This window comes from Thalia democratica, chromosome 1 (genome assembly GCF_965202585.1).
Source record: "Thalia democratica chromosome 1, ktThaDemo2.hap1.1, whole genome shotgun sequence".
Classification (NCBI taxonomy): Eukaryota; Metazoa; Chordata; class Thaliacea; order Salpida; family Salpidae; genus Thalia; species Thalia democratica.
Window position 1 is genome coordinate 69797961 of NC_139165.1, and position 72089 is coordinate 69870049.

General features: G+C 26.2%; 5 protein-coding genes and 2 non-coding genes across 7 annotated transcripts; 5 read left to right on the forward strand and 2 right to left on the reverse strand.

Moving 5' to 3' along the window:
• Positions 1 to 9808: 9808 nt before the first annotated feature.
• Positions 9809 to 26127, forward strand: LOC145838492 (protein RRP5 homolog). Its single transcript, XM_082946099.1, has 30 exons — positions 9809 to 9934; positions 10355 to 10498; positions 11104 to 11268; positions 11447 to 11561; positions 11872 to 12000; positions 12657 to 12772; positions 13289 to 13418; positions 13664 to 13836; positions 14031 to 14105; positions 14173 to 14289; positions 14534 to 14708; positions 14967 to 15085; positions 15694 to 15845; positions 16303 to 16393; positions 16639 to 16749; positions 17661 to 17859; positions 18181 to 18344; positions 18716 to 18813; positions 19015 to 19109; positions 20708 to 20814; positions 21175 to 21368; positions 21504 to 21600; positions 22218 to 22369; positions 22632 to 22839; positions 23147 to 23330; positions 23705 to 23906; positions 24778 to 24922; positions 25203 to 25348; positions 25661 to 25819; positions 26085 to 26127. Exons 1-30 carry the CDS (start codon positions 9809 to 9811, stop codon positions 26125 to 26127), a joined length of 4131 nt encoding a protein of 1376 aa, XP_082802225.1.
• LOC145830426 (protein RRP5 homolog) lies at positions 26107 to 29443 on the forward strand. The gene is made up of 7 exons (XM_082938266.1): positions 26107 to 26225; positions 26460 to 26630; positions 27145 to 27242; positions 27552 to 27720; positions 28357 to 28516; positions 28786 to 28957; positions 29149 to 29443. Exons 1-7 carry the CDS (start codon positions 26130 to 26132, stop codon positions 29309 to 29311), a joined length of 1029 nt encoding a protein of 342 aa, XP_082794392.1. The 5' UTR covers positions 26107 to 26129; the 3' UTR covers positions 29312 to 29443.
• A 17817-nt stretch (positions 29444 to 47260) lies between these two features.
• Positions 47261 to 47454, forward strand: LOC145849313 (small nucleolar RNA U3). The gene has a single exon (XR_014372357.1). It is a non-coding gene; the product is annotated as a small nucleolar RNA U3 (small nucleolar RNA).
• Positions 47455 to 47812: 358 nt separating this feature from the next.
• LOC145849306 (U8 small nucleolar RNA) lies at positions 47813 to 47958 on the reverse strand. The gene has a single exon (XR_014372350.1). It is a non-coding gene; the product is annotated as a U8 small nucleolar RNA (small nucleolar RNA).
• Positions 47959 to 48920: 962 nt separating this feature from the next.
• LOC145847119 (actin, macronuclear-like) lies at positions 48921 to 51422 on the forward strand. Its single transcript, XM_082953524.1, has 3 exons — positions 48921 to 48981; positions 49690 to 50290; positions 50870 to 51422. Exons 2-3 carry the CDS (start codon positions 49691 to 49693, stop codon positions 51284 to 51286), a joined length of 1017 nt encoding a protein of 338 aa, XP_082809650.1. The 5' UTR covers positions 48921 to 48981; position 49690; the 3' UTR covers positions 51287 to 51422.
• A 5930-nt stretch (positions 51423 to 57352) lies between these two features.
• LOC145833455 (uncharacterized) lies at positions 57353 to 59924 on the forward strand. The gene is made up of 4 exons (XM_082940634.1): positions 57353 to 57479; positions 57674 to 57829; positions 58052 to 58181; positions 58295 to 59924. The coding sequence occupies exons 1-4, from the start codon at positions 57366 to 57368 to the stop codon at positions 59068 to 59070; spliced, it is 1176 nt and encodes a 391-aa protein (XP_082796760.1). The 5' UTR covers positions 57353 to 57365; the 3' UTR covers positions 59071 to 59924.
• A 1831-nt stretch (positions 59925 to 61755) lies between these two features.
• LOC145844981 (uncharacterized) lies at positions 61756 to 62742 on the reverse strand. The gene has a single exon (XM_082952403.1). It carries the CDS (start codon positions 62713 to 62715, stop codon positions 61768 to 61770), a length of 948 nt encoding a protein of 315 aa, XP_082808529.1. The 5' UTR covers positions 62716 to 62742; the 3' UTR covers positions 61756 to 61767.
• Positions 62743 to 72089: the final 9347 nt, after the last annotated feature.

Consider the following 72089-nt stretch of genomic DNA (forward strand, 5'->3'; position numbering starts at 1 on the left):
CCTTATAAGTTAGCTTTAAATTATAAGAATATACAATAATTTACAATGTGACTGTTCATTACTGTCTTTTAAGTATAAAAGTTAAAATATATCATTAAAAAGTAAAAATAAGTTGTTCGAAATTAAAAGCATTCTCTTTAGTTGTTGCAGTACACTAATGCGTTTTTATAACTTTTGCATGAGATTTTGTTTAAAACTTGAGCACCATTTTGATTTTCAATAAATCTATTTAGTTTTTGTAAAATTTAACTACTCTTAAAAGTTAAATGTTGTATAACAAATAGCTGAAAAATATTTCAACTGTGTTGAATTATAGAAATGTTTAATATAAGGTATTTAAAAAAAAACTAGGCACAGTTTTTGGGTATTTTTAGAGCATTTAAGTCATGCTTTACAATGTATTTTACACAAACTCAATATAAAAAAAACATTGCATAATTAAACTGCTTAAAATTGCTCATTTCAAGCTAAGTAAGTTTTTTTTCAATATTTCTAATCCTCGTATGTTTAACAAACAAAAGAAAAAAACTTGCATTTGTACGTATTTTTGTGATAAACGTACAAAATTTATAATAGCGTTGAAGTATATTGAAAGTTTTTATTTATAGTTGAGTTTTACATCAATAATTCTATTTTTAATGCAGTATAGATTTTAGTTTTGTTATATTTTTTAATATAAATGCTAGATTAAATTTTAAATAAATATGTGTAGTAACAGGTTAAACTAGACTAAACATGTAAAAAAAAATAATAGCAAAAAAAAATCTAAATTTTTTTTTGTTTTACAGTGGTAAAAAGTTAAAGTGTAAAAAAGTAGTCGAAATACTTTAAACTAATTCATATTTAACATACCTATGTTTTGAAATCATAAATATTTTCAATTGTACTTTAGAATTAATAACAGTATTAAGTGTGTTTTATTTTAAAATTGATCTTGTGCGTAATGATTTTTCAGATATATTGTCTACTTACTTTAACTGTATATCTTATTAGTTTAAATAGAGTTAGGGTTTTCATAGGAAGCATAAAAACAATGGTTTACTATCATTTCTAACCCGTGATCATTTCTAACCCGATCATTTCTAATCCGATCACTTATAACCCGATCACGTCTAACCCGATTATTTCTAATCCGACCATATCTAGCCCGATCACTTCTAACCCGATTATTTCTTATCCAATCATATCTAGCACGATCACTTCTAACCCAATCGTTTCTAACTCGATAATTTTTAATAGATCTGTATATATTTGTTTTTTTTATTGTTTTAAAATAAAGATTTGTATTAAAAATTAAGTAATCTTAACAAAATTGAAATTAAGTTTAGTTTTCTAAAACAAAACTTAATGTTTAGATAGTTTTACTTCAAATATAGTTTTTGATTTTTATTATTATTGGAAGTTTGCTGTCCAAGCCAATCACATTTGCACAATCTTTCATTTTAGAATCAATTTCAAACAAAAAACTTCTCTGCAAATTTCAGCAAAACATACTCATACGAATTAGTAAACTTTTTCAATGATTTTAATGCAAACATCAGCAAAATAGTCTGAATCACGCACTTCTACTTCAAAATAGGGTTCTGAGTTACTTTTATTGAATTATTTAGAACAGAACCAGAATACCAGAATTAAAACTAATAATAAAATTTCAATAATGAATTTTCTTCTTCTTCAAATATATACCCGATATACACATCTTTACTTTTAGAGTTAGGTTCTTTCTATTTATGCAACCGTTTGGTATTTAATTGATTATTTTTTCATTTGTTTTTATTGCTTTGCCAAAGCATAATTGATACATTTAAAATGAACATTATCAGAATTAAGGTACAGACAGTGTATTAAAAAACATCAAAAATCTAAATGCATAAACACTAACCAAAAAACTTAAGTCCAAAGCACATTAACAATACGAGTCAAATAAATATATGTCAAAAACATTAAGAATGTTTCATTATTTACAGAGAAAAGGCGCTGCTAAATGAATAGAATGAACAAAATTCTAAATAATAAATCAATGCTTTATAAGTAAAAAACTGGTTAAACTACTGATAATTTCTACTAATGCAAATTTTATTGTAATCAAGTTAACTTGAATCAGAGTTGTTTAAATTTTTTGCAAAGATTAGTTTAGTTTGGAAGCTCTATCCACATTTAAACTTAACAATTAAAAAAAAAACTTGCCAAACATCATTGTAATTATGACTGCATGTATTTTTGATTTTATTTTTTAGGAATTAATTGTTTTGATAAGGTTCAAAAACTTATTATAAATTTTTGGTAGATAATTAGTTTTTGAAAATATTAAGAAAAATCTAAGTCTTTTGTATTCTAAAGAATAAATTTTAAGATTTGTTAGTCTTCAATGTAAGAAATAAAAGAAATATTGCAGCGGTTAGAGACTATTCTGTATCTTTTTTTGAAGAGGTTCTAGCTAGATGGTTAATATACATTTTTTAAGTAGGGAGACCAGATTGACTTGTTGCATTCAAACTTAGGACGAATCTAACGCTACTAATCAATTAATTTTATTTATGTTTATTTAACTTTTATAATTTTTTTCTAAAACTGTAAAGAGTTTAGATTTTTTCTCTAATTTTATTGAAATTAACTTTGCAAAAAACCTGGTTGGTTTTTTCAAAATTTGTTTTACAATAACGTCAACCATATTTAAATGATAGGTGGTTTTTTAATTCTTACTTAAATGTTTTAGGTTTGTTGTAAGGTTATTGCTCGACTTTAAAAGAAATAATTACAACAGTGCAAAAAAAGAAAAACATTATGAAAAAAACTTTACAATGAAAATTAAGTCTTTAAAACTTATTATTTTGCTTTTTTCAGTTTTTTTTCAAAATTTAAAGTATAAAGAGCAAAATAAACTTTAGTTTTCATAAAAGTTTTAATTTTTTCAAAATTTAAGATTGCGAAAACAATTTTCCACGGTTAATAGTAGAAACTCCTTTAGTAATTTTAGAGATAGGTAAAAAATAAGTTATTAGATTAAATTATATTACTTAAAAACTAATAATAAAATACTTAAATTTGTTTGTTTTGTAAAACTTAGTATATAGATTTAAGTTTCTTATGAAGAAAACACTTATACTATTTATAGAAATTTAGAGGTGTAAAAAAAACAAGAGTAAAGTCAATAGACTTCAAGCTAGCTTTACTGTAATGAATAAAAAAAAGTAAATATGTTGCATTAAATATTCGTCTGAAAAAATAGTTGATTAAAGGAAACAAAGAGCTTCGATGGAGTTTTAATGAGCTTCTGCTCCTAAATATTCTTAATTTAGCTATATCTATTTTTTTAATGTTTTCATTTTCAGTTCTTATTTCGTTTTTAATTACGTTATTTCGATTCTTTTTACTAAAGTATATTTAAAATAAAGTATTTTTTAGCTAAAGTACTAAATTAAGTCGTAATTAAAACATTTTGGATATGATATAAACTTAAGTAAAAGTTTTAAAGAAAATTAACTAACCGAGATTTGATTACTCTCGGAATTGTTATACAAATAAACAAATCTGTTTAAGTTTTAGTGACTTTTTTTTATCGAGGTCCTAGGACTAAGTAGGAATTTACTAATTATTAATTATACTCAAGACGGTTAATCGAAGTAACATACTTTTGCGGTTTTTTGTTACATGACGTAATTGTTTTATTAGCTAGGTTATATTGAACATTATGCTTTTCCACTTTATATTAAAAAAATACTTAATTTTTCCTAATTTTTGTTTAAATTCAATAACCTTAATAGGCCTATGTAAGTTGTAGAACAATTTGTATAAGATTTTAAAATGTAACTGAAAACTAACCGATTATAAAACAGTAAAATATTAGTCAACAATAATACAACGTTTACGCCAGGCTTACAATGTAGTTATAGACCGTTATATAAAGGTTTATGTATCTCAATATTACATTTGTAAAGGTCTACTTCTAAAACTTAATTTTGGTTGAAACTATTCTAGCTACGTAAGTTACAAGAAGATCCAACTTAAATATATTTAATTAATTATATTTATTCAAAAATCCTACAAAGAAGAATTCAAAATACTGTAAAATGTATATAATTTAAAAAAAATGTGTATAAAGTAGATGAAAAAACAAAAAATATGAAGCAATAAAAATTGGTTAAAATTCTGTTAAGTTAATACTAACAAATGATAAAATTAATTTCTACGTAATACAATGAAATCATTATGTTTTAAAATAAAAACTAAAAACACTTTATTACATTAAAAACTTTTGTTTTCGAATTAAATCTAGATTAAAAAAAAAATTTCAAAGAAATTTTTACTAATTGGGTTAGAAACGATCGGGTGAGAAGTGATTGGGTTGGAAATTATCGGGTTAGTAGTGATCGGGTTAGAAACGATCGGGCTAAATATGATTGGGTTAGAAGTGATCGGGTCAAAGTGACCTGGTTAGAAATGATAGCGGGTGAGAAATGATCGACTCCCGAAATACACGATATAAATCTGGAACAATGCTTTTATCTATTATTTAAACTGCTAGATCATTTATTTGTCAAATTATAAAATGATATTTAGTTAAATAAACTCGCTATGCTTCACGTTCGAGTGAAAAAATCTCGTTTTCATTTTTTTTTCAAACCACCCGAAAATTTAAATTATGGCCCTAAGCCCCTAACCTAGTTAAATATACTTAAACCAAAAGTTTTTATTTCAGCATATGCCACAATCATTAGTAAAAACTTTGGGGTTTAATTTTATGCTTAAAGTTTTTAATTCTAGTTATACTGTATTGTATGTATAACTTAATTGCCATATTGACTATGAATGTATTGTCACTTGATCACTCAAGCATGATGTTTAAAACTACAATAAACAAATGTTACTGTTTTTGTTATATACATGTTTACATTACATTAAAGTTTCCAGAAAAAAAAAACCAAATACCAAATATTTAATAAACGCTTGTTTGCTTAAATTATAAATTCAATGTTCTAGTAAATTTGAGCGATATTCTCATTGCTACAATGGTAACTTTGCATACATGAGGGCAGGCTTTTCATTAGTTATCCATTTTACGCTAGTTTTTTACAAATTTCTTCATCTTAGGTATCTTAAACATAGTTTTGTATTCATTAGGTTTTGTCTAAAACAATTATTACATTTTCAAAAGCTTCAGGACTTTTTAATATCATAAAGTTTCATAAACTTTTCTAAAGTAATTATTGTGAGTTAATCAATAATGGTTTTTAGTATAAATCGTTCTTAACTTGTTTTGAAAAAATGAAACTAAACCTGCTCATTTTCAAGAAAATTAATTTTATAATTTAATGTCAGCTTTTCACTAGTTGTAGTTTTAAGAAATTGTGTAAATCTTAAAATAATTTTCAATTTTAACATTTTTTATTTTAATAATTAATTATTACCTGAATATTCGTGTTAAAAATCGTATATGCAAATATTTTTTTTCATAGACTTTACACAAGCATGTTTAAAAATGTTGCTAAAATAAGGACGAAACTAGGTCGCAGAATCTCGCTTGGATTGGGAATGTTGTTGACTGGTGATAGTGCATTGCACTAAGTAGAGTTTACTGTACAGTTAAGTGCAGGGTTTCTTAAATTGGGCCATGACACATATGCAGTGGGCCACAAGGCCATGGCTTTTTTATTTTCTTAAAAGGGGCCTTTTGAAAAACAATTTAGGAAGCCCTGGTTTAGTGCATATAGAAATATACAAAGTCCAGAAAAGTACAATTTTTAAAACATGCTTTATCTGAAATGACCCAATGCAAAATTTTGAAGAAAGTAAAACAATTTTCAAATAATCATTCAATTGTATAAGTATAACAAAATTATCTTTAAGCTTTAGCATTGAGTCAAGTGTTTGGTTATATTAAATAGAATTACTCCCAATTTATTATTGGTTCAGCTTCAAATTAAAACTTGATTTTTGTAATTACAACACTACTGAGCAAAGTTTAGTCTTCAATCTTTACTGAATGAAAGAAAAATAAATGCTCACAACACAAAAATAGTCAATAGATTGGTGTAAAAAAAGATATTTTGGTCATTGAGCTATATACCACTTGTTTTAAACTGTTTTCATTATTTAGCATTAAAAGCTTTAAGACTGATTTCATATAAGTATTCAAATTTTTTTAGCTGATAACTGATCATGTCAATTCAACTTTTGTATTGAATTTGTTAAATATTACTAGAGTTACATTGTGAATGATTAAAGTTGAAATGACACTACAACAATGTTAAATTATTTTGATAATTTTAGTTTGCAAAACATTTATTTACCATTAACAGGGTTGCCACACACTCAGGGAATTCAAGGAAACTTGGGGAATTTTCAAGTTATAGAAAATCTCAGAGATAATCAGGGAATTTTGATTTTTTTTTAACTCAGGGAAACTTTGGGCAGATTTGGTTTTTTCAAAAAATTTCAGAGAAATTTTGAGATTTTTTTAAAAATCTCAGGGAAAATTTTTTCTAGATCTAGAATGAGATTTTGTTAATCCAATTTCAATATTTTATCTAAAAATTTAATTATAATCATTTTAAGTGCTTATTTAGAAATTTTTTAGCCTTGCAGCAAGTCTTCCATATTCTTAGAATTAACATGGTATTTTTTTAATAAATAATTTTTTTTTCATGATTTGAAAAAAAACTCAGGGAAACTCATGGAAGTTTAAGGTTACTCAGGGAAGTTTCTTGTCACTCAGGGAAGATTTTTTGACTCAAAGAGCGGCAACCCTGCATTAAGATAAAGAGTAAATACAGGCTTGCCAAAAAACCTTAAAAAACCTTGAATTTGAGAAATTTTGAAAAAAACTTAAAATGCCTAAAGTTTTTTATAATTTTAACATGGTAAGTAGTTGAATTTTGATTTTATTCAAAAAATCTTTCATAAAGATAATTTTTTTGTCAACATCTAATTTTATTATTATTAAAAAAAAAAACATTTAAACTAGCTTCAGAGTATCTTTTCAATGTTTTTATACTATTTAACACAGTTCTTACCTTACACTTAGCTTAAAACTAAAGATAGACCCAAACATGTGTACTTGTGATACCAAAATTTGCCAAAAACATTTAGCAACCCTGTAAATATCAACAGGGTTGCCGCTTTACTTGAAACCTGGAATTTGACAATTTAGGCAAAACAAACCTGAAAAAACTTAGAATTTGAGAAATTAAAAAAAATCTGGAATTTTGAACAAAAATCACTTAAAAACCTGGAATTTTAAACAATTTTTACATCTTAAGTAGAAAAACTTTGAGTTGACACTACAAATCTACCATGTAGATAAAAAAAATTTTGTCCTCATCAAAATTTTTTTATTAAAAAACACATTTGAAGTAGCTTTACAGTATCTTTTCAATGTTTTTATACTATTTAACACAGTTTGTTACCTTAAACTTTTATTAAAACTGAAAATAGACCCAAAAATGTGTGTTTTTGAAAACCTGGAAGAAATTTTGAAAACCTAGAGAAAATTTGCTAAAAGTCAGTGGCAACCCTGTATCAATGTCTCTTTTACTCACTGAAAAAAAATCAATTAATGATAATATTAAGCAAATCAAATTTTGAGAAAAACTGCACTATAGTAGAAATTTAAGATTTGAAGTATAATACTACTTTTTAAAATTAAACAAAGTTAGTTTCAAGTTAAGTATTTGGAAAAAAATTTAGACATCCATTCATTAAAATTTAAAAAGTATAAAAAAACTTCAGTGTAATTTATGATAACAAACTTTTTATTGACAGTAAAAAAAGCCATTGGCTAAATGAAATTAACAATATAGTTTTTGAGATATAGTACATTTTGTAAAAAGTTTCTAATCTAAATGTATGAATTAAGTTTTTTTAGTTTTAGTTTTTTGAAAGTAAAAAATTCTTTAAATCTATCTACTATCTGTTGTTTTAGCTCATGACTTAAGGTTTCTAGATAAAAATTCCTTAAACTGTTTAAAAAAATTCTAGTTTTCTAGAATTTAAATAAAGCAATAGAAAAATTACATGTGTTTTGTCTAATTAAGAAATTTATTATATACAAAAGGTTTTTGTGATAAGCAATAGGAAAATAATGATGATTGGTTTCAAAAAATTTTTTGTATCAATTTTTATTTACCTACATATGTAGTCTGTTGAACTCACCTTATATCTCAAAAATTACATAGGATTTTTGTCCAAGTTTACATAATGTTTACGCTTGTATGGCATTAAGTACAAGTTATGGTTGCCACTCACTCAGGATAATTAAGACAGTCTGGATAATTTGAAGTTTTTGAAAATATTAGTATGACTCAAGAAAACTTGGGATATTTTGAATTTTTTAAACACAAGCTGACTCAGGATAGATTTGTTTATTATGAAAAATTCAGCATAATTTTAGGATTATTTTAATAAAATCTCACAACATATTTTTATTGATTTAGAATTAGATTTAGTTGCAAATTTTTTTATTCTACAACCAGTTATGTTGAATAACTTGATTTTTTTAAGTAAAAAAAAACTTTATAAAGTACTTAAAGAGACTTAGGACAGTAGTTGTCACTCAGGACAGTTTTTTGACTCAAAGAGTTGCAACCCTGATGTGTGTTTAGTGTCTTTTTTTATTTGTTATTGTTAAATTTATTATTATCTAGTTTTAAAGGAAAGTATAATAAGAAATTAGCTTAAATAAAGTTCTCTCAATCTTAAATGAAGACCATTTGGGTGTCTGAATTGTTTTTATTAATTGATCATTATTTGTATATATTTATTTCAACCACCAGTAATATTCTACAGCTTGCTTGAAAAATTTTAAAGTAGTTTATATAGTAAAAGAATTAATAAGGGATCAAAGTTGGTGAGATCAGTAGGTTCTTAATTAAAAGGGCTGACTAAAAAGGTCTAAAAGTAAGATTTAAATCTTTTTTTACTTCTACAGTTTTTTACTATTTTTTTTTTAAGTTTCAGTTTGTTTTCTGTTAAAGAGTTTTTTAAACTACACAGAAGTTTTTATAATTTTGATAAGAAATTGACTTTCTTCTAATAAGAATGTTTTTTAAGTGATTTGTTTAAAGGTTTGAAATTTTTATAATTAAAGTTACTTATAATATGTAATAAATTATAACTTTCAAGTAGACCATTTAAAAACTAAAAAAAGAAGATAAAGGTAAAGTGAGCTTAAAATGTCCAAGAAATTTGGCAATGAAAAATTGCTGTCTGCAGTTATGTGTAAAAACTTGAACAAAATAAACTGCTCTCAATAATTAAGTTTAGTTTCAAACTGTCTAGATTAGGCTTACTTATAGCTTATACAGGGTTGCCAACAAACCTGGAAAAACATAAATGTTGAGAAAAAAAATCTGGAATTTCAAATAATTTTAACTTAAAAGTAATGGAGTTACAATTTGACATAAACACTCTTTTATACAAATTAAAAGTTTTATTATCATTAAATGAGTTAAAAAAACTTTATGAAAGTAGCTTTACAGTTTTTAATGTATAGATTATCCATATATTCTTCTAATAACATAATTATTTGTTCATGTTTTATACAAAGACCCAAAGTATTTTTTAATTCTTAGTTATTATACAATGTTGAAAATTCTAATAATTATTGATAGTAACTCAGTTTATAATAAGAAAAACTTCAGCAAACTATTTAGGATATGTTTTTGTTATTTATTCTTACTTCTTATTTACTTTAAATATTTTATGAATCAAAACAAAATATTGTTAGCAAATAGTCTGTTTTTGAGTTTTACAAATTTCTAATAATTTTTTAGAAATTAGATAATTATTTTAGTCAATTATTAAAATCGCAATGGATAGTGAAACTTGTTTTCCCCGTGGCAAGCCCAAACCAATGGAAGAAAAAGAAAAGAAGCACAGAGAAAAAATGAGAAAAGAAATTCAGGCTGAAAATGCTGATAACTACTTGTTTGCAAGGGTTTGCATGTTTTTAATGTTATTTTTTTATACAAAATATACTTCTTAAGTAAATATAAAAACCAAAATGCATAAGTTTCAAGTTTTTCAATAAAATTTTCACACTAATAATAATTCAAAAGATTAGACTAATTTTATAAACTAGTTTCTTAGTTAACTTAAAGATTGGTAGTTATTTTAAATATGTTTTACACGATTTTTATGTAATTGATATAAGTTTGGAAGAAAGTATGTTTACAAAAAACAATTTTTATTTTGAAGGAGTTTTATACAAGAAAAATACTTTTTATGACATGTATAAATTACTAAGATAAGTGTTTTTTTAAAGACTTATAAAAACAGTAAGTTTACAAACTGTTTACATTAGTTTTTAATTACTAATTGTAGTAGATGATATAAAAAGGAAATAAAATATTTTTAGAAAGCTGTCCACACAGACAAGGCGCCAGTTAAGAAATCAAAGAAAAAGGATGATGACCGCCCAGAAGTGCTGGCAAAATGTAATATTAATGAAGAAGATTTAGTTTCAAAAAAGCTCAAGAATGTCCACTATCTTTCATACAAGGTTTTATATTTGTGGTTTTGCTAGAGAAATAGAAAAGCACTTAATTCTTAAAAAAAATTATTTGTAGATAAGTTTTTAAAAGTATTATATCAAAAAGCTGAAAATAAACTAATTTATAAGTTTTGTATTTAAAAGCAACTTATGTTAAAATTTAGGAAAGCAGATAAGCATAAATAGTATTCAATAAACTAAGTTTGATAATATAACAGTTTATTTTTTATAAATTACATATAACCAATTAAAAAATTGGTTTTCTACACTTTATATCCCACTTTTCTTTTATTAGTTTTTGTTTTGTTAATATAAATATTTTTAGATAATGTTAGCCTCTTAAATTCCCTGAAGATTCTTTTTATTAAGTTTGGAAAGTTCAATAGATACAACCTTAGACTAAATAAAAATTAAATATCTTTAAAGATTTACAAATATTTGTTAAAAACTAAATCATTTCTTAATTCCAATTAAAAGCAATTTGTGCCTGCTGTGTCATATAATGTATATAAAAAACAATAAAGTGTGCATAAGTATTAACTTTTTTAGATATTTAATTATAATAAAGTTCATAGTTAAAATTTAAAGATATATTTATTTCTACATATCAACAGAAAGTGCAGCCAGAAAGCTTGATATTAGGAGTTGTGACTGATGTTGATGGTTTTGAAGTGAAAATTTCACTGCCATTTTCAATGAATGGAAAGCTTGAAGCATTTGATGTTCATCCCTCATACAAGAAAGCTCTGACTGATAAGTACAATGGTAATTCTGATGAGGTTCGTTTTGTAAAGTCCACTCTGATTGAAATTAAAAGCTAAGCATATCTGATATGACCATGATTTAATTATATAAGTTAAAAAAAGCATAAAGTTAGTATTATAAAATTGACTGTAAACTATAGTTTTGTATTTGAAAATTAGACATACAAATAAATATTTGCATTTATGTTAATAGGAAGTGAAACCTATGGAGGAGCTGTTTGAGCCAGGACAGCTTCTGGTATGTAAAGTTAAAGAAGTTGTAAAATCTACTATTAAACTGACTGTTGATCCAAAACAAGTTAACTCAAGTGAGTTATTATACTCATACAGCTTAAATTGAATTTTTAATTATATATTCTGTGCATTTTATATTTTATGAACATATCAGTTTTTGAAACCAATGTGATCATTTTAATAAATTAAAGTTATCACTTTCTAAATACCCAAGTAATGTGGAAAAAGCTAACTGTTAATAGACTGAATATTAAATCAACTTAAAATTTAACTTATATTAGAATTTCATATGAACTACCATAAAACAAACCAAATGAATTAATAAAGTTAAAATTTATGTGGTATTTAGTTTCAGATCTTAAAACTTAAGTTTTTATGTTCTAGATCTTAATTGCTCGCTGATGAAATCAAACATGCAAATAAATGGGATTGTTATGTCAGAAGAGGAGAATGGATATTTGATTGATGTTGGTATCAGGAATGTTAACGCTTTCCTTCCACATAAAAGTAGAGGTTAGTATCTTAAAATGATATTATGATACATATATAAATCAGGGTTGCCAAAAAACTTGGAAACCTGAAATAACCTGGAAAAACTTGGAATTTGATAATTTAGGCTGAAAAACCTAGAATTTGAGAAATTAAAAAAAAAAAACTTGGAAAAACCTAGAATTTAAAACAATTTTTAAATGTTAAGTAAAAAAAAATGATTTGACACAAAAAGTTTTCCATGTGAATAAAATTTTTTCGTTATCATCAACATTTTTTTCTAACAAATAACACATTTGAAATAGCTTTAAACTATCTTTTCAATGTTTTTATACTATTTAACACAGTTTTTTGTCTTAAACTTAACTTAAACTGTAAATATACCCAAAAATGTGTACTTTTAAAAACGTGGAAGAAATTTTGTAAACCTGGAAAAAATCTGCCTAAACATTTGGCAACCCTGATAATTTGATAAATTTAAAGTTATAAACCTTTTGTCGCTTTGTTTTAAATAATGTTGTCCAAAATAAAAGCTTACAAATTTATCTTGGTTTATCGATATTTTTTCAAGCTTTAAAATTAATTTTACATACGTTATAGTTTGAGATAAGGAGTTTAAAGTTTTGATCTTAATAACAAAAAAGTTTTATGTATGTTTATAGTTTGTTAAAATTCTTTAGACACAGAAGAAGAATTGTCAAAGTTTGATCTTGTTCGTTGTGTCATAACTAATGTGAAATCAAATGGAAAAGTTATACAGTTGTCAAACGACCCTAAAAGAATGAACAAGTTTCAGGTAAGTAATATTGTAGATGTCACTAGATACATAGCAGTAAATAAGAACTTGAACATTAATTCAATTATTTTAAATAGTTTTTACTGGTTTTTAGATTCGTTTTTAGGTTATTTTTAAAATAAAAATATACAAATGTTTTATTTGAGTTAGTTTTATAAATAAAGTAAGTTTTTTTTTCTTAAATTGAGTAAATGTCTATTAATTTTGCATGTTCTATAAATTCTCAAACTTCTATACAGGACCCAAGCAGTATCAATAAAAATCAGCTTTTGCCAGGAACATTAGTTAAATGTACCGTTGATAAGGTATACTTAATGGTTTTAATTTTTTTTTTGTTTTACTTATTTTGAAACTTTATATTAAAGTAGTTTTGATGAAATTCAAATGTATACAATGTTTTTTTAACATACACATTTTTGTTCTTTATGATAAGAATTGTTTATTGTTACTCAGATGGTTAAATACATAACTAAGAGATGATTTTTCTACATAAAAAATTGAAAAAACAAAACACAGAAATTAGAAAATCAGGGAGAGATTTTGAAGTTTGGAGAATTTTACGGAAGTATCAGCTTGCCTGCGCTTTCTAGCGGTAAAAAGTTTGACGAAGTTGAAGATGAGGAGGAAAATGAAAACTCTGAGGAAGGTTTGGAATCTTGAAACAAATACATAGTATACTTTCGTTTGAAGTGAATTTTTTCTGAAAATAAATAAATTTTCACGGTGTTTTCGGATTAAAATTTTCTCACTCTTGAATAACAATTAAGAATATAAACTGTTTTTTATTAGTACCTCTAAGAATAGTATTTTTTAAGAAATAAAGCTACCAATGTTTTTTTTTACATTATGTTGTCATCTTAATTAGTTTTATCAATAATAGTTTTTACACAGAGAGCAAAGGAAAAAAGAAAAAAAGAAGAAACACTGACAGAAACATGTTTGGTGATAAATTAAAAATTTGCTGCGTTGTTTATGTAAATTATGATGATGAAGTTTTCTGTTTCACCGATAAAAGTTCTGTTTGGGTTGACACTAAAAGAGAAGCTCATTTGATTAAATTGGCGGTTTGTTTTGTTTGTTGAAATCTTTTACACTACTAAAATGATTAAAGTATCAGTTTAGTTTTCAAAAAAATTCTGTTTTGAATACCTTTATGAGACCAACTGATTTCTTTTGATATATGCAATAGTTAAAATTGCGCAAAACAATATTAATTGATATTTTTGTAATTTTTATAATCCAATTTATATTATCACAGGAAGAGTTTCCAGAAAACGAATTGAGTGAAGTTAAAATTACTCACTGCATCAAAGGAATTGGTATTATGGGAGAAGTAAGTAGTTATACCTTGTTACTGTACTATTGTCTATTTTAAATATTATAAATGATAATAATTACAGGTAAGAGGAGAAAAGGCAGTTGTTTTGAAGTGGAATCTTTTTGACAGGCAGAAGAGTAAAGATGAAGAAAATTTGATGTGGGAAAATTTTAAAGTTGGACACAATCCTAAATCCAAGGTAAATTAGTTAAAACAATTCTGATCTTTATTTTTGATAAACTTGAATTTTTATGAAATACAATTAAATATTAAACATTTTACTTAACAATAATTTTATTACATATGTAAAATATTGTTCATCCGTGTTCATTAAAGCAGAGAAGCAATAAATAAAATTGTTGTTTTTGTCAAACTACAGTGTAACGACTAATATTTTCTAACTAAAATACTGTTCAGCCTTTAACTTGTGATATTACATCTAGATTATGTCAAACATGACGTTAGAAGGTGTATTGAGTCTCGCAACCAAGCAATCAATGTTGGATTCAAACATTAGATCACTAGAAGATCTTAATGACGGAGACCTTGTTGATGGGATCATTAAAAATTTCAACATCAATAACGGCTTGCAAGTTCAAATCGGTACTTATTCTAAGGGTTTGTTGCCTTTTATATTTTGTTATCAAAGTTTTAAAACCTAAAAAAATGAAACAAATTCAATTTAGTAAAAAAAAAAATTATAACAGTAATATGCATATAAAATAATTATAGACTGTAAGTATCATGCTTTTTTTCTTGAAATTCTATAGAAACGTAGCTTTAATTGCAGATTGAAATCATACCACTTCGTCCCTGCTAAACCTTACTTTGATAAATTGTCAATTTGATATCAAAAAACGAATTAATATATTTCAGATGGAAACTGGATACCATCGTTTTTAACAAGAGGTTTTGTACCAAACGTCCATCTCAATGATATAACTTTGAAAAATCCAGCTAAATTCTTTAACGAAGGCGACAAAATTAGATGCAGAGTAAGTTTCTATAGTATGTTGAAGATTAATAAAAAAGTCACTGGTTTTGCTAGAAAACAGTCATAAGAAAGAACTAAATTTAATATTAATGTTTAAAATAAACAGGAAAGTTTTTTATATGATTCAAGGATTTTATCAGGGTTATCATAAAACCTGGAAACCTTAAATTTGAGAAATATTAAAAGAACCTGGTTTTTGACAGTTTTACATGTAAAATAATAAAATTCGGATTAAATAAGGAACATCTATCATATACAATTTTTTTTTGTATTAGTTAAAGTTTTATTTATCTTAAAAAAACATTTAAACTGGTACAACAGTATAAGTATCTTTTCAATATTTAATACCATTTAAAGAAGTTTTTTACCCTATTTTTAATTTTATACTAAAGATGGAAAAAGTTGTATCTTCAAAAACCTTAAAGAAATTCAGAAAACCTTGAACTTTTTTAACCTATGGCAATCCTATTTTAAAAGTTATATTTTTCGTATACCATAGCAGTGCTTCCTTACTGTTCACACATTAGTCTTGAAGTAAGAACAGAGTAGTCAGTTTTTCTTCATAGTGAAAAATATAATCAAATACGTAGCATTTAAATAATTTTTCAGGTATTAGAAATAGACGCAGCCAACAGAAAGCTTCGTCTCACAAACAAAAAGACTCTTGTCGGGTTGAAAAACAAAGAAGTCATAAGCAGCTTCGATCAATTAAAAGCAGGAATGATCGTGCAAACGTTTATTGTTAAAAGACTTCATAATGGGTAATTAGTTTATATATATATATATATATATATATAAGTATTAATATATATATATATATATATATATAAGTATTAGTTTAAAAAAAATACTAATCACATACATTGTTTCTTACATTGTAAAGAAACATAAGTAATTTCATTTATTTTTACAAACACTATTTCTAAATACTTTTATGCTTGAAAATACATAAAGTATTAAATGTAGCTTGAATAACTTATTTAATTTTAGAAATGAGAAATATTTTAATTACGTTTTTATACTTTTTCGTCGGGCGTTACATTAGGTGTCAACAGTAAAGATTTACAATTTGTTTTAAAATAATCAAATCGACTTATTTGTTTAGTTTTTTTTAATATAAGTTATTTAACAAGTAAGTTTTTTGTCAAAGTATTAAGATATATTTATTTTTTTAAGTGTATTGTTAGTGTTCTAAAGGTTTAAATTTTAATCAAACAGATTGATAGTTCGTTGTTTTGGTGAAGTAAAAGGTTTTGTGCCAAAATATGAACTTGGAAGTGGAACCCTCCTTGATTACGAAGTTGGGCAGGTAATAAATGATTTCTAATTTATTTAATTATTTAAAGATATTTTTTAGATCATTTCGAAAGAGTTATAGGCAATCAATATACAAGTGTTATTTATTTTTTATTTTTTTGAAGTTTTATTGTTATTCAAAAAAAGAAAATATAAAAATGAAGTACAAAATAATAAATACAAAAATACGAAATTGTTTGTATTGTAAAGTTTAATCTTAACAAAACTACAAGATATTAAAATAGTTAAATTTCTCAGGTTAAACGTTGCAGAGTTGTAAATGTGAAATTGGAAACTGAAAAAGTTACCATGTCTTTCAAGCTGAACCCATCGAAGAAAGTTGAAACTGCTAAACTTCCTACTAATATGGTTTGTTATTTTTTATTTTAAACACTCATTAATCTTCGCTTATTTTACTTTAAAATACTTTTTTACTTATCATACGTTTTTCTACGGTGTATAAAACCTAAAAATGTTTTGATTTCGTTATTCTAACCGTCTAATCAGTTAAGGATAGAAAAATGTTAATCGTTTGTTTTATACTCAGAAATTTTATTACAGTACTTCATTATATTTTTTATAAATAAAAATCTTGAAATATAATTAAAATGTCAATATAACTTAAGGGCATAGGGGGGTCCGACATTTTTTTTTTTTTACTATAAATAACATTGGATCTTATATAAAAGCTTAAAGTACAAACTACAAGCCAGTTTTTATAGAATTAAAAAATATTATTTAACTTTTGAGATATTGTAATTTTTATAAAAAGTTTCCAATACAAACGTACGGACCACAACTTTTTCGGGGTCAACTTTCTCGGAAATTTAAAAAATCACAAAAAACCTATATTCTCCTTCATTTTTTGAGATAGAGACCTCACTAAAAATTTTATTTTTCAAAATTAAAAAAAATCCTGCAATCAATCTTTTTAAAATTTAATAATTAATACACTTTCTGTGAAAATTTGAAGAAGATTGCTTAAAAAATAAAGGAGGAGATAGATTTTTAGTGAAATGGTCTTTTTTTGCGTTTTTAGTTTGCACCTTCCATTGGGAACCTATTAAGGTCACCGACTTTGACTGCTCATATCTCAAAAAATACTTTGAATTTTTTCAAGCGGTTAAAAATGTCTGATAGCTCAGATAAAACTCTACAAAATAAGATCAACTTGTAAAAATCAAGGTGGACCCCCCTATGCCCTTAACTTATCATGTTATTGCTTATACAGTTTTGAATGCACATTTATAAATAATAAACAAAATTTACAAATTTTGCAGGTGTACACATGCAAGGTGATGAGCAAAGATTCGGACAAATTGCTTGTTGAAGTGTCGCATGAAAGCAGCAAGTACAGGGGAGTTTTGACAATGAACAACCTCACTGATTACACGTCACTTTCTCCTTTCAAGTTTGAAAGCATCAAAGTTGGAGATTCAATTGAAAATTGCGTAGTTATCAGTTCTGATCCTCTAAAATGTATGAAGTTATTTTGATGTTAAATATATTTTTTATATAAATATTTTTTCATTGAATAATTTAAAACTGAGAGCTTTCTAATCCGTCACTTTCTTTTCGTTTAATAATTTTTTAAACATCTTAAAAACTTCATATGATACGTAAAAACTGTTCAGCTAACAAATTAGAGCTTGAAAGCTCAGTTAATTTAATTTTTTGTAAGTGTTGAAATCAACAGTTTTCCAAAAACTTAATTTTAAACAAAAGAGTTTTTATTAAATCAGTTGAATATAATTTAAGTTTTTTAGATTAAATTAAACAATAACATTTTATGCTGTATAGTGAGCGCGAAACCATCATTATGCGAGTTTCACAAGAAACATTCAAACCTTCAAGCTGAAGACCTGCAAGAAGGTCAACTCATACCTGTTGTTGTTTCGCATACGTGTGAATTTGGTGTTTTTGTTAAATTAACCTCTGGCATTCTTGCATTGTCTCCTAAAAAGGTAAGTTGGACTTTGATTATCTTTTACTATGTCTTTATTGTTTTTTGTAAATTATCTACTAGAACAATTGCTTTATTTTCTCAGAAGGTTGTTTGAAGTGTAGATTTTTCATTAAAATTTTATTAATGTTTTGTTGGATAAATTGTCAATTAGTTTACTTGTATGTACAATGTGCTAAAATAATTTTTTAATGTAGTTTTTCCTTTTAAGTTTGTTTATTACAGTTGATATTATCTTATATGTTATTTTTAATTACCTCATTTCAAGTTTTCTAGATAAATCAAGTGCGTTGTTTTGCAGTTGTTTTTTAGTTATTCTTGATATTTTATTTTTAGTATTTTACAACAAATAATATATTTCTATTTTTACAGATGTTAACAGATAGGTTTATTGATTCAACTGCAAATATCTACAAGGATGGACAATCGGTTATTGCTATGATACATGAAAACAATGTAGAAGACAAAAAGTGTGTAGCTAAAATACTTAATATTATTTTTTAAGTTTTCAAGCTTGAATATTTAAAAATGTGTTTTTTAGTATCAAGTTAAAATTAGTTTTATTCTGTACTTGTTTTAGTTTTACTATTTTAGTTTTATGTAACATTTTATCAGTACCATTTAACATATAATGCAATAACAAAAAGGAAATAAATGAAAAATATTTTTAGGGTAATTGTTTCACTCAAGCCTTCAGATTGTGGTAAAAATTATGATCCACATTCACAAGTTGAAAAATACATGAAGCATCAAAAATTAAATACTGGTTTGTTTAAAACAATAGCATAAAAAAATTGTTATTTGTCATCAGTTGATTAAGCTGTACTATTTGAATACTAAAACCTGATAGTTTGTGATTTAGTTATCAATGTTATGTACTTATGACTATTTATTGAGTTTCTTATTAAAATCAATGATTAGCTAGTGAAAAGTTTTACTAGTTATATTATTATTATTATTATTATTATTATTATTAAGTTTATTGTCCAACGAAGGACCTAGGCATTAAAACCTAAGCCACTTAAACTGAAAGACACTAACATAAAAAGAAAAAAACAAATTACAGTGTTTAAATAAACATAAACATAAAACTTATACAAGACACAAACTGAATAAATTAAAACTTTCACAACCAAAATATTCAACGATTCCAAAGTCATGTTTTATAATAATTAATATATTAAAGTTTATTGCAAACAAAATACAAAATAGAAGTACTTTTCGGACACGCTCTTCAGTATTTTTTCGTGTCAAAACAAGCTGAAATAATGATTAACTGATAAAAACTAATAAAACTAAGTATTTAAGAAAACAAATTAAATTTAACACAATAGTAATAATTAACAAATTAAGGCAATCGTTTAATCAGAAATAATATAAATGTAACACAACTTTACTAATCAACTAATTTAAGTTCAACGAATTAAACAAAATGGTCGAATAAACAAATTTCTTTTGTTTACAGAGCTCTGGCTTTAAGCTTAAAATGTATATAGCTTCTAAAGTTTTTAGGTGAAATTCATTACGAGCAACTGATATTATTAATATATGCATGCATTTCAAACTAAATAAAATAATTATTAGTAAGTTTTAACAATCTTATATAATTGTTTTTAATAAAATACCTAAAAGCACACTATATATCCAAAGTAAGTATTTTATTGGGTTCAAATAGAAATATCTAACAAAGTACGCATATTGGATATTTCAATATATACTTTGATTAAAAAAAAAAAATATTTAAAAACTATTTTTAAATGTAACAAATGGATCTATAAAGCTATATAATCATTCATATTTAAAATTTTTGCAGATTGTACTGGTCTTGAAGTAGGACAATTTATTGAAAATATAAAGGAATGTGAATTATTGAAAAAATATTCATGCAAAGTTATTGCCGATAGCACAGGGAAAGAAGGTTTAATTGAGTTTAATTATAAAATTTTATTGTATTATATATTTTGAATCTTTTTAGTTAAAAATAAAGATAGATGTTTTCTATTTTGATTACTCAAAATAAAAAGTTGAAATTATTCTATATGATTGAAAATTCTAAATTAGTTGTTCTATTGCATAATTTATTTCGGAAATTTTTACTTTATGTAGACATTTTTTATGTGTAAGTTTATTCATTTGAATATAAAATTATAAGTTACAACAAGTAAACATACGTTATTTAGTTGAAGTCTAGGAAAAATTTTAATAAATAAACAGAAATCGTTTTTCTAGCTTATTAAAAAAATGAATTTTTAGCTAGTTTGACTATAAAGTTGAACAAATATAGTTTTGTAATTTTGTGTTGAAAATAATTTATTTAAAGCCTAAAACTAACTTTATATAAATCATAATCAAAAATATTCACAGATGAAATAAAGGAGGCAGTAGTTGTTGATATTTCAAACAAAGAAATTGTTTTAACTAACAACAAAAAGGTTCTTCAAGCTTACAAGAAAAATTCCAAGTTGCCAAAGGTACGTCAATAGTTATCAAATTAATTATTGAACAAAGTATTAATTTTAATTATGTACATTGTATAGTCTTAAATTTTTTAAAAACGACATCAAATTTTTGATAAAGACTTATGTAAAACAACCATTAAAAAAAACATATGTATAAAGTATAGTTTATGTAGTGATAAATATTATAGAATGTAATCATATTACCAACAATTGTTATTCTTAGCATAAATAACATTTAATAAAAAGTCTTGTTTAATGGCCAGCTTAGAAACTTCTCCATAATGGTTAAGGACCACTGTTGTAAACAAATTGAACACTATGGTAGCTATAAAATAATAAGAATCAATTAAATAAAAATATTCCCTTGCTCAGCTACCAAAACAAGGTGTTCCAGTCGAATGTGTTGTTTTGCATTCGAACCTTGATGTAACTAGTTGCGTAGTGGGGGAAACACCGGCGAGTCACGTGGCTTTGAAAAACAGGATAGTCAAGTTCATTCCAAACTGCAACCAAGATGCCACGGCTTCCAAAAATGAAAAAGTTGCACTTGTTCTCTGCAAGACCCTGTGAGTTAATCTGTTGATTGTAGTCTTATTATGTAATATTTTTTTTTAGATCTTAAGATAATTAAAATTATTTATTTCACAAATTTCATTTTGAAAAATAAAGTAACTCTAGTATGATGTGTACTGTTTTTGCAGTGGAAAATATATCTTGGCTAAACCTGTTAAATCAGCACCCAAGAAACATGTATCAAAAGAAAGAATGAATCCTAAAGATGTTGAAATTGGTACTGAGGTAAAAAGTTATATATATATATCATAGTAATTATCTTAATATCTTAAGTTTATTATCATAGAAAATTAGAAAATGACATGTTGTATAATGTTAAAATTTTTAACTACAACTTTATTTCCATAGTTACGTTGTTTGAAATATCAGTTACAACTTTGTTTGCAAATTAGTTAAAATTTAATTACAAACAAAGTTGTAACTAACTGTAACTTTAAGCAGTTACAAATCCATAATTACGCTGCTAACTTTATTTGTGACTCATAAAATAATAAGAATAAAACATAAATTTCTTAAGAAATTTACATCAGTTATTGTAGTATTGCAACTACTCTTACACATATAACAGCAACAGTTAATACAATCAGACTACTTGATTAAATGATAAAATAATGAATGCCAGTCTTTAATTTTTTTTGATTAATTATTAGGTTTACCAAGTATATTTCTAGTTGACAAGAAAAATATGTTCAATTAGATCGACTCAACTGTATTAAAAAACTTTGTGCATAAAGCGTCAAACTTTAAACACGCGTAAAAGAGTCTGTTTTATCTTATATATAATAAATGTATTGATAGAATATTGTTATTCTTGAATTTATTAAAATTTTATGTTTTAAAAGGTAACAGCCGTGGTGCGTTCAGTCAGATCAACTCATCTGATCTTGCACGTCACTTCGCTTCCTCTCAATTTGAAGGGGAAGCCAATTATTGGACGACTTCATTTCAGTGAGATGCTGTTGGATTGTAAAGACGGCGATTATCCACTAAGAAAGTAAATAAATTTGCAATATAATTGTCCCAACTATAATTAGATTAAAATTGTAACAAAAACTATATTACAACAATTTTTTGACACTTTATATCTTGTGGCAAGTTTATTTTATTATAGTGCACTGAATCTAGATAGTTTTAATAACAAATCAGCTACAATATATATTTTTTTAAACAACTATTTTCATTTACAGTAAAAATCTTATTAAAAAACTGTCGTTTGGATTAAGTTATTTTATTTTGAAATAAAAAATACTTTACAGATTTCAGGCGAACAGCGAGATGAATTTAAAAGTCGCCGGATTCTTTAAAATGAAAAGTCACCTTCATTTAGACGTTACAAAAGAAGAATATGTTACAAACCTCGAGCTTTCTCAACACAGTGATGTCATAAAGCGCAAAATGCCGGAAGCCGGTCAGCTGGTCAACTGCATGGTGAAGGAACCTTTGAAGAAAGGTAACGACCCCAAAGTAAGTTTGTCGTGACGTCATAAATATATTTTGTTTGTTTAATAAACTCCAGTATTGAACTACATCTTGCGTAAAGTTTTGAAATATTTTAAATTCAAAGTGAATAATATCTTTCTGTAAACCTGTTACTTAATTCGCAATTCAGCCATTTTGTTTCTACAATTTTTTATATATGTAGCAGCAGTTTAGTTTATTTAAAAAAAATATTCTAAGGTTTTAAGTGAGTTTCAAAAACTAAGTTTACCCAAAAAGTAATCCAAACAATTTACTTTTAAAAAGCATGAGCTAAACAACTTTCATTGCACAGAGTTCAAGTCTAATGTTCCGGTTGGAGATAAGTCATGAACTGTCAGGTGTCATAACTCCGGCGATGCAACTTTGTCATCAACTTAGCAATGACAAGCTGAAGAAGTGTCCCGTGAAAAGCGGAATGTACGTCACTTGTCACGTGACTGGAAAGCAGGGTGACAAAATCCATTTGCTAAGAAAAGGTTTTTGATTTTTTAGTATTGTTAATTTTAATGTGGATGTACCTCTTTCTTCGTTTACATAGTATGAGGTATACCTGAGTGCATTCACCATATGTCTGTGTTGAGTTTATATTTCTTAGTGAATTTACTCGGTCTTGGTTGCTTTTTAGGTGACGTTTTCAATTTATTTTAAATACTTAAGAAATTTGTAGTGTGTAAAAAATTAATATAAAAATACAGTTAATTTGTGTGTATTAAGACCAGACCTGAGCAATTAAAATAAGTCTAAACTTTAAAGTTTAAATAAAATGCAGTCGTTTTTATTGCCTGTTATAAATTTTCCTACTTTTTAAAAATAATATAAAATAGTATTAACAAGATCATGTAATTTTCAGGAGTAATCCAAGGATCAGGTGACAACGTGATCAAGCAGGGATCTGTTGTGCCCTGCAGGGTTGTTGAGGTCGTTGACGATGGGTTGCTAGTGGCAACATTGCTTGGAAAAAAGGGTAGGGTCGATATCTGCGACATTGATGATAATTTCCATGACAACCCAATTTTGAAGTACGGTAAAGACTCAAAACACAAGTACATCAGGTATAGTAAAATGGTTTTCCTTTTTTTAGAGTTTGATGTGTCAACTTTTCTACGGATTTATTTTTTCTCGTTCATTTAATTTTCTATTAAACACACATCTTAATGTGTTATTAGTTTTTAGGATCTAAAATTCAGTATACAATTTTTTTAAAGTTAAACCTTAAATTTATTTTATTATAATGATAAGTTATTATGGTCAAAAATTGCTGTAAAAGCAAGACTCGATTTCAAACGACGCTCCGGGCTCTAGTAGCTCGTTGCTAATGGTAACCAGTTAAAATTGGGTCGTGTGATCGCTTGAAAGCAGGGTCACAATCTAGACGCAAGTCTGGGCACGATTAAATATCTGAACACCAAAAGTTTGTTTGTTTTTGAAGTCACAACGTTGTTTGCACAACTTGTCAACGAAATTGATCAGGCAAGTTAATTCATGAAGTATGAGAAGTTTGAAGTACGTGTTGACATTTCTGTAAATCTGCACTAAATATCAATTGCAGCAAACATATCCAGCGACGGAAAAAAGTTTAGAAATTAAAAGCTAACAGTTTTGTTGTCATTTTCACAAGTACTATCAAAAAGAGTTGCCATAACTTTTTTTTCTGTATCTTAGTGCTTGTAAATACTATTGTTTTTACTTTTACGTCGTCATGCGTCTTGGCAAACTAAAAGCAAATAAGTATAGATTTCAAAGCCGCTAAATTTAAAGGAGGTCTAAAAATAAATGTTTTACTTATAATACTAATTTGCCTCGGAAATTTGTTAAATGACGTTTCCGGTAATAAACATGTAAAAAGTATAATCTAAATCATAAGCTAATAAAAAACACAATTTTTGTTCAAAATATTCTATATAGTTTAATCACTTTCAATAGGTGCAAAGTCATGGATGCCAGCAATGAAAAGAGACTTATTCTGTCCATGAGAAAATCCGATATGAACGAAAAATCCGAAAAATCAAAAGTAGATGATTTGAAAGTCGGACAAAAAATGAAGGCATACGTCAAAAAGTTCACTAAAGTTTGTTTATTTGTTTTATATAATGATGGTAATCGTTAAAAAATATATAAACTAGTCACTCCAAATTAATAAAACAAATTTTTTGAGTTTCTTATCTTTTTGCTTGTTTTACATATTATATAAATATTTAAAATTTATATAAAAAGGGAGAAAAACAAAATTGAATAGTTTTTTTTTAGTAGACTAGAATATTTTAGGATTACTTTATTACAGTTTAATTTTTAAAGTTATAGTGTTTGTATTTTGGACAATGTTGCTAGCTAATTATTTTTTTCCACAGTTTGGCCTGTTTTTGTCTGTGTCGCGTGAAGTAAGTGGTCGCGTCAACTTAACCAATCTTACCAAGTATTATGTCACAAAAGAAAATATGGACAAAGTAGGAGAAGTATTTACCCCTGGAAAATTGGTCACCTGCGCTGTTATAAGGTTAGAAAGTATTGAAAGTATTTTTTGAATTTTATTAAAGTTATATCTGAACGCCTAGGAAGAAATAAACTGTTTTAAACATTTTCTTGTAAATTAATTCTTTATAAAAGTAAAAAGATTTTTAAATTTGTGACGCCACTAATATTTACTAAAACGTTTTCAAAATTAGTAAAGCACAAAGTTGTAACGCTACATTGCAGTTTGATAACTAAATATTTTTCTAAATCTTCATTCTTGAAATAAGTTTTCTTGCTGAATTTTCTTAGTATGTGTTGTTGTATTTGTCAGCAAAAAGTAAAATTATCATTTTAGTGTTAAGGGCAAAAAGGTTGAACTCTCCTTGCTTTCCGACCACACTGGTGTTGACGATTGCATTCCTGAAAGTTTGAATCTTCCAATGAAACTCAGCAGAAGCAACAAAAAAAAGAGAAAATTGTCTGAATCATCAACAGCTGCGAAAGTTGCATCAAAGTTTGCTAATTTTTGTTTAATGCATCAAAGCTGATAAATCTTTTAATTATTTAATTTTATTGTTAACTTTTAAAGGAAAAATAAAACCTCCGATGAAGTTGATTCTGACGATGTGAAAGAAACAGTTTCAAAACCTCAAATTACAATTCAGGTTTGTATTTTGTTAGTTAAATTTTATACTTGCAAGAAAAACTTTCAAAGCATGTCAGTTGTTTAATTTTTTTTTTTTTTAATTTTAACAAAATAATCTAAAAAATTGTTACAGGAAAACCTTGATGAAGATACGTGTGGCAACGATGACGTTATAACCATGTATGGAAATGATAATGACGTCACAATGAAAGAAGATTCTGAGGAATCCTCCGATGACGAAGAAGGTTATAACGACATAGTTCCCGCCAAAAAAGTTAGAAAATATTTTAATTTAGTTTGATAAGTTTCAACTTGGAAAAATTCTTTAAAAAGTCAAAACACTTTAAAAACAATAAGTGTAATTCTTACTCAAATTAATTTTATTTTTTACAAAATTTTGTTAAATTTAAATGTGTAGTATTTCTAAATTTTTCTTTTTTGATAATTTAATAATAAGAGTGAAGTATTGCAAGAAAAAAATCTATTTTGTTTATACAATTCATTTCAGATGAAAAAGTCAACGTTGAAACTAAGCAAGGAACAGCAAATAGAGAATGAAAGGGAAGCGATGAGAATGGAGAACGACGTCATAAAGCAGCATTATGACGTAGCAAACAACTCGACTATGGACGTAGAAACTTGCAAAAGACTAGTTGCTGAGAATCCACAAGACTCCAGAGTTAGTTTTCATACAAAATAGACTTTATTTTTAACTTCAATTTTTTTAATTTTGGAATACATTGTTGCCACTTGTTCATAAAATTTTCGAAGAAATAACCATTCTTATCTACATCGTAATAAACTAAACAGTTATGAACATATATGACTGTCACTTAGATAAGAAAAGGTCCCGAAAACTTTTTTCAATGGACAATTTTTTTCTGGCTAATAAAATTGTTTACATTACAACAAAAAAATCTCATTAATGTGCATTTACTTAAAAAATGTGTTAAAGGCGTCTTTACGTTTTGATAATAGTTGTTTTAGGATGAGTTTAAAATTAAACAAATTATAAACTAATAACTAGTTAAAAAAGATATACTTCGGCAGACAATAAACGAACTATCAAAATAGCACAGCGCAATATTTGATGTAATTAAATGCAGGTCTTAATTGAATACATATTAGTACGATATTATGTTTACTACATAGTAATTCAATGCACTAATAAATATTTTTATTCAATATTTCAGTTGTGGCTTCAAAGAATCGCCTGTCATTTACCTTCTGAATTAACTCAAGCCAGAAACATTATTGAAAATGAAGCACTTAAGAACACTGAAATTATCAGGTAATTATTATTATTCTGTTGAGAAGTTAACAAAAATTTTGTCTCTCTTCTTTAAATACAATGGTTATCAATCTAAAATTAACAATTATAAAGCTTAAATGAATACTTTTTTTCTACTAAATACAACTTGAATATAAAAGAGAAACAATATAGCTGGTTGATGTAGTTGAATTTATTTGTTTTAAATATCTTCAAAAGTACTTGAACTGGCACAGTTAAACTTTTAAACTAATTTTTCGCTGTAGAGGTCTTCATATGTATTATATACACAAACTATCGCACCACACTTATTATTATCAATTTTTTCAGTTCTCCATCAGATTACTTGAACATTTGGATGTTCTACATTAACATGGAGTTAAAATTTGGCAATGAGTCGAGTGTTCAAGCAGTCAAGGAGAAGGCAATGCAGTGCAATGACCGGAAAAAAGTTCTTGATCATTTAGTGGAAATTTACAACAATCAGCAAGACTATGAAGTAATAATATTTTTTAGTTTAAATTAATTTTATGCAAACAGTGTTGAAAGTTTATTATTATCTTATATAAAATATAAACCCTAATATGATCCTAAATTTTTATATGAACTGTTAGGTCAATTTAACTCTTTCATTAGTTTATATTCGTTAACGCATCTGTTCTTTAACTTATTAATATTGAAGCACAAAGTAGGGCTGCCAAAAAACCCGAAAACCTGGAATTTTTAACATGTTCAGTATTAAAATTTCGATTTGACACAAAAATCTATCATTTGAATAAAATTTTTTGTCACCATCAAAATTTTTTTTATTAAAAAACACATTTAATTAGCTTTACAGTATCTTTTCAATGTTTTTATACTATTTAAAACAGTTTCTTACCTTCAGCTTAACTTTAAACTAAAAATAGACCCAAAAATATGTATTTTTGAAAATGTGGATAAAATTTGCCAAAAATATTTGGCAACCCTGATAAAGTATCTCCATGTAAATTTAATTTCTAATTGCAATAATACTAGTTTCTTTTTTCATTTACCGCTTTGATACTTTCTTCAACATAAATTAGACGAATGCTGCAATTTTTTTATGAAGAATTGTTTATTGTACTACTATTTTTATTTTTTATTTTATTTACAGAAACTTGACGAATGTTACAATGTGTTGATGAAGAAATACCGCGATAACGACACCGTGTGGATGAAATATTGCAAGAATTTGATTGGAAGGGGAATGATGAAGGAAGCTGAGGAAATTCACAAGAGGGCGCTAACAAACAATAACTTCACCATCAAGACAAGTTAGTTTGTAAAAAGACTTGGTTTGTTTAACTAACAAAAATACAATGACAAATATTGGAAAATGAAATGTAAACAGTCTAAAAAAATTCTTATTAACTGTGACTTAAATCTTGCTATGAAATATTTATTATTTTAATTTTATTACTCTAATTGTTTTATTGATTTTTACCGAAGAAATTTACATAGATCTTTGAATAAAAGTCATATATTTTTACAGAGAGAAGAAAAGTAGTTGATAATTAGATAACATTTTCATTTAATTTTACAGAAAGAAATTTGATAGTTGATTACGCTGCTGAGTCGATCAACTCCGGTGGCGATTTTGTCAGCAACGGAATTGTGGAGTTCGAGAAACTTCTGCAACATTTCAAAAAAGACACTTATATTTGGAACAAATATGTAGACTGCTTGCAAAAAAATCGCATGATCGAAGAATGCAGGTTCGTAAAAACTTAAATTAATAAATTTTGTAAGGGTATTTATTAAAATCCGTAATTTAGTTTTTTCTTTAATTTTAATTTCAAAAAGTATTTATTTATTAAAACATATTTTTTAAACCAGGTTTATTTACGTTTATATGTATATTTTTTTTGTATGACGAGTTGTTAAATTATTATCTATTAAATTAAAGGAAAGCTTTCAAGCGTTTGGTAGAAGTAAACTTCAGTGGAAATAAGAATGAAAAGAACTTGAAAAAATATTTGGAATTTGAAAAGAAGCACGGAACATCTGCTATGGTTACCCAACTTGAAAATGTTATGAATGAAAAATATAACAATAAAATCCAAGATTAAGTTATTCTTGATGCACTTTTTAACCAAATTGTTGTTATATCGTTTTAAAAAGTCTTTTAAAGTGTTTATTGATTTTAGATTTTAAACGATTTTGTCACTTATTTGGTTTAAAGATTTAGGAAAGTTTTTTAGAGTATACGTTTTTAGCTTCATTTCAATAAGTGAATAGTTGTTTTTATTTGAGTCTAATCTAACATTTCGATCTATATAAGTTTTGTCTAGGAAATAAAGTGATTCTTAAATGCTTTTGTGATATTTATTAAATATATAATGTTTTTTCTATTACTTTATCAAAATTACTTACTGTTGCTTCTGCGCAATTTAGTATTTGATTGAAAACCACCCAAGGACGACAGTCTTAAGCCAATTAGCGTGATTACACAAGTGGTTAAGTTATGAATAGGTTATATTCTAAAAATATATTACTTGAACTTACATGTGCTAGTGGTTTCTCAACAAATGATATTTCCGCCATAATTACAGGTCTGAATAGAAAGTTTTGGTATGAAAATTTAAGTCCTAATATTAATGTAATTATTTTCTTATGAATACCACGAAAGTAAATTAAGTCAGGTAGATTTTTCAAGTTTGTACCGTGTTTCCTTCAACTTTTTTAAAACAATATCAAAGTAAAGATAAGTTCGAAGTTTGCACAATACTTTTGTTGTAATACTACCTGTTCACAGAAAATTTTAAGAAATTATGTTTAATGCAAAACTATGTTATTATTGATAGAAATAATATTTACAACATTTAAAAAAATATTACGTAGTATTGGTTTACTACTTTGAAAAAAGTTTTTATTGTATTAAGACGGGTCAGCAAACTGCGGGCCAAATGCAAAGTTTGTCTAAGTACAAAAGAAATATTTTCTATATCTACAATCTTCAGCTCTCAAGGAACTTTCCAGCTAAAAAAAAATATTTACAAACAATAAAAAGTATTTATGGTAAAATTTACAGTTATGATCTTTATTTAATATCCAATAATATTTACTAAAGCTCTATTATTGCTTGTTGCATCAAATGTTTAATTTTTTTTTATACTGATTACTATAACTATTTAAAAACTGACCGGCGACTTACAAGACTTACAAACGGTTCCCGATCCCTACATTAAGTCGATCTTAAATAAGCGTCTAATTTAAGGAAGTTTAATGTTTTTATTTAATATATATTAGTTTACAAATTTATTGACCCATAAACAAGTTTATAAAACAATGTTTCACCCAATTGATGTTAATAAGATTATCAGTTATAAAAAGCGTATTATTCAAGTAGAACATAGTTTGATTTTAATCATTTCTTTATGCTGACCTAAAAACATTTTTAAAGGTTCTTAAGGTACAAAATATTTGTCTTTAGTAAAAACTATTTAGTAACTTGGACTATTTCTGAATATCTATCTAAGCTAGTGATTATTTAGTTGTTTGTTAGTTATTAAAGCTCCATAACAACTTACGTTCTTGGAAAAAAAGAGAAAACCTCTCAAAAAGTAATTAAAATAAAAAACGGATCATGTATATATAAAGTTTATTGAACAAAAAAATATGCTCTAAGTTTTTGGACTTGGTGCACGAAAAAACTTTGGTTATCGAGTCGCACACCACGGATACCTTTTAACGTCTTGTAAAGGACAAATAAAAGTATGACCACTAAAAAAACTGAATTATGTTATAATTACTATAATTTTGTAGATTTTAAAATTATTATAGCTTTATCTCCAAATTTATGATAAATGTTTATGATGATCTAAATAACTAGATTATTATAATACATTTTTATGTTATGCTTTTACAAAGGTACGTTTTGTAGGATAACATGATTTTTAAAGACCATATCTAAAAAAGGAATCTTAAAATTAAACAGAAGGTGCATCTAATTTATAGTTTATTAAACACAAACTAAGATACTTTTTAAAATGTTAGACTAAAGACTTTTCGGTCATCGAGTTGTACACCACGTTTATAATTTCCAATCTATTTTAAATTTAATGCTGTTTAAGTTTCATTTACTAGTTAAGTACCATAAACCTGTAAACTTAAATTTTACTTTAAAGTAAATTTATAATAAACAATTATTTTAAAGAGGATCTAAACACAATAAGCTTTTTTCAAAAGAAAACACAGTTACAAATAATTTGTTGCTTTGTAACTAATATTAAGATATAAAAAGCAGAATAAAAAAGTTTAGTGTTAACTTATAAAGAAAGTTAAAGTTCTTAGATAATATAAAAGTAAACTATAAACTCAAAATTTTGTTGTTATATACAACCTTGTTCAACAAGCATTTACCTTATACGTATTTATAATTTGTTAAATTTACACTTTAAATTTTTTATAAGGATTTAAAGTTTTATTAAAATGTAAAAACGAGTGAGATTAAAGCTATTCATATAATTTTAAGAGTAATGTTTACTTTTTTTTTGTTTTTTAGAGTCATTTTCTTATGTGTATCAATAAGTTTTATTGTTTTTTTCTTTGTTTTTCTTGTAGATTTTTAATTTTATGCGTTTTAACTTTAAAATATTTTCATACCATTTTGTTTTCAATAACAGATACTTTTTTTATTTATTATTGTCTATATTGTTTTTAAACTTAGCTAAATACTAATGTAAAAATAATTATAAGTGAATTAAAACTAACTTTACAATTTATAGAACATAGCAGTTTAGTTTTCTTAAAGCAATTAAAAATATATTAAATACAAACTTTGTTGTATGTGTTTTATTACTGTTATTAATTAATTTTATAATCCATTCAAGACTATATATAAAAAAGCAGAAATTAATAAAAGCAATTACTCATTTCAACTAGCGAAAGAAGAACAAAGTTAAAATAAACGTTTCATTGTTAGAAATTTACAGCATAATTTATTCTTGAAATAAATAAAAATAGAAACAATTAAATGTTAATGTTTTTAAACGTCTGAATTTTAGCCAAAACAAAAACTTCTAGTTTGTAAAATAGTGCTTGAAACGTTTTCTGAAAAAAAAATGTAAAGTACTAAGCAGTTACAAACAACACTTTTAATCTCTATAATTAAAGTCTATCATCCATATAGTGGTGAGGTTTCAAACACTTATGCTTTCTTACGATAGCGAATATCAGGGTCTTTAATTGGACAAAATGATACAATCATGAAGCGGTCTCGTATTTTTTTTTTTGTGAAGGCGTGAATCGATCTTTGTAATAAAAAGAATGAATTTTTGCTTCAATTCAGTCATCGCCTAGAACCTCAAGTAAATTTGCTTTAAAAATATATATATATAACAGAAAATTGACTGAAATAATTACCATTGAATTTTTCTCACTAGGAAAAAAAACACGATTTATAAAGTTTTTAAACAAATAAAAACGTATACGTAGATAAACTGCTGATAAAGCATGTGTATCACTTTTTTATAATATTTAATTAATGACTGCTTTTATCAAGAGTAGTTAAAGACTTTTACTGTTAGACTTATATAGAACTTTTGTTTTATAATAATTTTAAAGTTACTGTTATGTTTTTTAGTAATTCCTAGTCTTTTAAAATATTTTTTTTTCATGATAGTGTATGAGCGTTAAGTTATTGCAATTGTTAAATTTAGCACAATTAAATGAAATAAACTTAAAAAGTTATTTTGTCTAATTTACAGGTTGTTTTTTTTTTGTTATTTTTTAAACAAAGTATACAACAAACATGTTTATTAAATTTTAAATAAAACAAAACTCTTAACTCATTTTGTATGGGTAATTGACAAAAAAGTAATCAATATGAATTTAAGACTTATAATTTTGAAAAATTAAAAAAATGTTTGCAACTGTCCTGATTATAAAAAAAACAGACCTAGGTTTAGCCGGGTTTTGAATTGAAAAAAGTATCCGAGTCTTAATTTGTAGATCACTAGTTTCCTTTTAGTAGTTTAACAATAGCTAAACTCACACAATAATTAATGTTTTTGTTGATAAATTAAACGTAAAAGAAACATTAAAGTTTTTGGAAGCTATCCTCTATATTATCAATTATACCAGCTGTTTGTTTGTTCAATTGGGTTTAAGGGAGCGTTTATATCAAGTACTGGGATTATTAGTTAGTAGTATTTTTTAAGTTTAAAACCTGTTATATGTTGTGTTTTCGTAGCTCATAAATAAAAGAACTTTCTTGAAATAAAACTTTAAAAAAGATGTGGTCCCTTATAAGTATCATAAAAGCTCGAGTTTTTGGAACTAGAATTGTTGTGTACCTGCTACAGACATATTAAAATTTCACTTTCAGAGTGCTAGACCACTCATTTTTTATAACATAGCTACATCAACTCACTTCATGATGAGTCAACCCCTCTCACTGATAAATATATTCACCATTTTGCAAACAATAAAGTGGTCTTTAAAAATTAAAGGTTTACTTAGAATTGATTTACATAACATTATACATAAGTAAGGACGAAATTATTCTCTAATTCATTTTTAAAAGTCAGAAATTTTCAATCGTTTCTATTAAAATTTTCTAGACTATTAAAAACAATACAATGTTTATCTCTTATGGTAAACTAGAAAATATTTTATTTCTTCAAATATTTGAAAAACGTGTTTAACCAACTAAATGGAAGATTTCGTAAATCAAAATAGATATAAAAATCTAAAATTAAACATAACCCTAAAAATTTATAACTGAAATTTTTATGTTTAAAATTTATAAAAGCTAAATAATTATGATTCTGTTAACGTCTCTTAATACCTATATAAGTAAAGAAATTTTTTATTGTTCAATTTAAAGTAAATTACAATAACGAAATACTTTTTTATGAAAATGCTTAAAGAAGTTAAGAAATTGTTTAGCATTTGAACGGACTTTGTCATACTTCTCCAGAAAAGAAAAACTAATTTAGTCTGACACGAAATACCTTGGATTACAATTTAACTACTGTGGATAGAAAGTGATACTAAAATTAATTCTATGAACATATTTCTAGATGTTACTTGCAGTTACAACATGTAAAATGGGATAAAGACAATATCCTGGTCTTTAAGGATATTAAACAACTATATGTTGTTTAATATAAGAAGTGCTGTATAAAGTATAGAATAAGTTGTTTGAAAACTTAAAAATTTGTTATTATTTTAAATGCAAGATTTTTAAAAATAAGTTTTAGAAAGAAACTTAATTTATTTCCTAGCATCTCTATTACAAAGGTTTTTATCAAAGAAAAAATTAGGACTTTAAACTGGTTATTTAATTTATATGATTCTCAAATGCTCTAAAAGCACTGTTGAGTTTAATATAAATAGCTTATTCAGTCAAGTTTACTAATTCCCTAATCACTTATATAATGACAAACTGTCGGTTTTTGTGCTAAACTTTTTAAGTCGACTTAATGATAACGAAGTATAATAACATCCAAAAAAATTTATTAATTATATTTATTGAAACGTTATGGCCTAAATCATTTTAAAACATATGTATAAGGGATATAAAAAACTAAATTCTGCTTAGTCTTAATAAAGTTACAATGCATTTTAGGCAAACTGTGAATATAATAATTAGTGACTAGGCTATGGTGACATTAATGTTTTATTAGGTTATAGTTTGAGTAGTTATCTATGTAAAATAAAAACTAATTAATTTTATTTCACGTACAGTAATTTACCATATTAAACCCAAGTCAAAATATTAAAGGTAGTAGTTCTAAAATAAATCATTAACTTATGTTATTTAAACCTTTGTCCTGGACAAGACGTTAAAAAGTATCCGTGGTGTGCGACTCGATAACTGAAAGGCTTTTCGAGCACCAGGTCAAGCGACCAAATATTCTAAGCGTATTTTTTGTCGTTCAATAAACTATATATATATATATATATATACATGTTTATCAGCTATTGGTACAATTTAATTGTCAGAAAGTCTATACATAATTTACCATGTAAATAACAAGCTAATGTTGAACCCTATCATTTTAAAATGTAATTAAAATGACATATTGTTCAATATTATTTCTAAGAAGCTGAAAGTAACTGGTACTTTTAATGCAATATTTAATGTACTACTTTGGAGTTAAAGCTAATTGTTACTAGTTGCTTAAAAAGCTGTGCCATTTAAAAATGTTTTAACAATTCAATAAGTTCTGCTTGAAGTTATATCGTAAGTAGTAATTAAGATCACTTATTATATTTATTCAAACTACAATCATTTGCACACTTGAAGTGATAGAAAATCAAATCATACCAGAAATTCGAATGCAACATTTGTGTTAATCTTGTCAGAGCATCAGTCAGTTGAAAAACTGTGATGGATATAAGTTAGGAACACAATGGGGTAAGAAGTATCTTGGTGATGAAGGCAGATTTTTCTAAACACTAGTAAGTATACAAGAGCGAAATAAAAATTAAATAAGACAAAGTTAATTATTTTATGTAGACTTGTTTAAAACTGCATGTCATTTGCACCCAAATACTAAAGTGATTGAAAATCAAATCATACCAGAAATTCGAATGCAACATTTGTGTTAATCTTGTCAGAGCATCAGTCAGTTGAAAAACTGTGATGGATATAAGTTAGGAACACAATGGGGTAAGAAGTATCTTGGTGATGAAGGCAGATTTTTCTAAACACTAGTAAGTATACAAGAGCGAAATAAAAATTAAATAAGACAAAGTTAATTATTTTATGTGGACTTGTTTAAAACTGCATGTCATTTGCACCCAAATACTAAAGTGATTGAAAATCAAATCATACCAGAAATTCGAATGCAACATTTGTGTTAATCTTGTCAGAGCATCAGTCAGTTGAAAAACTGTGATGGATATAAGTTAGGAACACAATGGGGTAAGAAGTATCTTGGTGATGAAGGCAGATTTTTCTAAACACTAGTAAGTATACAAGTACAAAACAAAAAACTCTCACTTACAACTAGATTAATAAAAACAATAAAAAATTTATCCTAAGTTAAAGAGAAAAAATGTTATAAAAATTAAATTCACGATATATCTTTAAGCAAGAACTTGAATAAGATTTGTTTGAGGCAGAGTAAAAATATATCTGTACACTACTTCATGAACTTCACTTCTAAAAAATAAAATTTCAGCTTATACAAAACAGGCTAAAATTATTACACATACATGTAATTCCTTATTTTCTTATTGCTTCCTGCTAATTACTTAAAACTAACTTAAATATACAAAAAACTCAAGCGGTTAGACAGTAAAAAACAGCAAACACAAAAAATATTTTTAAAATATAAAAAAACTTTTTTCACAGCAAAAAGCTAGAGCATACTATTCACTACACTAAAACTTGTTCTTAAAAATGAATAGTTATTGAAAACTTTAAATACACGTTGTAGTTGAATATTTATAACAATATTGTTTGAGTAAAAAATAAAAATAAATAAAACTTCTAGTTTTTAAATTATTAAAAATTTAAATTAATTTTTAAAAAGGAAGGTTAAAGTACAAAATCAAAATTCAAAGTTATGACTTTTATACATACAGTTAAGCTTCGTGCTGAAAGATGTACAAACTGTAAAACAAAATAAAATTATCTGATAAATGCTACTTTATTGTTGATAATTGTTCAGCATATAAATAGCACAGTGCACTGCACACGCTCTTGTAGATATCTACTAAAAGAAGCTTCTGTTATAAATTTTAAAGTCAACTACTTTTTAAATTCAGCATCTAATTTAAAAAAACGAATTGGTGCGAATAAATAGATACCAAAACAAGAAACAACCAATTGTTTCCAATATTTAACTTTTTTTTTTGTTTTCAACATTATATTTATATCTTTTATTAAGTTTAAGACATAATATTCTTAATTTGATTTTAATTAATTACTAAAATAAACACTGTAAAGCAATAAAGAAACAGTAAAACATGAGTAAACAATAACAAAACTATTTTAAACTAAACTAACTTCAACTCATTTAAAATATAATGTAAAACTAAGCTAAGTTAATCTAAAAATCTTCAAACTAGCCTGAGTGGCAACATTGTACTTATCCCTTGGACTTTTACATTGTTATATGTAATCTAAATTTTATTAAGAGCACCAAAATAAAAATATGCTTTACTTATACTCTCTGTTTAGAAAGCTCTGTACAGAAAATTTCTGTAAAGTTTAAAATCTTTTGAATATCAAATATTGAAGATTTCAAATGTATAAGCATAATAGGGAGTATGCATGTTTATGTTTTATCTTTGTACAACAATTAGAAATTTAAAAGAGTAAATATAAACAACTACAGTTATATATTAAAGATTAATTAAAGCACAGACATAATTAAACTTAAAGAAAAAATTTAAGATAAATAAAAAAGTATAAATTGACGATAACTAAATAACTCAATTTTTTCATAAAAAATATTTTTATGTTATGATCAGAAAAATCGATTTAAAAAATAAATTAGAGTTTTAAATGTTATATTAAAGTTCATCTACCTGCAAGGCGGAATACTTATAGTATTTATAAAACTTAACACTTGATTAACGAATACTAAATGGTGGAGAAAATTTGAATTATAAATAACAATTAATGAAATATTAATCAACTTAATCTTATCTTTGTTTTAACAAAAAACTAGTCGAGTGTGTTGCAATCTTGCATACAATACAGCAATAAATTATTACAATTTTTTTTTGAAAAGTTTTAAGTCTTACACTATTAAAAAAAATACATTTTATTTGGAAAACTTTAAAAAAGAGTTTAAAAACAAGTAATTATACCTGTTGACCATATGAAGCTTTCCTTTCATCAAAGTCTCTTCTGGCTAGAACAACTCCAGTTTTTCCTTTACAAATCATAATTTCAGTCTTTCTATTGTAGGGCACCTTGGTACTGGCATCTCTTTTTTCTTTGGTATCTTTAACTTCGCATTTATTTTATAGTCTGACCTTTACCTAATGTTTTGAATATCTAAAAATACAACTTGTTTTAACTATGCTTTATAGATTTCTTACTAACTATAAGTATACACAACTATTAGCTTTAAAATAAAAAGAGCTTTTCAGCTAGTAAAAAGATTAAATATTATAATTCAGTAACAATGGTTTTATATCAACAGAGGAAATTCTTAAACTTCAATGGGCAAAAGAATTAGAAATGGATGCAGTTTTAAAAATATCAATATTTGAAAATGCTTAGAAGTGAGAAAGAGTGAGTTTTTTATACATATGTTTATATATGTCCTAAGTTTTTTTAACAATCAAGTCTTATAATACTTTTTATAACATTTATTTTTATTAAACCAATCCTTTAGTATATTTATATTTAAAAGTGTGTAGCTGGCAAGAGTAACTTCCATATGCACAAAATGAGTAGTTAGATCTTGAAATAATTTTTAAACTTCTATTATTGTAAATCTCCTTCATAATTTTACATGATTATATTTTGGTTGTCGTTAAAAAAAAATCTTACTTTTATAGCTGTTTACAGTTACATATTTATGACTAAAATTATTGTCATTAGTTATTAGAATTTAATTTTGTACACTATTCAAATTATTTTTAAATTGACTAATTAAATTTATTGCACTTTTAAAGTTTTTCTAAAACTTGTGTTAAACTGGCTTAGCTCATCACCACATAATTACTATTGAGCACAACTTTTATTTTCCTAGGTTGCTTTTATAGCCATTAGTTTCAAAATCTTAATATTTATATTTTTAAATTAGAATTTAAAGCTGTTTGAATTAGATGGGTTAGGGGTAATAGTTAATATAATAATCTATGGTATAGAATAACTTATATACATACTTTTTATAAAACATATAATCTAGACTAGACTCATACACAGTAGCTACACACTATGTAAAGTAAAAATTAATAGTTTTTTTTTTAATTAATGATCAGAAATCCAAGATTTTAATGAATTTAAGGCAATAGGGAGTCCAATTTTTTTTACAAAAACTAACATTGACTCTGAATTGAAGGCTTAGTGTATATAACTTTTAAATTAACTTTTAAAATATATCCAGTTTTGTAAAAACAATGCGATACAATTGTATGAAATAAATAGTTTTATGGCTAATTATTTCTGAGTTTTCGAAAATTTAATAAAAATATACCTCCTACATTATTTCTCAATTAATTCACTTCAAACTTTTAGGAAATGTTTCTTTTGATATTACAAACAAATTGTAGAAAGGGAATTAAAAGAAAAATACTAACAGAATTAAAAATAAATATTTTTTTGTTAATTTTTTATATAAGAAAAAACTAATTAAAAACTTGAAATCTATTCTTTACATAGTGTTTAAGATTTATTAAAGATTAATTTTAAAAAGTTTTAAAACAATTGCTCAAAAACTGAAAAAGGAGATGAACTTTTAGTGAAATAATCTATTTTTGACTTTTCAGTTTGTATCTCCCGTAAAAAACTTAATAAAATTTTGAACTTTGATCGCTTATATATCAAAAGTTTTTTTTGAATTTTTAAAAACAGAAAAAAACAACTGGTTGCTTAGTTTTTTGTGTAAAAACTATACTAACTTTCAAAAGAGGTGATTTACCCCCTCCCTCCCCCATAGCCTAAAAGAATTCAAACCAAATAAAATAGATCTACAAATGATATTATGCTACTTGGCGCAAGATCATTGGAAGAGTTTAACCAAACTGGAATAACTTTAAAACAGTAAAGGAAAATGAAAATAGCTTTAGATGAAAACATTTCAAAAAATAAAATGATTTTTTTATTATTAATTTAACCAAATTTGTTTTATAATTAATTTATGTAAAAAAATAAAAGGAATAAATAATTATGTATGTATTGCATATTTTTGCTCCTTGAACTAGTAAACCTTTCAATATTGTGAAAAATAACATATGGAGCTTATAAGTGTATACACCATAGAAACCTTTGATTTAGTAGACTCAAATAAGCTTCAAAATAATTCATTATAAATAAACGCTTCATATGCCTCTTTTATTTTGAATAAGCTTTTTTTATTTCATATACAATTGTAGCCAATGTACAACCTACTTAAAAATATGTTTAAACATTTATTTATTAAATTAGGTTAAAATATCAAAAACTTTATAATTTAGCATCTACAAGCTGTTTAAACACAAAAAGAACTTATAAAACTTAAAAGATAATTTTTATTATTAAAAGTTTTAAAAATAAACAACACTTATGGAAAAAAATGCATAACAAAAAGAAATTAGACAGCTACAGCCTTAAGTTTAAAAATAAAAGCTAGTAATACATTTAATAAAGATTAAGAAGAAAAGTTTCCATTTATAAATGTTTTGAAAAAATACTTAAAAGGAGTAATGCAAGGATAAATAGTAACAAGTTTTAGTTATTTATCAAAAATAACTAAATCCCACAAACATTTTCTTATTAAGGTCATGGGGGAAGGGCTTTTCATATATTATATTATAGCCTAAAATATAAACTATAAGTCAGTTTTAATAAAACAACAAAAACTTTTTAAATATAGTCATTTTTGTAAAAAGTTTTTGATACAAAGCAATTTTTCAACTTTCAACTTTTTTAATTACCTTTAAATATATTTTCTCTTTCATAAAGCTGAATTGACCTCAAACTTTCAGATAATTTTACTTTTTTAAGAAAAAAAAAAACTTTAAACATTTATAAAATATAAATGTTTATTATTAAGTAAAGATTAAACTGAAAACCTGTAGAAGATAGATTTTTAATGAAATAGTCTTTTTTTTTGCCTTTCTTGCTAACTTCGCTCTTCTAAAAAATCCTATTGAACTGTCTTACTTTGTCCCCTCATATCTCATTAACTTATTTCCATTAAAAAAAAAAGTAAAAAGCAACTGTTAGCTAAGTTTAAGATCTTTGAAATAAGATCAACACGTAAAACTATGCCTTACTATACCCTTAAATTTACTTTATTTAGCACTATATTTACCTAAGTATTGTGTAAGGGCTGCAGCAAGCATTTTTTGGAATTGACCTTAAATTTTTACTTCAATTAAAAAAAAATTTAAGTAATAAACCAGAGTTTTTTAAAGTTAGTGTTAAGGGGAAATAACTAATAAGGGGGCTAAAAAGTAAATGAGTATTTTTAAACGGGCACTATTTAATAAAGGGTAATTATTAAAAAGAATTTGAAAAGTTCTGTTAAAAACTGTTTTACAACTTATTGATTTATGTTCTGTGTCAGTTTTAAAAGTATCTTGTCTTTGCTGATGATGCTACTTTTCTAGCTTACTCTGCCCATAAATAAGTCAGTTTTTGTCATCATGCATAGATTTTGACTTAACCATTTGCCTTTAAAAAACTAAATTCCTAAGCCAAGGAACAAGTATTTTACCATCAGTAAAGATCATTGGCTTACAAAAACGTTGAATAACTATAAATCACTACAATTTATCTCCTCTGTAGGATCAAAATATTTTAAATATTGCAAGGAATATTTCCTGAAAGTTTGAGGTAGTTATCTCAAAAAGCATAGGAGAAAATAGATTATTAGTAAAATAGTCTTTTTTTGCTGTTTTAGTTTGCGCCTCCTATGAGGAACCTATTGTTTCCTCTGACTTTGACCTGCTATATAAAATTATTTTGAATTTTAAAAATCTGTAAAAAGCATCTTGTAGCTTAGTTAAAACTCTGTAAAATAAGATCAAATTGTAAAAAAAGTGATTTACCCCCTATGCCCTTAAGTATAGATTAACCCAGTATTTTGTTTGTTGTGGTTGTGTAAGCAGTGTCTTTTTTTTATGGTAAAAAATACCAGACTTCCTCTTCCCTCTACAATGATAAACGTTTTTTAAAGGTCAAGCAAGCAATTTGTCATTACCTGTAATTCTACAATTAAGCAGTATTCTGCTTGATAGCAGCAAATCTTGAAACTTGTAAGCGTGAAGAAGAAGAAAAACAACATTTTCTACCTCATTTGTTTTCTTAGAATTGAACAGGAAAAAAATATCAAGAATTAAAACATGCTGATCTTACCACTATGTATTTTAACCTCAGCAAGCGCAGGCTTTGTTGACTTGGTCTTGGTCATACTCTGGGTAACAAGCAAATCCCAGTGTTTTAGTCATTTGGCCAATGGTTGCAGTTTGTTGTTCCTTGTTTAAATTCTTTTTACGTTTAAGATAAAAACTTTGGTAATATATAAACTTTTTCATAGGAACAAGGAACTTTTTTATACTATTCAGTTTATATTACAACTTTTTTTTTTTTATTATAAAATATTTGGTAATCATAATTTATAAATATAATATTTTTAACAAAAATAAAATTCTACCTGTGTAATCTAAATAAAAGAAATTTTGGCAGTGGTCTTCAGCAATATGAACATAAAAATAAATGAGTCACAAAACTACCATTCATGCAATCATGTGTATGTATAAATGTTTTAATGTGCAACACTATTTATTATTAAGTCTAAAGCTTATTTTATAAACTGGCCAATAAAAACAAAGTGTTGTTGCTAGGCGTTTATAAAAAGAAAAAATGATGATAGCAGGTCTTACAAAAACCTGTTTTGCTTAGTTAGTTTGCTTAATCTAAACAAAACATGTTTAACTAAAACAAAATACCAATATTAGTTTTATAAAAATTAAAATCATTCTCTAAAAAATGCAATAAATATTAAAAAACTATGGTCAAAAAATTGTATAAACGTTTGAAGTTTGAACACTGATTAAAACAAAAAAAGTATAGTTGTGAGCTGTTCTTGTTAGTAAAAATATAGTAAAATATTGCAAAAAGTTAAAAACTCTAAGCAATGCAAATAACTATTTCTGATGAAAAAAATTATACTAACTTGGGATTTTTAAAAGTATAACCATAAAGTAAATAATAAATAAACAATTAACTTGAACACCGCACCGACATAAAAATCTAAATTAAAGACACGAATATTATGATGAAAAATACTTTAGTTACAGACATATACAACCTATTATAATATTTGAAAAAAATTAGAACTGTGTATCTTTTAGCATTAGTCTTTTATCAAGTATTAAGTTATTTTATAACACTTGAGAAACATAGATAAAGTATGCATTTTAAGAGGCTCAATTACAAACATGCCTAAATAGTAAGGCCCAATAAAAATGTAGTACGCAGTACGCACTAATTATCAAAAACAAATAGGATCAAATATTTAAAAAGCAAGTAAAATAATAAATATTTAGTAAATTTTATAGGACGAAGAGCTTAATAATAGAAACTTTGACTATTCATGATAAAATAAAATAAACATACTTTTTATTTGAGAAAATACATAAAATTTATAAAAAACTAGATTAGACAGGGCTTTAACTATTAAATAAGTAGTATTCTATTCGATATTTCGAACTCTTTATTTTTGGAGTTGTGGTAAACCTTTTCTAATGTCCTTAAAAAATTATGTAATAAGTATTGAGACGTTTAATTCCAAGGCTTTATTCCTGAAAACAAATTGTACTAAAAAATATGCAAAAAAGTTTCAAATAATTTATAATTTAAATAAGAACTCAAAAATTTTTACTCTTCAAAATTGTAATGTGTAAGTTTGTGTAAAATTTACATAATAAATAAATTGTAATAATATAATTTTTGATTTAATGATTATAATATTTAATGGTTTTGTACAAAAATATTTTCTTTAACTATATTCTATAAATATAAAACTTAAATGAACAAAAACCTGACTTAAAAATTAAAATAAAATACTTATACTTTAACTTGTATCTTTTTTAAATTAATGCAATAAAACAACAAGTATAACCTTTGACAAGATATTTTAAGTTTTTTATTTTATTTTACAATTATGTAAACACATTTGTTACAGTTTTATAATTTGAAAAAAAATTAGGGGTGGGTCATGTACGGCCCGCGAGCCGGACCCCCTACTTGCGAGGTTTTTTTTAGTTTTAAACAAAAAGTGATTCCCCTCTTCACTGTTTCCAGCCACAACCTCGGAATTTCTTTACTTAAAAGGGGTGAAATAATGTTCTTTTATATTATCTGTCGAGTGAGCAAATATACCTGATTCATTTAGGAATAATACACAAACTTTAGCTAAATTGTTCCACTAAGTTTAATAAAGCGATTAAAAAAGAGCACAGTAAATTTTCACAAATATAATCAAAACTAAAACCTTGAGTGAAAACTTAAATTAAAGAAATACCTAAAATATACAGTTAATCACAGTTAAATAGAAATTTACCACTTATTTTGGATAAATTTTTTTGTCAAAAAGTATAAATAAATAAAAAATGTATAAACAAACAAAAACTAATTCCAGCTAATAATAGAAGAACAAAGTTAAAATAAATGTTGATTGTTAGAAATTTGTAGCAAAATTTACTATAAGAATGGAAAAAGAAACAATCGAATGTTAGTATTTAAAAAAAAAAAAAAAAACATATTCTGTAAAATAGTGCTTGAAAATTTTGCCTAGAAAGGATAAAGAAATATTGGAACTATAGTTGAGCTAAAAAAATACTTATAAACCCAATTAATTCAAACTAATCTTACAATTATGGTGATGTTTTAAACACATGTGCTAAGAAACAAAGATAAGAGACATGAAGCGACCTTCTTTCGAAAAAAGTTGTGAAGGCGTGGGAAGTTTAAAATCTATTTTCGTACTATAATTTTTCTTATAACTATAAACATTTCTTAAAGGCCTTTGGATTATTTAAACAGAGCTTCTTTAAGTCAAAGCGTGCAAGTAAAGATTAAAACTAATTGATAAAATAATAAACATAGAAACACTTAGAAACCATGAACTATTATATAAGTGCGGTGCATATAAAATTTGAAATAGTTTCTTTGTTTACACTTTATTTTCGTTTTGTTAATACTTGACTAACTTGTAAAATTACTACCCTAACTAATTTAAACAGATGTTAAAATAAGACACACACTTAATCATAACTTAAGACATAAATACTTTTTTTATACAATCGAATTAAAAGTTGCATTTAAGCAATTTTTAGGCCAAAAATAATTTATATGTAAGTTCTTTAGCAAGAAACAAATACTTTTGATAGAAGGTAATATATGTTTTAAGTATATTGTTAGTCTTTGATAGAACACTGGTTTTACTTATTTAATAGTTTATTTATATTGATTATCCATACTTAATTTAGCGTTTTCTTAATTAAACTTCATAGGTAAGCTAAAATAATGTATTTAAAGTGTAACTGATAGCAATTATGATGTTTTTTAAACCCAATAACAGAAACATAATTCTTTTATTCTACGATAAAACATCATAATAACAAAAAACAATACTCAAGTTTCGCAAAAGATGAAGGTAAAAAATAACTCGGCTAAACTCCTTAAAACGGTGAATTCCATTCGTAAGTTTAGGTCATGGCTTTAAAAGTCGGTAATGTCGCCCCTTGGGATATTTTCACCTACCAGGAAGGAATAACTAGTTAAAGGAAGAAAAAGTCATTGTGTAATTAACTATTATTGAACCTATATCTAATACCAAGGTTCTTTTATTTTTATTTTTTGCCAATAGGGAATTATCAAATTAGCAGAAAAACCCTGGTCTACGATAAAATCGAGGCGAAAAAAAAATTATAACGAAAAAGCAAAAAATGTTTCCAATAACTAAAAGTTGATGTTAGACGGTTTTTGAATTTTAGATGAAAAAAAAAACAAAGCTGTGGGTAGGTGTAAAAAATGCACGAAGGGCCACTTTTGTACAAAGACATTTTCGAACGGGTTAAAGCTTTTTTTATTAGTTTATTTTCCTTTTTTTTACAGATTTTTTATTACTTTTACTATCACTTTTACTCCTAATCCTTACCCTTGGTCGGCAACTTTTTTTATTATTATTTTTTTTTTTTTTCACTACTTTCTTCTTTTCTTTTCTTCTTTTCTCTTTTTTACTTTTACTGTTACCCATAACCCTTACCTATGATGGGTTTTTTATTTATCTTCTTATTGTTATGTATATATATTTTTTTTTTTTTTTTTTTACTTACTTATTTTGATACTATCATTGTTACCTTTAACTCTTACCGGTATTTTTTTGTTAGTTTGTCATTGTTAAAATCAAAAAAATAAGATTTTATTCTTGTGCAAAATTGTAACTGGTACAAAAGTGTCCGTTCGTGCAAAAGTGACCGTTTGTCCATATTTGACCGCTCGTGCATATTTGACCCGACCCCCAAAGCTACTTTTCGTTTTAAGGCTTAGGTTGTTGTTTTACTAACTGAATGTGCTAAAACTTACGTTAGAAAACACTAAAAATTATTTTTTTAAAGTTTTTTTTCTATGAAACGTAAAACATCTTTAATAACTATCTTATGTAAATATTTGTTCCGCAAATTAATAAGGTTTAGTTGCAATCCCTTAAGTAAAGAAACTTTACAAGGAAACTTTTACAGATTGTGTTGTTGTTCAATGAATAGAAGCACATTATAACTTAATTGAACTCTTTAGTGAATCAAATAGTAACCTCCAAACTAATTAAAAAATAAACAAAATTATAATTGTTTTTAAAGCCAAATATTTATTAGAAGAGGTAAGAAAATTTGAAACATATGTGTACTTTTTTTTTTTAGTATTTTATCAGAAGTTAGTATACCACAGGAGTCAGAAAACTGTTGGCCAATTGTGGCACGCAAAGTAAAAGCATTCTTTTAAATTAAAAGTTTTATGAAAAAAAGTCATTGTGGTTAAAACTTGAAACAAGATTTTAATTTATTAATTACTAGTGCGTTATTACTGTTGATTGTTTTTGTTTTTTTTTAATTTAGAAAAGTATTTTTACTATTAAAGAATTTATTTTAAATAATTGGAACCCGCAAAAGACTTCTTTTTTTGAACAATGCGGCTCGCAAGCTATTTTTTTAGAAAAATTGTTTAGTAATTTATAAAGGACTGCCGACCTCTGTATACCAAATAATTATTCTGAGCTAGCTTCTTTATTTGTGACGTCAAAACTGATTCTCTTATATTGCCGATGTCTCAAAAGCTGCAACAAACTCTAGCATCTGCTATATCAAACAAAAGTAATGTTACCATTAGCATCGTTAAGATCATACTTTTAGGGATCATTTCTAAAGTGTGTGTCTCACGAACGTTATTAAACAATGACGGTCAACCTCTCACGATGATGAACCGTAGAGAGCCTCTCTGAGCAGGAAAATGACTTCAGCTTGCTGAATGTCGTAATGACTGATCTACTCTCTTCAAGGGAGTAGAGGGGAATCTCTCATTCTGAGTGAAAAACAAAAAGTCCTAAGGGGCTTATCTGTAAAGGAAACTTTTTATTGTTTACTTCACAAAAGCTTCATTTGGTTTACACAAAGTATAAGGAGTTAGAATATATAATTTCTAGGTAATACGAGTCGTAATTCAGACTTTTGAGCTGGGAGCAAAAAGTTAGTGTAAAAATCAAGATTTTTTTATTATCAATTTGCAAAGATGAAAAAAATTATTAACACTTAAACTGATTCATTTTAAACTAAAAAAGTGTTGTTCCAAAATACATTTATTTTGAATTAAACTGTGTTTCGTAATGATTTGATTATTTATATCATTAATACATCCTTGCGGAAGTATTGGCTCTGCAGTTTTGGCGAGCATCAGACAATCCTCAAACGGAGTTGCGATTCCGATTGAGGCGCGGGTTATAACTCAATTGAGAATCATTATTCCGCAGTCATCATTTGATGATCTTACTGGTCTACTTTGAAAGTAGACGCAGGTAAGGATCACCCATACTGAAGAGTAAAAAAATTAGTATTTGGTTCATAACTGATTTAAAAAGTGAAGTTGAGAGTTTGTTTGTGACGTCACTGAAAATAGAGGAAATAGTTACGTATTAGTAATATACGATAGAACTTAGCGAAGAGAATATAGTACGCACATATCAGTTTTTCTGTACACAATGTTTCTTATCAGATAGTTAACCAACTTTTGGAAATTAGTACAATGTAATTAGAAAAAGGCTTATAATAAAAGAGAATAAAAAACAAAGCACAATTTCTTACATTTTACATTGCTTAAATATTTAGCGCTGTATACGCACATTTTTAGCCATTGACCTTTTAATAACAATGTGTTATTAGCATCAAAACTTAAGTTTGTAGGATTTTTATATTTTATTTTATTAATAGAGATTGTGTTTGACCCTACTGTAGTAATAAATTAAGAAATTATTTGCTTTTTTTTAAGTTAGTTTTAAATTGTAGTTTCTTTAATACAAGAAAATTAAACAATGATGATACTTATTGCTTTTATAAATCTATTTTTTTAGATAAAAAAAAATAACAAGTATGTGTAACTAACGATAAATAAATTAGTATTTATACTCTATCACTAATGAAAAAAATTGCTTTATAGAGCCGTATTAACTGAAAAAAATGTAGCTTTTAAGTTGTTTTTAAATTTTTTTAAAGTTCAACTAAGACTTGTTTTTTAATAAATTTCTAATAAAGTTTGAAAAACATAATATGAAACAATTAAATTCCTAGTAAAAGTTTGAAAAACAAATAATTAAATGTTAGTTTCCGTTGTTTGTGACTTTATAAAATTTTAAACAAAGTTTTAACAATTCAAACAGGTAAACTAATATTAATTTTAAAAACTAATTATTGTTTGTTAGTTTTTTTGTTTGCAAATTTTTATAATGATAGTTTGGAGCAATGTGTTTATAATACAGGTTCTAAGTTGCTGTATTTCAAAAGTATGTTTTGTTGTATACACGTTTGCAAGTTTTTTTTGAATATTCAAAAGTAAAACTTAAATTTGGTTAGTTTAATTGATAGTAGTAACTTGATAAATATTTAAATTTTGTTTTATAGTTGAATCGTTTAATATTTGTTATCTGACATTGTTTTTCTTAACATCTTGTTATTTTCTTATTGATAGAGTAAATATTTAAGAATTTTTAACCAATTTATTATAAGACAAAAAGTTTGCAGCTAAATAAAGTTTTTAGTTTAGCTGTTGAATTAAAACTACGTCTACTTATAAGTTCATCTTTTAACAAACTAACAAAATTATAAAAAAGTTGTTGTGAAATATAGATGAATAGTAAAATCTAACAAAAGTAGTTTTTTAATTAAGTTAAAAAAAATTTTATTGGTTATATATTTATCTTTGAATTATCATTTGATTTAATTTATATTTTACAACTACTTATGTAGAAAAATCAGCTTTGTTTTATCAAATAAACTAAATAATAAACACCTAAAATGAACTATTCTTATCACGTGTAGTATTATAATGATTAACGCATCAACTTTCGCTTGAAGATGTAATTCTAAAATCCAGTGTTTTTCTTTTTGATTTGTGTAAATACTAGCTGTAAATAAGTGTGGTGAAATTCAATACTAGTTAATTATTAACAAAAAAATACTTATAAGCTCTCTTGAGCTTTTGTACGACTTTTTAATATTTTAAAAATATGTTTTTGTTTATGATTGATTAAGGTTTAGTAAATTTAAAACAAAATAGAATGAAAAACTCAACTGTAGTACTGGACAACGGCTCTCACACTATAAAACTCGGATTTGCAGATGATGAAAATTCGTTGGTGAAGCTTAACACTCCAGGCAGGTTCGACCAAAACTTCTCTAAAATCGACGATAAAGTTTTTTGTCTTTGGGAAGAAGGATTTTCCGAAAAACTGGCAGTGGATCATTGCGATCGAGACGGAATCATAATTTCCAGGTCTCTCAACCAATCAGAAGATGAGTCGGGAAAAATCATTGAGCAGGTATTTGAAAAGTCGGGATTTAGGACAGCCTTCCTGGCCAACGCGGCCGTTCTGAGCTTGATCCACAGCGGTACGGAAACAGGATTGGTGGTTGACTTGGGCCACAGAAAAATTGACATTGTGCCGGTTTATATCGGTTTTCCGGTACCCAAAGGCAATACGAGCCTAAAGCTCGGCGGTTATGACCTCACAAAGGCTCTCAGAAACAGCTTTGAAGCTGTGGAGGGACTTTCGATGGAAGAAGCCAACGAGATTAAAGAAAGAATATGTTGCATTTTGCAGAATGAAAACGACTTGACCAATTCTGAAAACAGTTCGTACCAACTTCAAAATGGAAAGGTTTATATTTAATTTCAATGTGTGTATTTTATACATATGAATGATTTATGTTGCAGTTATTGACAAAAAAATATTAGTTGTATTTGTTCATATTTTTTTTTATAGTTTTTGCAAACAAATAAAGCAAAATAGATAACTTATAACTAAAAATGGAAAGGTTAAACTTATGCTTCAATAAAAATTTTACCTTAAAAATTAATTTTTCTAAAAACATATTATTTTCTCAATCTAATTTTTAAAGCACAAAATTGGTTTAATTTAAAATGAGTGAGTACGATCCTAAACAGATGTTTTAAAAAAGTTGTTGTTTTATTTACAAGCAGCAAGCTTATTTTTATATCATCTTCTAATGTCAAAGACAACTGTAAATGAGTAGTTTTTATTAGGTTTTAAGGATTTACATTATAAATATTTAAACACTTTTTGTCGATATTAAAAGTAATTTACAGCTATAGACTAAACTATATTTTTCATCCTATTCGTGATCATTTTCAAAATATTACACCAAACAGAAAGAAAGTTTCAAAACTTCCTTTTTTTAAAAACTTCCATGATTTTATAACTAATATAAATTAACAGACGGTGCCAGTTGCAGAATACAAACAAAACTTTATCGAAGGTTTGTTCAACCCGAGTCTGATCGGCTCAGAAGAAATTCCGTCAATTTCGTCGGCATGCTACAGCAGCATCGTGAAGACCGACGTCGACCTGAGAGTTCCGCTCGCCTTCAACATCCGCCTCACCGGAGCCGCCTCCCTCCTCCCACGCCTAGCGGAAAAACTGCAGGGGGAGGTTTGCGAGCGCAAGAACGAAATGGCGGGCGGCGTGCTGAAACTGGTCCGTCCGAAAGTTTCTGTGGTCGCGGACGCGAACCTGGCAGCTTGGTACGGAGGCTGCAAAATGGCGAGAACGGTCGGGTTCGAGGAAAGTTGTCTGAGCAGAAGCGAGTATGAGGAGCTCGGACGGCATCGAGCAGTTAAGAAATATTTTTTATGACTGCTGATTTAAAAAATTGAGCATTTTATTGCCATTTAATAATTTCACTGTTTTCATTGCGTTCTTTCTATGTTTGTGTATAAATTTAGCTTTTATTTTTATCATTAAATCGTCACTGACTAAATCTATATAGGTTATAAAACTTTTTTTTATACATTTGAATATAACTATATACATTATGAACAAAAAAAAATCTGTATCAAGCAAGATGTAGGAACATTTAGTACTTTGCGGGCCGGACCAGAGATGGTAACAAGCGTCGCAAATTAAACATATCACTATCAAAAAATCCCCGACAGTAGGATTTTTTAATCTCAAATTTAAATAAACTTTTAAAAATAGTTTAAACAGTTAATTTTTAAACTTAAAATTGGTTTTCTCATTCTGAAAATATCAAAATTAATTTAAACTAAAATATTTTTGGTTTCATCATTTAAATCTTTAATATTTTAGAGCCACAAATTAACACTATATAGATATTTTTTAGAAAAATTCAGCCTATAATTTACAACTTTCATTTGTGGACAAATCATGCACAAAACAAAACTTATTTTTGTATACTGTAATTAAGACATTTAAGTATGTTCTTCTAAAATTAAAGTGTTTCTAACTTTTAATGATTAATAGGGATATTAAAGATACTAAGTTCAAATATACTTATTTTGTTTGGCTTCATAATAAGTACTTTTTTTATCTAGCTATAGTTAAACATAAATACTCAAAAAAAAAATGATTATGTTAGCTTGTAGAAAGCAAATAAGTATGCATACATATATTATCTACTGTGAAGTGTAGACAACTATAAAAAATTCTGAATAAAGACTTATAATGAATAAGTATTTTTTAAATCATGCCCTTAGATTACTATTTTCAAACAAAAGTTTTCTCTACTTTAATTAAACGCTAACACAACAACAAAGTTTTCTAGTCATATGTTTTTACCATTTTATGATTTTAGTAAACACCAATGCTAGTATCATGAAATGATTAAAACAGTTTGTACAAAATCTTTAAATGCATTTTCTTCTGATTGCTCTTAGTACATAACCAGCATAATAAAAAACTTAACAACATTTAGTTTAAATCAAGTTTAACTTAACTTCAAGTACAATTAAACTGTATAAAATACAAAGTTTTCAATCACACTTGAAAATAGTTTATTTAAACAGCTCTATGACAAAAGTAAAGAAATTAAATTACTATATTTGTAGTTTTAATAAATACTTCTCTAAAAGTTTATTTATTCTTATCTAGTGACTTGAGTATAATTAATATCTCAGCCTAGTTTAATGGTAGTTTACTTAACTTTTGTTTTTAATTTTTGAAAAATAAATAAAGACTTAAAAAAAAGATAAAATAAATATATACTTTAACGCAATCCATTCTATGTAAAACTAAAGTAACCTGCCACTCAACTTCGCCTGCTGTATAAATTCTCATTTAGAAATATTCCTAGATTAAATCTCAGAGCTCAACATTCTTCCCGTCTTTTTTGTTAAGACACGGATCAAGTCATATCCGGATGTTTTAATGTCATAACGTTTTCAAAAAGTAGAAGATATTTTTCGACTGCTGTAATAAATAAAAAAAATTATTTAGTTTATTACTTAATGAAACAGTTATAAGTAAAGAATGTTTACAAAAAACGATAAGCTTTATGTAGTACTTTATTTTTAAAGTTCAAATGCAAATCTGCTCAAAATTAGTTTGCTAATTTCATGTAATATAATATAAAAATATATTTGAAACTAACAAAATTTGTAATTGACAATCTAAATGGCCAATTAGTATAATATATGACGTAGATTAGTATTCTAAAAAGTTTGAATAAAGCATAAATTTAAAACTACTACTTTTTAATTTTAATCTTTTAGTTTGTAATTATTTATTTATTTTTTAAATTGTTTTCAGCGTTTAGTTAAATTTTAAATTATATCTAGTCAAATTTATTGGCTTGTTTTCTACACAAAGACTCAGATTTGGCATTACGACAAAACACTTTAAACTTATTTATATTATTGAGCTTGTGCTAGCTTCGCAAATCTAAGTTTTTGTCAGCAACCTTAAAGCGTACAAATCACAAAATGAACCTGAGCAAACTCGCAAACGCGTCATCAATCGTGACGCCGCCCAAAAACAAAAAGAGCCTGGAGCAAAACCAGCAGGGCCAGAAGTCGGCCAAAAAGCCGAGCGGCGAGCTGCTCAACAAGCCCAATCTGAGCATACCGGTCAACAGGACCATATATTGCAAGGCCGAGTCGAACAACTTCTACGACGTCGAGGACCTGATGAGCGCCTTCACCATGGGCGGCAGCCTGCTCAAGTACAAGAACCACGTGGAGGGCTTCGAGACGATCGAGTCGGTGAGCAAGGAGTACTCGATCACGTTCAAGGCGGACGATGAGGACCAGAACAAGGTGCCGTTCATGATGAGCAGCTTCCACCAGCAGTTCGCCCGAAGCGCGCCCGTCGTCAACTCTAAAGGGCTGCAGTTCACGCTGAGGACGAAGATGCCCGCGCCGACCAGCACGCTCGTCACCCTGTACCCGGTGCCGATCGAGTTGAGCGACGAGGCGGTGGAGGAGGTGATCAGGGCGAACGAGTGGGGAACGTGCCAGAGGATCGAGAGGGGGATTTACCAGTCGCACCCGGAGTGGAAGAACGGGTACGTGCACGCGCATGTAAGCGAGCTGAACAGGGAAGTGGTGCCGATGTACGTGGTGATGGGCAGCACCAGGGTCTACGTGTCGGTGCAGGACGAGGCCACGCCCAACTTGGTGGAATCCATCAGCGCTGTTGAATTATAAAAACTAGAAAAATAGTAATTTTGAGTTTTCTTAAGTGTTCAAGCTAAAGGAGCTTTTAAAGCTGCTGCGTTTTTCGTGGTTCGCTGGAAACTTGTCTGCTGTGGTGAAAAATCACAAAGCTTAAAGCGTTTTTTATAAAAGTTAATAAACTAAATTATGTTTGACGAAAAAAAAACTGTTTTTATTTCAAAGTATAATTTTTTGTTAAGTTTTTGTTAAGTATGAATAAATTTGGTTATAAACCACCGTTTGAAAACTTGGCATTACATTGAAAGCCGTATACAGCCATGTTTATATTAAAATTTAGCAAATTTAAAAATTTTTATTTAAAACTGAAGAAGAAACTAATTAAACTAAAAAAATTAACAAAAAGACCTAAACTTACAACAAATTAAAACCTATAAATTTAAGAAAGTCGGAGCAAATTAGTGATAATTAGTATTGTTCATTAAAATACATTGATTAAAGTTTATAGTAGCAAAGCTCGAAAATAACTTTAAATTTTAAGGAAGATTTAATAAAAACTTAGATATAAATGTTAATGATTTTTGAAATAAATTGCCAGCCGGTCACTAGATCTTAAACTTCTTTTTAGTAATACGAATTAAAGCTTTTGCAGAATACTTTTATTAAAAGTAACTTAATTGAAAAAACTTTATTTTTGAATTCTAAAGTTATTTTAGTTTAAGTGTTGTTTTTATACTGTTTGTTTTTTTAATTTTTGAATGTATGTTTTTTATTTAATATCAAAGTTTGCGTGACTAAAATCCAGTCGCTTTGTTTAAGCTTGTTATAAATCAGCTCAAAGGTTAAGTGTTCCATATGAACTACTTCTTGTTAAGATTTTAGCAGTTTTAATACTAAAACAAAATGACGTCAATAATGAAGAATGACCATGAAACGCGGAAGCTAATGCGTGTTTCCTGCACCTTATTACGTATTAATATTGCGTCTAATAGCATTGCACCAATAGAGAAACAAAAATATTTTAAAACTTGAATTTGTGTTAGCCATATGCAGGGTAAGTGTTAATAGTAAAATCTAATTTGAGCAAAGGTAGTTTTGATATTAGTTTTGGTTTTACCAAGTTGTTTTTTTTGATAGTTTGTTCAGGTTGGTCTCTTTTTACAATAAAATTTGCTACTTTTTAATAACTAAAAATAAATATAGTTATCAAGTATTATAATAGTGGTTTTTTAAGTACCAGCAAAGCATTTATATATTAAAGTTATTTAAATGAAATTTAAACGGAATTAAGAAATAAACTCATATGTTTTACTCGAGTACCTATCTTTTGTTTTAGAGGAAGTATTCTACAAATTACTTTTTACTAAGTTAGAACTTCAAGCTTTATAAATTAAAAAATTTCATTCACTGTTGTTTTGGTGTTAGCTGTCATAATTGTTAGTAGTTTTTTCAAAATACTTAACAAAACAATATTCTTTTGATGTATTTTAAATTTTTAAAGTTATAAAATTTCCCTCTTTTAAAAATTATGTATTTAAATTTTAAGAAAAACATTTCTATGTGTCATAGAGTACAAAAAAATATGTTTTGCTATAAAAATTGACGTAATTTTCCCAATTATGTTTATTATCTAAATAGTCTATTTAAACACATCATATAAATTATATGTAAATTTAACTTTTGAAAGCCTAAATGTAATAAAATTTATTCAATTTATTTCCTTATAGCATTATAATTCATTTTATATACCTAACCTTACAACATTTTTTTAAACATTGTACAGCTATAAAATTTAAAAACTACCAGTAAAAAAATACTTTTATGCTTTTTAGTGGTATTTATGTACTTTAATTAAACTTACTTACTTTATTTAAGTAAAAAAAAAAAAATTTTAAGCTACTTTATAAACTGAAAATCATATAGTGTTTAAAGCTTTCACTTGTAAATATGCATTTACTTTTTAAAGATAAATTGTATATTTTAAAATTAAATCTTACCTTAAGTTTATGCTTTTGTGTAAAAATAGTAACTTTTAAGTTTATCGCACATTTGACAATGTATATTTTTTTATACTGTTTAACCGTTTCAAAAGTATTTAAATAGTTTTGTTGAAATTTTACACAAATTGAGTATTCTCTGCTTATTTTATCTAGGTATTGTTCGACTAAATAACACGACAAAACTTATTAATAAAAAAGAAAGTTTAATAAATCTAATAAAATTTTTACCAAAACGTTTTGTGCTTATTTTTTTAAATCGTGTTAATAAAACCTCTTTCTAATAGTATTTTATGTAAAAATATATTTATCAATAAAGTTTTTATTACGATTTCTTATGAAACTGTTCTAAGATATTGAAAATTAAAACATCAGATTTATTTAGTCGACGAAAGAGATTTTTTTAATTTGTTCTTCGAATACCATTTTAATCGTCTAAAGTAGTCTTAAATCTTTAATATTTCATTCTTACTGTCATAAATACAACTTTAACCAAAAAAACGAGTTTTAAACAATTTTTTTAAACTATAACATACATATCACATGTTTTATGGTTTTATGGTATAATAAATTGTTTTTAAAACCTTATGTATTAAGGAAACGTAATGTGTGATGTAAAGTTTTAAATTATTAATACTTTTTTTATTTCTAACTAAAACAAAAGTACGTACTTACTTGATTTATGTACACCAGCATTAACTAATAACTCTTTAGATTCAATAGAAATAACTTAATTTCTAAAAGTTTTCCTTAAAGTATCTGATGGGATATTGTTAAAGTTTAAGGTACTTTTTTATTAAAAGTTAAGTAATAAAATAGTATTTTTAACTTTTCGCACATGAATCTTTTAGTAATAATAAGTAAAATACTACTGTATACATGCATATATAAACCAAAATACTTTCAAAACAAATTGCACAAGTTTTTTTTATAAATAACCATTTATTTAAACAAGTAGCTTTATTACTACTATATAGTAAAATATATGTTTTTAATTCTTTCTAGGACATTAAACACTGAAAATATTTATGAAACTATTAGAATAAAAAACTGAAATTTTGAATAAACACATTTTTGAAACTTTAAAACAAACTTTGTTACGAAACTCTTCATAGTTTGTTTTTTCGAAAAATACAGTGAAAAAAAATTAGTTGTTAAACGCATACAATAGATATTTTTTTCCTTTTTTATTTTTCTTGCACAGTTAAGTTTCATTAGATTATGCACTTCTGTAATTTAGAAAAAAAAGGTATTCAAAAAGTAGTTTATTTATTGTTTTACTTTTTTACAGCTCTTTTAAGTTTTAAAATGCCGGAAACAGACGAAGAAAGAGAGAAAAGGTGGGCGGCGGCCAGGGCGAAAAATGCGGCCCGAACGCCAGCAATGGAGCATGCCCTGCAAATGTCCAAGCTTGCCAGTCAGGTAACTTGTGTATATATAAACTTTTGTTACAATAATGAAAGATTTATATCATACTGCACTAATTTTTATCTAACAACTTAATACCTTTTTTAGCTAACTTGGAAGCTTTTGTTTAGAATAATTTTATGATTTTTTAAATAATTTAGCTGAAAGCATGTAAATAAAATAGTTTGAACTTTTTGTTTTGATTACAGAACCAGTATAAAAGCAGTTTTACGAAAAACAAAGGCAAGGGTTTCACACAAGTGAGTAGTACTCCGATTATGGAAAATGTGAAAAGGCAGACAAAGCTTGTAAGCCAAAACCAATACAAAAGTGAATTTGAAAAGCATAAGGCCAAGTTCACTCAGGTTAGCTTAAATCATTAACTTTATTAAAAACTTTAGATGTACTTGCGTATAGTGAAATAAATTTTCTAGTAATTAAGTTTATTTAAATGTTTTTTCTCAATGTTTTAGTTTTACTTTTTGCTTTATAAAAGAGTATCAGAATAAATAAAATTAATACTTAATATTTAAACTATACTTCAAGTAAAGGCTAAGTCATATAGAGTATATTTTTTTAACTTTAAGGTGGCAGACGATCCATTAACTTTGAATGCAGCAAAAGCAATGAATCAAGTGAGCAACATTGCGTATACTGGCAAGGGCTCAGCAGTGTCTAAATCTTATATTTCGACAAGAGCAGCAAAAAGACTTGCAGGTTTTGAAATCAATGCAGCATTAACGTAAACTTAAACTTTTATACATTTCAATTTCTTTATCTAAATTTAACACAGTTTAATTAGAAAACTTGAACAATATTTAACTATTTAGAGCTTGAAGGAAAATATAAAAAGGATAAGCCAAAAGAAGTTTTGCAAACTTCAAAAAGTGAAAAAGAAGGTAACTCAAGCGATAACACGAAAGAAGATTTTAGTTCACCAGCAGTAAAAGCTGAGGCACCCAAACTTGAAGAAATTTCTGTTTGTCCTCAACCAGAGACAGAAGTTGCTGTTTGTCCTCAGCCAGAGCCAGAGATTGCTGTTTTTTCTCAGCCAGAGCCAGAGATTGCTGTTTGTTCTCAGCCAGAGCCAGAGATTGCTGTTTGTCCTCAACCAGAGCCAGAGATTGCTGTTTGTCCTCAGCAAGAGCCGAAAGTTGCAGTTTGTCCTCAGCAAGAGCCAAAAGTTGCAGTTTGTCCTCAGCCAGAGCCAGAGATTGCTGAGCCAGAGATTGCTGTTTGTTCTCAGCCAGAGCCAGAGATTGCTGTTTGTCCTCAACCAGAGCCGGAGATTGCTGATTGTCCTCAGCCAGAGCCAGAAGTTTCTGTTTTTCCTCAGCCAGAGCCGGATATTGCTGTTTATCCTCAACCAGAGCCGGAGATTGCAGAAAAAGATTTACTAGAAACAGAAACTGTTGAGCAAGAGCTAGTAGTATGCCTTTCGGAAGCTGAAGAATGCTCAAAACCAAAAGCTGAAAATACTGAGCCTGTTGTTGAGCAGGTAGAAAATAATCTGGATTTATCAGAACCCGTATCTAAAACAAAAGAAGAACAGCTGCCAGAAGAAGAATCCAACTGCTTAGATGATTTTTATGCAAGTCTTGGATAACTTTGGAAATCTTTAAGTACCCGGAAAAATTTCTGAACTTAATTTTTTCTAAACAAAAGTTTACATTTTTCAAAAAAACTTTTGAAAAGCTTTAACATTTTTATAACTAATTACATTCTTTAAAACGTTAGTTTAAGTTGTGACATTAATGTAAATAATTTTCATTAACTAGACACTAATTTAGAATGGAGTATACACAGAGTTTATACACTGAGTTTTTAGAAAAATCTTGTTGTGTATATGACATTCTATAACGTAAATAAGTTTCTGCAAAAAATTTTTTTTTTTCAAGTAGACTTTTGTACTTCTGAAAAAAAAGTTATTACGCTAAAAATTAAGATACACAAAACAACATTTTAGAGAAATATATATTTTGAAATAATTTGTTCTGTAAAAAATATTTGATATTTTTAAACAAACTAGATATTAAGTTACTTTTTTATTTCTTTTGTAAAATAATTTACGTATTTACAAACATTTGTTTTTTTCTGGCTTTTAATTAATCACATTTGTTCTATTTGCCTGAACTTATTTCAACCGCTGTATTACAATATTTTCACTCACTCTAGTGTATAAGTGTAATCATATTCTTTTGCTGGCTCGTCTAATGATAAAATCTATAATTACAACACTGTTAAATAAGGTTAATATATAAAACTAAGTTTAAATAGTTTTGTTAAAAACACTTTCTATGGAGTGTTTCTTAGTTTAAAGTCAATAAAACTTCAAAATCCTTCAAATTTGTGAAATTTATTGTACTACTTTTACCTTTAAGCAAAAAGTTGTGTCATTTTTTTTTTACTTATTTATAAACGTTGTTGTTGTATGCAGCAAACTTAAAGCGGAATGTTACATAACTGCAAGATTTTTAAAGTGCAGTCAATAAATTTTTTTTATGTAAGTATTATAAAACTGTTTTGTTGAATAAAACTAAAACTTATAGATGAAACTTATTAATGGTAATTAACTTTGAATTTAATTAAACTAAGTATTTCTAATATTTTATTCACTGAAATTACATAACAAAAACTTTGTTAAAAACTTTGTTAAAAACTATGCTAAAAGTTTATAAAAGTTATTTAAAACTAATTATAAAGTATATATTTTTTGTATACTTTTATTAAATTTTGATAATATAACTTTAAACAAGATACATACATTGTTTTTTGTATCTATACTGAGTATATATTTTTAGTTAAGTTCGATTTAAAAATAAAATAAAAATGAATAAGTGCTAAGTGAAAAACACTAAATTACAATTTATTTTTAACACTAATTGGTCAATTAAACTTTAAATGAAAACTCGTTCTCAGTTTGGAGTTCAAATTGTGTTTCTTATAATAATATAACATCGACCTTATATTCTAATAAAATAATAATTTTTAAGTATTCAACATCTTATAAAAAAAATTTATTATGTTATCAATAAAAAAGTGTATGCAATTCCTATGTTATTAATGTTTATTATTTAAGTTGTCTTGTTTTTTTCACGCTTAATCTAGATAAAACAGACGAATACGTTTTGATGAATACGTTTGAAACAGAAAAATACACCGCATCATAAATTATTGATTTTAAAAACTTTTAATTTATTAGAACGATTTTTCTTTAAATTGTTCAGAGTTAAAACTCTAGTATTGCTAAAAACCGTTTGTAACTCAAAAACAAATTATTAAAGTGTCCATACAATTTTTAATTTATTAGAACGGTTTTTCTTTAAATTGTCCATAGTTAAAACTTTAGTATTGCTAAAAACCGTTTGCAAATCAAAAACAAATTATTAAAGTGTCAACAACAATTTTTAATTTATTAGAACGGTTTTTTTTTAATTTTCTAGACATAAAATTTTAGTATTGCTAAAAGCCGTTGGCAACTAAAAAACAAGTTATTAAAGTGTCAACAACAATTTTTAATTTATTAGAACGGTTTTTTTTAATTGTCTAGACTTAAAACTTTAGTATTGCTAAAAACCGTTTGTAACTCAAAAATAAATTATTAAAGTGTCCATAACAATTTTTAATTTATTAGAACGGTTATTCTTTAAATTGTTTAGAGTTAAAACTTTAGTATTGCTAAAAACCGTTTGCAACTGAAAAATAAACTATTAAAGTGTCCATAACAATTTTTAATTTATTAGAACGGTTTTTCTTTAAATTGTTTAGAATTAAAACTTTACTATTGCTAAAAAACTAATTGAAATTCAAAAACAAAATTTCTTCTTAAAGTACACATAACGTTTTACTAAATCAAAAAAGAATTTTTTTAAACACCTATATAAAGTTTAATCGATTTTTTTTACGTAGTTTAATACACAAAGATTACTTCTATAATGTACAAAACTTAAAAGATACTTCAATATGTAGATTGCTTAATCTACAACGCATGTTTTAAAAAGTTTGCGTATTATTAATTCAAACAGTTATTCAAAAAATATCTAAAAGTGTAAGTTTTATATAAAATTTGATTATGATTTTTATTCAGAGCACTAATCATTAGAAAAAAATAGTGAAGTCCTATATATTATAAAAACAACTTTTAAAGTTCAAACGCGTAATTGGCTGTGCAGAAAAAAACATTATGATTCATAGAAAAGTTTTCAAACAACAAAAAGGAATGTATAAAAGCGTCACACAGAAAACATACGTCAACTCAGACCACCTGCCCGCATCGTAAACAAAAATTTCAATACGTCACTGTTTAAACAAGCGACCTCGGCTCCGGCTGCTTGCTGGCTCCGACGATCTTGTCGAAGAGCCGCGATCGGAAGCCGTCGAAGCAGAGGGTGATCGAGGTGACGTTGATGAGCAGGTTAAAGTTCCACACGGCGTTGATCATCACGCAGGGCGCCACGTCCGGGAAGAGCTCCGAGTCGACAACGGTGGTGAACAGGTCGCTAGACAGGCAGATGGCCAGGCTCAAGAAGGCAAACTTCAGGGAGCGCACGATTAGGTTGCAAGTTTGGGAACTCCCCCCGAGCTGGTTGCTGCTCAGCCGCTTCGACTTCTGCCACGATTTGTACAGCGGCCAGCTGACAAGCCCGCACAGCAAGAACTGCGTCAACAGCTTGATTACGAAGGCGATGTACGTCACGCCAGAAGCCGTTTTCGCCTGCACGCAGCCGTTTAAAGTTAGCGCGTGATTGCGCGGTAGCAGCACGCTTAGCACGTGGAACAGGGAACCCCCCACTATGAGAATGATGACCAGCGCGCTGAGGAGCTGAACTTTTCGCGTGTGCAGCTCTTTGAGACACTCCTTGCCGTACATGAGGCGTACGCGGTACCAAAGGAAGACGTAGGGGAAGATGTAGGCGCACGAGTAGACGAATATCATGGCGTCCATGACCAATTCGCAAACGTGGTCGTGCGTGCCGTTGACGGTCGACAGGCCGAATATGGGCAGGTCCACAATGAGCTCGATCTCGGTGACGATGAAAGTGACCAGGGCGAGGATGGCGCAGGTGATGGCCAGCTGGCGCAGCAGAGATGCGTCCGACTTGCGCTTGCTCTTCGCCTTCATGTGGCGCTTGGCCCAGCTGCGGAAGACGATGAGGAAGTAGGAGCTGAAGACGATGAAGGTGGCGTTGGAGGTCTGACAGGTCAGCCACAGGGTCAGCTCGTACGTCTGTTCTTTCTCACTGGAACTCATTTCGGTTTTTGCTTGATTTAAAACTAATTGTCTTGTCTGAGAACATAGTAGTTTAAAATACATATTTTAAAACTGCTTTTAATTAAACTAAATTTATGTATTTTTCAAATGAATAAGATATACAGTCATATAAAAAAAGAGAATTTGGAAAAATATCGTGTTTAAATAACTTTATTTAAAAGAGCATATCAAGTTTTTTTATATATCATAAGAACGGTATAATTTTATACATTATATAACGATTTTAAGAGTAACTGCAAAATCAAAAACGGTTAGTTTTCAAGATGTACTTTTAAAGTCATTCTTAAAATCCTCTTAGAATAAAGCTTGTCTATTTAATACATTATATAAAGTAGTAAATTATTTAGAGTATTAACTAATATATTTTTGGTAAATACTAAAAAAAATTATGAAATTTATTATCTCTTGCTTTTTTTCATAAACATACTTCTTGATGCTAATTAGTCTTTACCAACAAAATTCTATTTTAAAAAAATACTGAAAAAGAAAAAGCTGTCACTAACTAAAATATGAAAAACAAACTATAATAACAACTGTAAATTGCAAAAAAAAAATGTAAATAAAAGCATTAAACTTATACGCAGAATACTAAGAAAACAAAAACTGAAAATCATTTCAATTAAATCTTGTAGTCTAGTCTGTTAAGTCAAATAAAATACTTTTTTAAATAATATCAGTACGATTTTAACGAAAAAAGTTCTCGTAAAACTGTCTTGTCTGCTGTAGTTCAAAATACAAAATCTGCAACTTCATGGTGCATTTAAATAATCAATAAACTTTCTGACTTATTAAATATCTTTGTTGTAAAGTAATGAACTCTAATAAACATTTAAGTATAAAACTGTTTAGCTTTTCATAATTGCAAATTATAAATGTTGCATAATACTTTAAAAGAGTATTAGCTAAACAAAAATACTTATACCAACTGTTAATGTTAACTAGACCTGTTTATTATAAAAATAAGTAGAAATTTTTAGTCGTAAACAGTTTATTCAATTAATTTAATTCCTACCACTTTAAAATGTAATAAGTTTTTTGGTTAAAAATATTTGTAATAAGACTAATTTTGTCGCTTTAAAATAGCAACATACGTACTTGTCAGCCCCAATGCCTAGTATTAGTATTGATGTTTATCAAGTTTATGTAACCGAATTTTATCCATTATTTTATTTTATTTTTTACTCTATTGTTTAGAGTTCTTTATAAAGTAAATATTTTTATTTGATTATATCTGTTACTTCAAATCGGTCAAGTTTCAAATATGTTAAGAAAGTTTACATTCTAAACTTTTCTAAATACTTGATTTTTTTAACCTTTTTTTAGATTTTTACATTTTAAAACACTTCAAATCATAAACAAATCATTTTCATTGTTTTAAAATTTGTTAAATATATTTAAATACTAATTTATATCAATACATTGTGTTGTATTTACCTAATATACAATGATCTATATTAAGATTAGTTTTTAAGTTTTTTTTACTTTCTAGCACACTGTCGTAAAATTAAAACTAAAACTCTTTATAATTTTTTTATACAAAAAAATAAAAACTATCTTTTAAAATTATATTTTACTTTATAAAAAAAGAGGTATTTATTTTTAGATAGTACATTTTGAAATTCTTAAAAATGAGTTATTAGAATAAATAAAAGTTTATATGGATTTGTTTAACCTAATGAGAAACTTTTGAACTTCTAAGAATATCCACTTGTATGTAGAATATAAGTTTTTTTTCTCTAAACTTTTTTTTTTTAAACCTACTTTAAAAGATATTATAAAACCACGTCATGTGTTTAAAAAAATAACTTTGTGCTAACAAGAAATATTTCTACGTGTGTCAATGTTTTAATTCATCATTAACGAAAAATGATCGATTTAAAAATTTTCAATTTAGTTTTTAATAAATTAATTTTGATTATATAACAAGCTAAATTTTAATCTACGTGTATTAAAGATAAAAAAGAAAAATTCTAAACTTAAGAAAAAAAAGGTGTTATAAATTAAAAAGCTTAAATAACTAAGAACACAAAAATAAAATTTATTTAATAATCATATCTATTAAACCTTAAGAATTTTCTATCACTATTAAAAACTGAGTAACTGTCTAAAATACTAATATTTAAAAGTGTCAGAGGCATAGAGTTTAATTCAAATTTTTGTCTTTTATTATTCATCTCATTCTAATAATACACTAAAATTTAGATTTTTCTCTAAAACTATATAAAACAATACTAAAACAAATCTATTTAATACTTTTTGTCAATATAAATTGTATAGAAACTAATGTTTGCTGCTAAAATGAACAAGCTGCAATAAAAGTTATTGAATAAGATTATATTTAGTATATATGTTTCCGATTAATTAGAAACCAGCATCAAGTGATTAAAATACGCTTTTTCTACAAATGTTTTTTTTTATACTACTGGGACTCCACGTTTTATCGTTTTAGTTTACTCACTCACTAAATTAAAGTTTACTACATATGAAATTTTTTATGAATACTCAAAATTTAAAATAAATTGACTTATTTATATAAGTCGTAGTCATAGCAGAATTTAGTTGTTACGAATTTTACTTTTAGAAAAGAGTAACAATCATTAAGTTTTGTTTGCTTTTATTAAATAAAAATTTGAAAAACTCTATCTTTAGTTTTTAGTTTTAAGCTTATGAAGGCTGTCTAAATTTACTAAAAATATATCTTTTATTTTTTTAAGATATATTTTTTTAGTACATTTTATTTCAGCTAGTTTTAAAAATCTAGACTTATGTGTTTGGTAAGAAGACTGGTGTTTTATTTATTTTCTTGTTATTATCTTACTTTTTAAGTATTGAAAAATAGTTTACTGTATAAACATTTACTTTTATTTTTATAATTATATTCTAACAAAACTTAAACTTTCCGTTATAAAAGCAAAATTTATCGAGAAATAAAATATATATGTGAATAGTATACCATATTTACAAGTAATGGTGGAAGTTTGTACATAGAGGTTACAACTCTTACTGAGTAGTGAACAATTGTTCCAGTTAGATTAACAACTATCATTACAGCATAAATATAAAGCTAAATGTTGTTTATTTAAAAAGCTATAAAATAATTCAACTCACTTATTTTTAATCATTCTACGCATACCATTTAAATATTCAACAAATTATAGATCATCTAACTCATTAATTAGTTATAAACATCTTGTAAATAACAACAACATAATATATTACGAAAAAATCTAACTTAATAGAAACTAAAAGTTTAATATAACATCAAGTTTACATAAAAATTTGCAGACACTAAAAACTTTCTTTCATTTTAATTGCCAAAACATAAAGCTGCAGAAATGAATATAACACAATATTAATACCTGTCGACTTGTGATTAATTAAGTTAAACTGAAGTAGGTTGCTCAAATTTAGTGTGTAGAATAAACTAGCTATGGTTTAGTAGACTATGTGAACAATTCCGTAGTGCATAATAAGGCAGCTCAAATAAAGTTAATCTCTGGTAATTGATGTTAATCTTTTGCGGTTTTATAATTTAATTTAGAACAAGATAGTTTTGTTATACGTCGTTTGATAGTGATCTTCATAAGTTTGTCATACTCAAAGAAATGAAACAACAGATTCTTTTTAATCTAAGACAACTTTTTTTGAAACTCTTTTTTACTCTAAAATAAAACTAAGCAGTCTGTTAACATTTTAAATTTAATTAAATTCTAATTAGAAGAACTATACCTTCAGCTTTTATGTTTTTTTATACCAAAGCTATTAAAGTTGTGTAAAACAATGTGCTACTTTCAACTTTATTTTGTTTTTATGACTAAATATACATTACTAAAATGATAGTATGAAACGAAATCGATTTTTATAATACGTTATGAATCAATATAAATCCACAAAATACTTCTTGTTTTTTAATTTAACTTTTATACTGTAGTAAATTTGCACTTTTATTTTTCAAATAATACGTTAATTCAAAACTTTTTTGACTGACTGCAAGTTTTAAATCATAATTTAAAATAAATATAGCTACTTTACAAAGTTTAATAGCAATTTTTGTTTAATGATACTTCATTTACAGAGATCACTGTGTTTTTTCTATTCTAAAAAATATAAAATAAAACCTACAATTTATAACTTTTATTATACTTAAATGAATAAGCTGCAATTAAAATATAATCAATTTAAATTATAACTTAGCTTTTACATTTTGAACTGAATTTCAAACAGCACATGAAACAACTACAATTTTCTAGCGAATATTTGTTGTTAAATATTCTACATATAAATATTTTACGACTAAATTGCTAAAGTAAGTAGTAAAATGTGTTTGTAAGATGGCACTGACCATAAAACATTTCTAACTTACTTTTGATTAAGTATTAAAAATAATATTTTTTTATAAAATATTCTATCAAAGTTGTGTTATAAATCAGCATATATTTTTTGTAACTAAACTTTTGAAAAAGTTTAAAAATTTTGTAGCATTTTTTTCACAGTGTTTCACTCATAATATTTAAAAAAATAAAGTAGAACAATCATTTTTATATTTTAAGCAGATATAAAACTCTAAATAATATTTTTCTCTTCTATTTTATTTTATTATTTTTCACAGTTGTAAACTTTATAAGAATCTAAACTTTTTTAATACACTTGATAAGTTGTTTACCTAAAGTAGTTGCTTTTGTTTTTATATTCATTTTTTACTATTTAAAAACTTCTGATGTAACATAACAATATTTACTTTTTTAATTTTTATACTGAATAACTTTTATACTTTTTTACATCAAAACAAGTTTAAAAAACAGCTATTTAAAAACTACAATCAAATTTATCTTCCAATCTTGTATTAGCTAACTTTAGTACAAAAACTTTCTACTATCTTTTGAAGCTAAAAAACTGAACATAAGCTTATTAAAAAGCAGGGTAGTTGTATACATTATTACATTCAAGCAACTATTGAAAAAAACAAGAAATTATTGAAGTACGTATTTAGTTTTAGAAGCTAAAAGAGGCGTGACACCAATGAGTAACAGTAAACCAGCCATTATTAATACTGAATAGTTGCAAATTTTTTTTTTTCAATTTCTTAAACTGTTTAAATTATTTTTATAACATGTTTTAACTACTTTTAAAAATGTTAGTATATTCTGTATGTATTTGTGGTTGTTCTAGACAAGGTTAATAAAATAAACATACAAAGATTATGTACATTTATTTTTATATAATTGCCTATTTTGTTCACTGCTTTTAAACTTATTAGTAAATTTAATGACAACTGTCAAAATAAAGTTAGAAAAGTCGATTTTAGATATATTTTCTTGTCAACTAAACTTAATATTTTTAAACTGACATTATATTCTTTAAATACTTTTTTTAATATCTTTTGTTAGGTAATCAAAAAATATATCATCTATTTTTTACCAGAGAACTACTCACTTGACTGTCATTAGCTTCAGCGCCACTTCTTATTTTATTTTTTTAAGACTCATTATGCGCTTAAGTTTGATAACAAAAATAATTTAAATGCGTAACTTTAGTATTTAAACCTTTTTTAAATAAAAAACTAAACATTTTATTTTTTTAGTAATTACTATTAAAGTTATCAGTTCAAACTGAATAGTTATAAGACTCAGCTTAACTGACCAAGTAGAATAGTTACTTCCGATATAATTTAATTTTCTTTGTTTTGTGTAATACAAATTGTTGTTGAAAACGGTAATAATAAACAACAAAATTGTAGTTTTAAAATATAAGCTCTACATGTTTTAATAAAAATAGAAATTTTATAATAATATAAATGAACTATTGATATTTTTTAGGTAAGAACAGTTGTTAAAAGTAATGGTAAGACTTTAGGTTAATATTTAAACTTTTATAAATCTATAACACATAAATTGATGTGGCTTAACTTATTGCATAAGCTTTAACACTTTTCAAAAGGAGTAAATAAACTTTTTATCAAAACACATCAGAAACTAATAACTATATTATAATTCAAATGCACTTTAATATTATTTAAGTTTTAAATTACTCAATGTACAAAAATTACCAAGCTTGTAAATTAAAAAGATAAATGATTTGTCAACTGAACACTAAGTAACAATGACTGAGAAGCCTAATTAAAACCACTTGAACAATTTTTAAACTAATTCTCAGCTTTTGTAATTTTTTTTCTAAGATTTTTTGGTGCAAAATAAGTTTTGTGAGTTGCGAAAAAAAGGTTGATAAGTAGCCGGCGTTTGATTGAAAAAACCTGAATAACACTGTTTCAACATTGCGTAAATTAAATTGTATCTGTTTCTGTCAAGGCTTGCAAGAAAATTCGATTTATAGTCAGGCGATAAAAGAAGATAACGAGTAGAAAAAAATTGCTTTTTCAACTGTTCCTCGTACTTTTGGCTATAAAAGCTTTTATGTTTTAGTAAAGACTCGACGGAAAAGTTTTTTTCGGAAAAACTTATATTTCGTGGGTTTTCTTTCGCAGGTGCTAATGTAGAGCATGGATTCCAGGTAGTGGATAAAATATTTTTCGGCTGAAATATTTTTTTGTGTAATTTAAAAGGTTTCGTCGATCGCTTTCGTTTCCTTTCCTTGATTTGCTGATCTCTTTTTTCAATTTCTTCTTTTCCCATGGGAACTCCTAAAAATAGGTAGTAAAAATATCACTATGGTATTTATATTTCCAGTTTTGAATTGGTTAGAATATTGCAAAGTCTTTAACTTTATAAGTTTATAAAGAAATTAAAAAATTAAACAAAACTACCAACCTGAACAAGAAGAAATTTTGGAGTTTCTCGGTGGCCTTCCGGGGTTTTTCTTCGTGTTTTCTTGCTTTCTCCACTTTGCCCGTCGATTTTGAAACCATACCTGATTTAAGAATTTTATTTTTAACTGATTTTTAACCATTTAATACAAGTGTATACTACATTCTAGAAAATATGTTCAGTAATACTTCTGTTTACTAGTATTATAAAATAATTTACCAATCAAAACAACTTTTTGAATACTATAGTAAATAAAAACACATACACTATTTAACTTTATTAAAATTACTGAGTTAAACTCTTACAACTTTCAATTCCTTAAATTGACTGGATAATGATCTTGAGTTTGGCTAAATACTTATTAATAGACAGATTTATTGTGCATTTGCCTTAACAAAAAGTTAAAGTTGTTGATTTTCTACACTGCGTACAAAACTTGTTTACTTTTTAAACTTAGAAAAAGGTAATAAACAACATATTTGTAGCTAGACTTTTTTATCGTTTTAAAAAAGGCACTAAAAAAATAATTTAAATATAAGTATTCAAATCTAAAAAAAAATTATATTAAAGTACTAATACAAATAAGCTTTTCAATGATTCTTGATAACTTAAGTAGTATTTTATTTTAAATGACTTTTTAGTGCTACAGATATTAAACAAAAACTTGAGACAATTTTAATTTAAAAAAAAAATTCATTGAGCAAAGAAATAAAATGTATTTTAGTTAACCCTTATCAACTACTTTTGTTAGCAACTATTTTTTTAAATAATTTTTGAGTAAATAAACAGTTACAGTTTTCATCACAAAACACTCAATAAATAAAATTAAACGAAATTAAACAAAGTTAATTAAAAATATGTTAACAGTTTTCAATTACATAGTTATATATTGGTTAGTAATTTAACTAAGATAAGCATAAGTACAAAAACAAAAGTCAAACAAACAATAAGTAAAATAAAATAAGCGACAAACTAGACAAAATATTAATAACAACTTATAAAGATTAGATTTATAAACGTTCTGTTGCTTGCATAAACTAGGTCTAAATGTTTTTATAAATGAAGATTCTAAAACGCTTAGATGATATTCATTACGTGCTTTAATAATATTTTTATTTTTACTCTAAAGTTTACGAAGAACAATTTACATATTTTTACTTAAAGTTGTAAGTTTTAAAACTTTTTCAGTTTCAATTTTTTTAAGTTTTTACTTCGACCAATAATGGCATCTAAAATGTATTGAAGATGTTTTCTAAACTGCAAATAAATAAAAAACTTTTTGGCCTACTAATTGCCTAATGACTTGCCCTACTAGACGCTCAACTACTTAGCTTATTAGTTGCTAAACTTTTTAGCCTTCTAGTTTCCAAACTACTTAAACTATGAGTTGCCCAACTACTTGGACAAATAGTAGTCCAAGTAGTAGGCCTTATAGAAGGCCTATGCATAATTTTGAAAAACTTTCAAGTTCTTCGTTTTGATCATGAATATGGTTGTTATATATTAAAAACTACATAAAGAAAAAGTCGTTTTTTTTTGAAAAGTTGTGAAATTTAAAACTAATAAAAATTATAGCTTTTATGTTAAATTAAAAATCCACAATTTGTTAAATACCAATTTTTTGATTTTTTTTTACAATATATAATTCTTATATCTGTAATTTTATATTGGAGACAAGTAACTATATCAAAAATGTATTGAAAGTTTTTTTTAATTAATAAGTACATAGTCAAATTTAATCAAAAAAAACTGATGAAGACTGCAAATTTTTCGGTTTTGACTGACTTATGAGTCCTAATAAGGACGAAACCGGTTTCAGTCTACCGAAGCTAGTGGTCTGATAATCGAATTGGTATGATCAACCCTTTTTTTGATCAAATTTAAAATTAAATTTTATACTTAGTTTTTAAATTTTTATGTTTTATTAAATAGTAGTTTAAAATGTTACTAAAATAATATATATTTTAATAAGCATTACTTTATTACATCTGTCTATTACAAATAAATTATTTACTTGTATAAAGAATAAGTTAAGATAGTTCACATATTTTAGTCTAAGAATTTCAAGAAATTTCAGAAAATATTTTATAGGTAAGTAATACTATTGTTGAAAAAATTACGTATTTAAACGATAACAAATCCTATTTTATTATTTTAAAAAATTAAATCTATCTTAATTTGAATACTTTTGTACCGCTACTGAGGTATTTAAGACTGTAGAAAATATCAATGTTATTAAAGTATTGTTTTTAATGGAATTCTACCTAAAACTTAAGGTTTAAAAGATTTGAAATATACTGAAGTCTTTAAGAAATTATGTCGAACGATTTTCATAATTCAATTGAATTGTAATGAGAATAATTTACAAATTACAAGTAATTTATGGATAAATCAAAGGTGTTTAAGTTCAAATAAAATAACAATGAAAACTATACAAACAAGTGACTGCGGCTTTTTTTCATCATTTTTGTTTTTAAACATATACTTCAAAGTGTTATGTACGTTTGCTTTATTCCTACTTTAATTTCTCTACGGCTAGACAGCTAAGCTAAATAATTTTGCAAACTTTACCTTTGACCTCAAATATTCATT

Excerpts from the sequence above, each read along its gene's own strand:
- LOC145838492 (XM_082946099.1), top strand. The coding sequence starts at position 9,809 with ATGGATAGTGAAACTTGTTTTCCCCGTGGCAAGCCCAAACCAATGGAA. Across the intron at positions 9,935-10,354 it reads ATAACTACTTGTTTGCAAGG|AAAGCTGTCCACACAGACAA; the intron begins GTTTGCATGTTT and ends AAATATTTTTAG. Across the intron at positions 11,562-11,871 it reads TCCAAAACAAGTTAACTCAA|ATCTTAATTGCTCGCTGATG; the intron begins GTGAGTTATTAT and ends TTTATGTTCTAG.
- LOC145830426 (XM_082938266.1), top strand. The coding sequence starts at position 26,130 with ATGTATGGAAATGATAATGACGTCACAATGAAAGAAGATTCTGAGGAA. Across the intron at positions 26,631-27,144 it reads AGAATCCACAAGACTCCAGA|TTGTGGCTTCAAAGAATCGC; the intron begins GTTAGTTTTCAT and ends TCAATATTTCAG. Across the intron at positions 28,517-28,785 it reads TAACTTCACCATCAAGACAA|AAAGAAATTTGATAGTTGAT; the intron begins GTTAGTTTGTAA and ends TTAATTTTACAG.
- LOC145833455 (XM_082940634.1), top strand. The coding sequence starts at position 57,366 with ATGCCGGAAACAGACGAAGAAAGAGAGAAAAGGTGGGCGGCGGCCAGG. Across the intron at positions 57,830-58,051 it reads ATAAGGCCAAGTTCACTCAG|GTGGCAGACGATCCATTAAC; the intron begins GTTAGCTTAAAT and ends TTTAACTTTAAG. Across the intron at positions 58,182-58,294 it reads AGCAGCAAAAAGACTTGCAG|AGCTTGAAGGAAAATATAAA; the intron begins GTTTTGAAATCA and ends TTAACTATTTAG.
- LOC145847119 (XM_082953524.1), top strand. The coding sequence starts at position 49,691 with ATGAAAAACTCAACTGTAGTACTGGACAACGGCTCTCACACTATAAAA. Across the intron at positions 50,291-50,869 it reads ACCAACTTCAAAATGGAAAG|ACGGTGCCAGTTGCAGAATA; the intron begins GTTTATATTTAA and ends ATAAATTAACAG.
- LOC145844981 (XM_082952403.1), bottom strand. The coding sequence starts at position 62,715 with ATGAGTTCCAGTGAGAAAGAACAGACGTACGAGCTGACCCTGTGGCTG.